At 40.5% G+C, this 54,855-nt stretch overlaps 1 protein-coding gene across 2 annotated transcripts; it reads right to left on the bottom strand.

The window, feature by feature from the left end:
- Window positions 1-20,735: 20,735 nt before the first annotated feature.
- On the bottom strand, window positions 20,736-51,197 carry LOC134220198 (E3 ubiquitin-protein ligase TRIM37-like). Of its 2 annotated transcripts, none has more exons than XM_062699179.1 (4): window positions 51,123-51,197; window positions 21,411-22,369; window positions 21,159-21,350; window positions 20,736-21,097 (listed from the first exon to the last, which is right to left on the bottom strand). In XM_062699179.1, exons 1-4 carry the CDS (start codon window positions 51,123-51,125, stop codon window positions 20,881-20,883), a joined length of 1,371 nt encoding a protein of 456 aa, XP_062555163.1. In that variant the 5' UTR covers window positions 51,126-51,197; the 3' UTR covers window positions 20,736-20,880. The 2 variants fall into 2 exon arrangements, with proteins under 2 accessions (XP_062555163.1, XP_062555164.1); XM_062699180.1 differs by lacking the exon at window positions 51,123-51,197 and adding an exon at window positions 50,802-51,076.
- Between the last annotated feature and the right edge of the window lie 3,658 nt (window positions 51,198-54,855).

Below are 54,855 nucleotides of genomic sequence, written 5' to 3'. Positions count from 1 at the left end.
AGCGCTCTAGCCAGTGCTTCACCACCGTGTTTAAACAGCTCTCCTGGTAGTTGGTCAACTCCAGGGGCTTTGTTGTTTTTCAGCCGGCCGATCTCCTCCTGGATTTCCTGGAGATTCGGAGCCGGAAGTCGCATGTCCTGCGCGCGTGCTCCTAGGTTCATTACCATACCGCCACCGTTGTCTGCCATATCGCCATTCAGGTGCTCTTCGTAGTGCTGCCGCCACCTTTGGATCACCTCACGCTCGTTCGTAAGAAGGTTCCCGTTTTATGTTCTAACACATATCAGGCTGTGGCACGTGGCCCTTACGTGAACGGTTCAACTTCTCATAGAACTTTCGTGCGTTATTAGCGTGGTACAGTTCCTCCGTCTCTTCACGGTCTCGATCATCCTGCTGGCGCTTTTTCCTCCGGAAAATCGAGTTTTGTCTGTTCCTCGCCCGTTTGTATCGTGCTTCGTTCGCCCTCGTGCGGTGTTGCAGCAATCTCGCCCATGCTGCATTCTTTTCCTCAACTAACTGCTCACATTCGCCGTCATACCAGTCGTTTCTCTGATTCGGAGCCACCGTGCCTAGTGCAGCGGTTGCGGTGCTCCAATGGCGGATCGAATATCTCCAGCCATCTTCAAGAGATGCTGCGCCTAGCTGCTCTTCCGTTGGGAGTGCCACTTCCAGCTGCTGCGCGTAGTCTTGGGCTAGTCTACCGTCTTGTAGCCGACCAATGTTAAGCCGCGGCGGACGACTCCGACGCGTGTTGATCACCGTCGAGAGTTTTGAGCGCAGACATACTGCGACGAGGTAGTGGTCGGATTCAATATTCGCACTGCGGTAAGTGTGAACGTTCGTGATGTCGGAGAAGAATTTACCGTCGATTAGAACGTGGTCGATTTGTTTTTCCGTTACTTGATTAGGTGATTTCCATGTGGCCTTGTGGCCTACCATTCCGCGGGAGGCTGCAAAGTTTATGCATCGTTGGCCGTTGTCGTTCGATACGGTATGCAGACTATCCGGTCCGATGACCGGTCTATACCTTTCCTCCCTTCCTACCTGAGCGTTCATGTCACCGATGACGATTTTGACGTCCCGCAGTGGGCATCCATCGTATGTCTGCTCCAGCTGCGCATAGAACGCTTCTTTCTCGTCGTCGGATCTCCCTTCGTGTGGGCAGTGCACGTTGATGATGCTATAGTTGAAGAAACGGCCTTTTATCCTCAGCTTGCACATCCTTGCGTTGATTGGCTGCCACCCAATCGCGCGTTGGCGCATCTTTCCCAGCACTATGAAGCCGGTTCCCAGCTCGTTGGTGGTGCCACAGCTTTGGTAGAAGGTAGCCGCTCGATGCCCGCTTTTCCACACTTTCTGTCCTGTCCAGCAGATTTCCTGCAGCGCTACGACATCGAAGTTGCGGGGATGTAATTCATCGTAGATTATCCTGTCGCAACCTGCGAAGCCTAGCGACTTGCAGTTCCATGTTCCAAGCTTCCAATCGTGATCCTTTATTCGTCGCCTAGGTCGTTGCCGATTATATCGAGTCGTATTATCTTCTATGTCGTTCGTAATAGTTGTTTTTAAAGGCGGCTTATTGGGCCTGCGCAAACCTCCTGTCTCGTCGGAGGGCCGTCGTGTCAGGGCTGTTTAGCGTCCCACCTAACACCAGGACTTGGGCTTGTGCGCTTTGAGCGGCACACGGTCGCTTTGGCGGAGCCTACTTGCGGATACATGCAGCTTTTTATAGAGGTTTAACAGGGCCCACTGTCAAACCCCACCACATCCTAGGCAGGCGCCACAACTCGCAGATGGCCTGGGGAGGGATCGTCAAGCCCTTGGACATAGTCCCTGCTGCCCCGGTCACTGTGTCAAACAGTACAGTGACCGATTGACTTTTACACAGCAGCAAGCCGCCGTTACCGAGCGTGGAAAGCTGGATGGATTTTTGCCAATAAATATGTGTGGATTTTTAGTAGTGTACAATCATATATAGCTACATGGTTACTTGGGCGTTTTTTGATGCATTCTTTTCTATTTTTACAGTTGGTTGAGAAATACGGAGAACTTTTTAATCCACAGGAGCAAATGGCTTGCCATCCCGCATAATTACAAACTGTACATGGATATTTTCCCGTGTGGTCGACAACAGTACCCTTTACTGTTGACAACTGTAAATGAACAATCTCATATAAAGTTTTAACAGTTTGTGGTGCGGTTATTTGACAAATAACAATATGTAGAATGGGTTGTTAAGTTATGTCACCATAAAAAATCGTCTGTTTTCGCGTGCAAAATTTTCGCTCAACAGTATGATAAAATGTTGACATATAATGCAGGAAATAAAGAACATTTTAGAGACAGCATGTTATATGTTGACATTTAGTGATGATGTCGAGCAGTTATGGTTGAATCGATCGAAAAGTATTCGATAACCGCAACGTAAACTGTGAAGCTATATCTTACATCGTAATAGAGTAGAGTGGGGCAAGAGTGCGCGTGGGGTAAGAGTACGTTTTCGATTTTTTGTAGTAATAAAAAAAGATAAACTAGCAGTACTGCATCAGTTTGACAGGTATTCTGGCCAACTATTATCATGTGTAATTGTAAACGATTTGAATAAACAACAAGGGAGATATGGAGTTAGATAACTTTTTGGTCATTTTGCTAAAAATAATTTGATTTCCGCAACTAGTATTTCATTACCATATATACGTTCAATCAGGTGAACATTATACCATTTCGATAACCTATTGTATAGAGTACTTTATGGTACAGAACACCAATCCGGTTGGTTTTCCAAGAAGTCAAAACCATTACTTGAATAATTTTTGGGACTGTGGGGTAAAAGTACGCAGGAACCAGTGGGGCAAGAGTACGCATATGAATCTTCAAGTTATGATGTCAAACCCGTATCTCCGGCCAAAATAAGACTTCTTCCAAAGCGTAAAGATCTACAACTAAAAAAAAAGGGACAGAATTTGAACTTATCACAATTTTTTAGAATAAGTTGAAGTAATTCGGTGTTAGAAGGGACTTTGCGAACAAAGCACTGAAGCGAAATAATGAAATTGTATTAGGACTTGTTGTGCACCTAAACATAGTACGAAAACACAATTACATCTAAATGATAGTTTCTTTTAATCTAAAGAAACATTCATAAATTACGCAACGTTTAGCTGGGAGGGGTTGTGAGATGTGTGACGATCCATATAATTTTTAGAGGATTCATACAAATAGTGTAAGATAGGGGGGAGGGGTGATGAAATAGCCAAATTTTACGTTACGTGATTGGTGGACTTTTTTTATGAAAACTGTATATGCCACGCGAAACCTGATATATATTATTACCTCTGTAATTTGTTTGTATATATAAAAAAACAATGCTTTTTCGTATGAAAGTGCACATTTTTAGGACCCCCTCCCCCTTTAAGGTTACGTAATCTTTAAACATTCCCTAATATATGCTCATTAAACATCAATTAAATGTTATTAACTCTTATTTGCGTTAATATATACTTAAAGCACATGATTGGATAAATGCGTACTCTTACCCCACCCGATGCGCACTTTTACCCCACCGGTGGGGTAAGAGTGCGTTTTTCACTTGTCTTGCAATAAGGGTTCTACTAAAACGAATCTCAATAATTTCAATATTTTTTCCGCTGGGTAACATAAAGGAAGAGTATATGAATCATCGACGCTGATTTGATATGCAGAAGCTTGCTTCATAAGGGCCACATGATCGATTGAAAACTAAGTGCGTACTCTTGCCCCACTCTACTCTAATGTTGTTTTTCATTATGCGGGATACCAAAACAGTTTCCCCATTTTTTTTCTGTTAGGGTATATCGCATATCATCAAGTACGTCTTTCCTCTGTTCAGCGTTGATAAATTGCGCCCCTAGATGTGTATTGGTATCCAATTTGACGTATGTTCGTCGTCCATCAAAATGCACTGTAAACCATTTGTGCAGAATTAATCTGCGAGCTGATCAGCTGATCCGACCGTTCGGAATTTCTAAGGTTTTTCCAAATTTTTCAGGTGTGTTACAAAAGTAAGCAATGTAAGTAAGTAGTGCACACCTGGGTACTGCGGATAGAGCCGCTTTTCTGCGCTCAAGCGAGCAGAGGGATATTTTGAAATCACTCGCATAAACAAAATTATTTTGCAGTTACTTGGCTGTCAAACATTTCCCGCTCTTCGAATTTCTCTTTCCACGCTGCATGAGAGCGCACAAATGCGCTAGACTCTACATGACTTCACTATTACATACATTCATGCTCCAATCAGCTGCTGAATCTCGTGAAATTTCGTAACGAGTGATTTTTAGTTGCATTCCCACTAATTTTCCACTCGAAATATAATGTGAGAATATTTGTTACAAAGAATACAAAACTCAAACAAAGTTTATTTTTATTTTTTCCCAAAATAATAACAATACTTCTCAATATTAGATCAGAAACGAACATAACCACAATCTTCAATGTTTGGCTCCGGCACAATAGAAAATTTTGGCTTCAGTTTGACAACCAAATCGATTCTATCCGCACCACCCAGGTGCACACAAAGCGTAAATTCCCAATTTTGCGTTAAGTTTTGATTTTAAACCATTCATAAAAAGGTGTCCACTTTTTTTAATGAACAGTCCTTATTTTTCCGAAAACTAAAACACGCACTGCCCTTGCTTGCTCGATGGCTACTGCAAACAGTTTGCTATTACTATTCACAAAGAAGACAAATAAGACAAATAAGACAAAGAAAACAAAGAAGATAAGAAGGCAAAGAAGGCAAAGAAGACAAAGAAGACAAAGAAGACAAAGAAGACAAAGATAACAAAGAAAACAAAGAAGACAAAGAGGGCAAAGAAGGCAAAGAAGACAAAGAAGACAAATAAGACAAAGAAGCCAAAGAAGACAAAGAAGACAAAGAAAACAAAGAAGACAAAGAAGACAAAGAAGACAAAGAAGATAAAGAAGACAAATAATACAAAGAAGACAAAGAATACAAAGAAGATAAGGAAGACAAAAAAGACAAAGAAGATAAAGAAGACAAAGAAGGCAAAGAAGAAAAAGAAGACAAAGAAGACAAAGAAGATAAAGAAGACAAAAAAGACAAAGAAGATAAAGAAGACAAAAAAGGACGAAGAAGATAAAGAAGACAAAGAAGATAAAGAAGATATAAAAGACAATGAAAATAAAGAAGACAAAGAAGACAAAGAAGAAGATAAAGAAGATAAAGAAGACAAAGAAGACAAAGAAGACAAAGAAGACAAAGAAGACAAAGAAGACAAAGAAGACAAAGAAGACAAAGAAGACAAAGAAGACAAAGAAGACAAAGAAGACAAAGAAGACAAAGAAGACAAAGAAGACAAAGAAGACAAAGAAGACAAAGAAGACAAAGAAGACAAAGAAGACAAAGAAGACAAAGAAGACAAAGAAGACAAAGAAGACAAAAGAAGACAAAGAAGACAAAGAAGACAAAGAAGACAAAGAAGACAAAGAAGACAAAGACAAAGAAGACAAAGAAGACAAAGAAGACAAAGAAGACAAAGAGACAAAGAAGACAAAGAAGACAAAGAAGACAAAGAAGACAAAGAAGACAAAGAAGACAAAGAAGACAAAGACAAAGAAGACAAAGAAGACAAAGAAGACAAAGAAGACAAAGAAGACAAAGAAGAAGACAAAGAAGACAAAGAAGACAAAGAAGACAAAGAAGACAAAGAAGACAAAGAAGACAAAGAAGACAAAGAAGACAAAAGAAGACAAAGAAGACAAAGAAGACAAAGAAGACAAAGAAGACAAAGAAGACAAAGAAGACAAAGAAGACAAAGAAGACTAAGAAGACAAAAGAAGACAAAGAAGACAAAGAAGACAAAGAAGACAAAGAAGACAAAAGAAGACAAAGAAGACAAAGAAGACAAAGAAGACAAAGAAGACAAAGAAGACAAAGAAGACAAAGAAGACAAAGAAGACAAAGAAGACAAAAGAAGACAAAGAAGACAAAGAAGACAAAGAAGACAAAGAAGACAAAGAAGACAAAGAAGACAAAGAAGACAAAGAAGACAAAGAAGACAAAGAAGACAAAGAAGACAAAGAAGACAAAGAAGACAAAGAAGACAAAGAAGACAAAGAAGACAAAGAAGACAAAGAAGACAAAGAAGACAAAGAAGACAAAGAAGACAAAGAAGACAAAGAAGACAAAGAAGACAAAGAAGACAAAGAAGACAAAGAAGACAAAGAAGACAAAGAAGACAAAGAAGACAAAGAAGACAAAGACAAAGAAGACAAAGAAGACAAAGAAGACAAAGAAGACAAAGAAGACAAAGAAGACAAAAGAAGACAAAGAAGACAAAGAAGACAAAGAAGACAAAGAAGACAAAGAAGACAAAGAAGACAAAGAAGACAAAGACAAAGAAGACAAAGAAGACAAAGAAGACAAAGAAGACAAAGAAGACAAAGAAGACAAAGAAGACAAAGAAGACAAAGAAGACAAAGAAGACAAAGAAGACAAAGAAGACAAAGAAGACAAAGAAGACAAAGAAGACAAAGAAGGCAAAGAAGACAAAGAAGACAAAGAAGACAAAGAAGACCAAGAAGACAAAGAAGACAAAGAAGACAAAGAAGACAAAGAAGACAGAAAAGACAAAGAAGACAAAGAAGCCAAAGAAGACAAAGAAGACAAAGAAGACAAATAAATTGTATTCTGTAAGTATAAACTTAGAAACTCAACTAATATCTTATTTCAACTAATAACAGTACGATCGTTCATGTTGTTTATCGCTTGTGAAATCTCGCTTAACTTTTCAAAATGACCTAAGTAACATTTTTTTCATGAATTAATTTGAATATTGCAATCAATAGCTTTCTTGTTGTTCTGTTGATTGCGCTATTCAAATTAATTCATGAAAAAAATGTTACTTAGGTCCTTTTGAAAAGTTAATCGAGAAATCAACATGAATTGAAAAGAAAGGCTGGTCGAGCCTGTTGATTACAAATTGTAACCCCAGAAGAAACAACATTAAGCATAATAATCACGCATTATGGGATGATGATAGCGTCGACGTTGAGGATGGGAATGCAGCAGATGTATTTGCACCACGAAACGTTACCCAACCAATGCTGATTTGTAGTACGATCGCGATGGTGTGCTTTTCTTGATGTTTAAGGAATCTTTAACTAAGAACGCTCTATCATAAGGGCATGAGGAAAATAAAAATAAAATAGATTCACAGTTATTCAACTGGGGAAATTTTGTTTTATCACGCGGTGCAATTAATGAATGGAAATTGTGCTGTGATGCGTGAAATGTATAAATGTATAAAGTCTACTCTGTATGAATTGTGATCATATGGTGTTTCTAAATCTGGAATGGACCACTAATGACCATAAAGTTCTTTATTTTTATGATACGGAAGAGGAGGAACGGTGGCCAGGTCACACCTCACAAGTATTTGGATGACATCAAAGCGCGATAATTGTAAGATTGTATACGTGATTGTCGGCTCGGTGAAGGCCGATCCTGAGGACGCTAGCCATTCATGGATGCAGCAAAGTAATTGCTTTTTCGCGCCCGTGCCGGTTTTCAGTCGCTAAACTCTTGGTGGTGTACGCGTGATAGCTGTTAAATTGTATAATCAAATCATCAAAACGGTCGACGAGAGTGGATTAAGTACTAGATTACGTCGGAATGCAGTCCCCGTGGCTTGTTGTCGCAGGGACTCCCATCTGGTATTGCTTCTTTCTATTTTGTGTTCCCCGCGCGTTGGGATTACCACATTATTTGACAAATTTGCTTGTTGTAATCTGTTGTAATTATGCTTGACACCTGTCTGGTGGACAGCGTTAGACATTAGAAAGGCACAGAGGTACGTATTTTATATTAGCAAAATGTTTATTAATAGAATGATGACAGTGGCGATGTGTCTATGGAAATATTACAAACACCTCATTTGAAAAAGCTACATTTTTCAGTAGGGGAAGGTGGGGAAACTTAATCCTTTGGGAGACTTGATCCCCACTGTTTAAGCGCGAACCAAAGTAGGGGAACAGACGGCTTTGGCAGGTTTTGTTCTATTATTGGCAGGGGCTTTTTGTCGACCGAATTATATGAAATTTGGCCACAATATTCTTTTATATGCAAAGAATGTTTGGGCCAAATTTGAGCATAATCAGTCATAAAAAAAAACCTGACAATAATAGAACAAAACCTGCCAAAGCCGTCATTCCCCCTAGTTTTGTTCTAGCATATTTTTTTTAGTATAGATCCTCTAGACAAAAGATTGTTATTGTTATGCAGGACGGCTTGCTTATTTTGACCCTCTTAAATTTTTTTTAAGTGGTCACGCAAAATGTGAACAACTTCTCCTAACAATGACCAAATGCTATAATTTTTTTACAGCACAACCATAATATTATGCTAAAATGGTCTAAACTGGTCAAAATGTTAACATTCGATCACAGATTTAGGACATTTGAAATTTAAATTGTTGCGTCAACACTTGATTCTCCATTTTTCACCGATATAAAAATTTGTTCTCAGGTGGCTATTTTTGTGCAGATTTGACAAAATCGATGAAGTTAGGGTTAGCTCGAAAAAATAATTTATTGATATTATTGGACATCATAGAAAGAGGATCAAGTCTCCCCAAATTCAAAGATCGCATGCGCTATCGAATTCCATATCAATAATTGTTCATGAATATGTACAGCAGGTTGGAATCATTGCGAGAAAAAATATTTAAAAAATCATAGAGCATATTTATACTTTGTCAAAGCAAGTTCTTGGAGATCAATTTCCCCCGAATATTTTTAAATTTTAAACAATGTAAACATTTTGCTATGAAATACCATCGGGAGAACCTACCTTACAGTCCTATGATTTGATTACATGCATTGGAAATGCTATGGAAAGTAAAACTAGATTATATTTTACAATTCTTTACAAAATAAGCACGAAAGTGTCCATTATAGGCATATTTTGGGGGTTCATAATAGAAGAACGTTCCGAAACGGGACATGAAAATCAAATGAAGTGTCGGCTATGGGGAAGCAGTTTCCTATTATGGACCCCCAGGGCAAATTCAGTCAAACTTTAAAATGTTAATTTCCACGAATAACGTCGTGTACACTCAACCCTCTTTTTACGGCAGTTTTTTTACGTCACTTCGTTTTACGGCCTCCTTTTTACGGCATCTAAAAGTAAGCCTATAAGAAGGCACTCTTAGAAATCCAAAGAACACAGTAGATGCTTTGTATACACATAATTTGCCTTCAACAATTGTTCCGTTCCAGGTCATCCAAGAATTTCCTGGAGTCTACACGCGTAACCGAGGACCTAAGGTCTACAAGCGTAGCGAAAGAGCTGTTATCTCTTGTAAAAAACGGTTTATGCCCAATTTGATATATTGAACCAAATTCCATCCCAGGTCATACAAGAATTCCCTGGAATATAGGTCTTGAGGTGTACCCGCGTAACCGAAGGGCTGTGATCTCTTTTATTAAATGGTTCATGCTCTATTAAAAATGGTTCTGCTCTATTAAAAATGGTTCATTATCTATTAAACCAAACTCAATATGACTTAAGCAGCCGTTCCTTTCCTGGTCATCCAAGAATTCCCTAGACTCCTCAGCCGCGGATTCATCCCAAATATGTCCTCCGAGTATTTGTCTTTAACTTGCATCTCAAATGTAGGCATATGAGTTGTTCTAAGATCTCCAAATTGTCCTTGAGTTTGAATCAAATGGTCTGTCGAATCAACCAAGGCTTTCATGATGTCCATAGCTGCGGTAATAACCCAATTATGTCCTCCGAGTATTTTTCTTTTACTTGCGTCTCAAATCCAGAGATATGAGATGTAGTAAGATCTCCAAATCCTCCTGGAGTTTGAATCAAATGGTCTGCCGAATCAACCGAGGCTTCCATGATGTCCTCAGCCGAATATAGATGTAGTAAGATCTCCAAATCGGGCAGCAGGGACTATGTCCAAGGGCTTGACGATCCCTCCCCAGGCCATCTGCGAGTTGTGGGGCTTGCCTAGGATGTGGTGGGGTTTGACAGTGGGCCCTGTTAAACCTCTATAAAAAGCTGCATGTATCCGCAAGTAGGCCCCACCAAAGCGACCGTGTGCCGCTCAAAGCGCATGTTTCAAGCCCTAAGTCTTGGTGTTAGGTGGGACGCTAAACAGCCCTGACACGACGGCCCTCCGACGAGACAGGAGGTTTGCGCAGGCCCAAGAAGCCGCCTAGAAAACCAATCATTACGAACAATATAAAGAGATAATGCGACTCGATATAATCGGCAAAGACCTAGGCGACGAATACAGGATCACGATTGGAAGCTTGGAACATGGAATTGCAAGTCGCTAGGTTTCGCAGGTTGCGACAGGATGATCTACGATGAATTACATCCCCGCAACTTCGACGTCGTGGCGCTGCAGGAGATTTGCTGGACAGGACAGAAAGTGTGGAAAAGCGGGCATCGAGCGGCTACCTTCTACCAAAGCTGTGGCACCACCAATGAGCTGGGAACCGGCTTCATAGTGCTGGGTAAGATGCGCCAACGCGTGATTGGGTGGCAGCCAATCAACGCAGGGATGTCCAAGCTGAGGATTAAAGGCCGTTTCTTCAACTATAGCATCATCAACGTGCACCGCCCACACGAAGGGAGACCTGACGACGAGAAAGAAGCGTTCTACGCACAGCTGGAGCAGACATACGATGGATGCCCACTGCAGGACGTTAAAATCGTCATCGGTGACATGAACGCACAGGTAGGAAGGAGGAAATGTATAGACCGGTCATCGGACCGGATAGTCTGCACACCGTATCGAATGACAACGGCCAACGATGCATAAACTTCGCAGTCTCCGCGGAATGGTAGTCCGAAGCACCTTCTTTCCCCGCAAAAATATCCACAAGGCCACATGGAAATCACCTAACCAAGAAACGGAAAACCAAATCGACCACGTTCTAATCGACGGTAAATTCTTCTCCGACATCACGAACGTCCGCACTTACCGCAGTGCGAATATTGAATCCGACCACTACCTCGTTGCAGTATGCCTGCGCTCAAAACTCTTGACGGTGTACAACACGCGTCGAAGTCGGACGCCGCGGCTTAATATCGGGCGGCTACGAGACGGTAGACTAGCCCAAGAATACGCGCAGCAGCTGGAAGTGGCACTCCCAACGGAAGAGCAGCTAGGCGCAGCGTCTCTTGAAGATGGCTGGAGAGATATTCGATCCGCCATTGGTAGCACCGCAACCGCTGCTCTTGGCACGGTGCCCCCGGATCAGAGAAACGACTGGTATGACGGCGAATGTGAGCAGTTAGTGGAAGAGAAGAATGCAGCATGGGCGAGATTGCTGCAACACCGCACGAGGGCGAACGAGGCACGATATAAACAGGCGCGGAACAGACAAAACTCGATTTTCCGGAGGAAAAGCGCCAGCAGGAAGATCGAGACCGTGAAGAAACGGAGCAACTGTACCGCGCTAATAACACACGAAAGTTCTATGAGAAGTTAAACCGTTCACGTAAGGGCCACGTGCCACAGCCTGATATGTGTAAGGACATAAACGGGAACCTTCTTACGAACGAGCGTGAGGTGATCCAAAGGTGGCGGCAGCACTACGAAGAACACCTGAATGGCGATGTGGCAGACGAAAATGGCGGTATGGTGATGGACCTGGGAGAACGCGCGCAGGACATAATTCTACCGGCTCCGGATCTCCAGGAAATCCAGGAGGAGATTGGACGGCTGAAGAACAACAAAGCCCCTGGGGTTGACCAACTACCAGGAGAGCTATTTAAACACGGTGGTGAGGCACTGGCTAGAGCGCTGCACTGGGTCATTACCAAGATTTGGGAGGAGGAAGTTTTGCCGCAGGAGTGGATGGAAGGTGTCGTGTCCCATCTACAAAAGGGCGATAAGCTAGATTGTAGCAACTACCGCGCAATCACATTGCTGAACGCCGCCTACAAGGTACTCTCCCAAATTTTATGCCGTCGACTAGCACCAACTGCAAGGGAGTTCGTGGGGCAGTACCAGGCGGGTTTATGGACGAATGCTCACCCACGGACCAGGTGTTCGCCATTCGCCAAGTACTGCAGAAATGCCGCGAATACAACGTGCCCACACATCATCTATTCATCGACTTCAAAGCCGCATATGATACAATCGATCGGGACCAGCTATGGCAGCTAATGCACGAACACGGTTTTCCGGATAAACTGATACGGTTGATCAAGGCGACGATGGATCGGGTGATGTGCGTAGTTCGAGTTTCAGGGGCATTCTCGAGTCCCTTCGAAACCCGCAGAGGGTTACGGCAAGGTGATGGTCTTTCGTGTTTGCTATTCAACATCGCTTTGGAAGGGGTAATACGAAGAGCAGGGATTAACACGAGTGGTACAATTTTCAATAAGTCCGTCCAGCTATTTGGTTTCGCCGACGACATAGATATTATGGCACGTAACTTTGAGAAGATGGAGGAAGCCTACATCAGACGGAAGAGGGAAGCTAAGCGGATCGGACTAGTCATCAACACGTCGAAGACGAAGTACATGATAGGAAGAGGTTCAAGAGAAGACAATGTGAGCCACCCACCGCGAGTTTGCATCGGTGGTGACGAAATCGAGGTGGTAGAAGAATTTGTGTACTTGGGCTCACTGGTGACTGCCGAAAATGACACCAGCAGAGAAATTCGGAGACGCATAGTGGCTGGAAATCGTACGTACTTTGGACTCCGCAAGACGCTCCGATCGAATAGAGTTCGCCGCCGTACCAAACTGACAATCTACAAAACGCTCATTAGACCGGTAGTCCCCTACGGACACCAGACCTGGACGATGCTCGTTAGGTACCAACGCGCTGGGAGTTTTCGAAAGGAAAGTGCTGCGTTCCATCTATAGTGGGGTGCAGATGGCGGACGGTACGTGGAGGAGGCGAATGAACCACGAATTGCATCAGCTGTTGGGAGAACCATCCATCGTACACACCGCGAAAATCGGACGACTGCGATGGGCCGGGCACGTAGCCAGAATGTCGGACAGTAACCCGGTGAAAATGGTTCTCGACAACGATCCGACGGGCACAAGAAGGCGAGGTGCGCAGCGGGCAAGGTGGATCGATCAGGTGGAAGATGACTTGCGGACCCTCCGTAGACTGCGTGGTTGGCGTCGTGTAGCCATGGACCGAGCCGAATGGAGGAGACTCTTATATACCGCACAGGCTACTTCGGCCTTAGTCTGAATAAATCAATAAATAAGATCTCCAAATCGTCCTGGAGTTTGAATCAAATGGTCTGCCGAATCAACCGAGGCTTCCATGATGTCCTCAGCCGCGGTATCAACCCAATTATGTCCTCCGAGTATTTGTCTTTCACTTGGGTCTCAAATCCAGACGTATAAGATGTAGTAAGATCTCCAAATCGTCCTGTAGTTTGAATCAAATGGTCTGCCGAATCTACCGAGGCTTCCATGATGTCCTCAGCCGCGGTATCAACCCAATTATGTCCTGTCTTTCACTTGGGTCTTAAATCCAGACATATAAGATGTAGTAAGATCTCCAAATCGTCCAACTCAATTATGCCCTCCGAGTAATTTTCTTTCACTTGCGTCTCAAATCCAGACATATGAGATGTAGCAAGATCTACAAATCGTCCTGAGGTTTGAATCAAATGGTCTGCCGAATCAACCGAGGCTTCCATGATGTCCCAAGCTGCGGTATCAACCCAATTATGTCCTCCGAGTGATTTTCTTTCACTTGCGTCTCATATCCAGATATATGGGATGTAGTAAGATCTCCAAATCGTCCTGGAGTTTGAATCAAATGGTCTGCCGAATCAACCGAGGCTTCCATGATGTCCATAGCTGCGGTATCAACCCAATTATGTCCTCTGAGTAATTTTCTTTCACTAGCGTCTCAAATCCAGACATATGAGATGTAGTAAGATATCCAAATCGTCCTGAGGTTTGAATCAAATGGTCTGCCGAATCAACCAAGGCTTCTATGATGTCCATAGCTGCGGTATCAACCCAATTATGTCCTCCGAGTAATTTTCTTTCACTTGCGTCTCAAATACGGACATATGAGATGTAGTAAGATCTCCAAATCGTCCTGGAGTTTAAATCGAATGGTCTGCCGAATCAACCAAGGCTTCCATGATGTCCTTAGCTGCGGTATCAACCCAATTATGTCCTCCGAGTATTTTATTTTCACTTGCGTCTCAAATACAGGCATATGAGATGTTTTAAGATCTCCAAATTGTCCAGGAGTTTGAATCAAATGGTCTGCCGAATCAGCCAAGGCTTCCATGATGTCCCATGCCGTGGTGTCAGCACAATTATTTTTCCAGGGTATTTGTCTTTCACTTGCGTTTCAATTCCAGGCATATGAGTTGTTTTAAGATCTCCAAATTGTCCTGGAGCTTGAATCAAATGGTTTGCTGAATCAACCAAGGCCTTCGTGATGTGCAACCGCAGTAAAAACCTGAGCAGCACAAGTCAGACAATCATCCCAAGGAACATTTTTAGTTCTATAATGGTCATGATAACCATTATTTGCTCTACATGACTTCGGTACAATCAGCATAAAACTAAAATGTTTGTAGGGATGGTTCTAGCAATTTGATTTTGACTAAATTCGGCAATTCATATGGGCCATGCCCTTTTTGATCCATAGAACCAAAGTGAATACGGCTTCAACTATTTTTCCATTGCAGATCATCCATGAATATCATCCATCCCTGAAATATAAGCTTTATGGTCAACACGCGTAACCAAAAGGCTGTTATCTCTTTTAAAAAAACTTGCTCATACCCGTTTTGATCCATAGGACTTAATTGGATACCTCTTCAACTATTGTTCCATTCCAGGTAATTTAAGAAAGTCATGGAGTACTGGTCTTTAGGTCTACATGATTATTATTTTTAAATGGTTCATCCCATTTTGATCCATATATCAGTATTAGATACGCATTCAACAATTATTCCACTCCAGGTCATCGAAGAAATATCTGAAGTCTAGACTTCGTGGCCAGGGACATAATGGAAGCCTTGATTGATTCGGTAGACCATTTGATTGAATCTCTAGAACAATTGAGAGATCTTACAACATGTTACATGTCAGAATTTGAGACGCAATTCGCCAACTATCCAAATTCCAGGAAAATTTTGAGATCTTATAACACCTCATATGCCTTGATTTGAGACGAGTGAAAGACAAACACTCGGGGAATATAATTGAGTTGATACCGCGAGTGAAGAAATCATGAAAGCCTTGGTTGATTTGGTAGACCATTTGATTCAAATTGCAGGACAATTTGAAGATCTTACAACATCTTACATGCTAAAATTTGTGACTAAAGTGAAAAAATAATACTCAGAAGACAAAATTGGGTTGACACCGTGGTTGGGGGAACCATGGTAGCCTTGGTTGATTCATTAGACCATTTGATTCAAACTCCAGGACAATTTGGAGATCTTACAACACCTCATATGCCTTATTTTGAGCTGCAAAAGAAAGAAGAATATTTAGAGAACATTTTGGAGTTGATACCACGGCTTAGGGCATCATGAAATCTTCGGTTGATTCGACAGATCATTTGATTTAAGCTCCAGGACAATTTGGAGATCTTAGAACATCTCATATTCCTGTATTTGAGACGTTAGTAAAATACCAATGCTCAGAAGACAAAATTGGGTTGACACCGCGGCAGCGTGAAAGCCTTGTTTGATTCGGCAGAACATTTGATTCAAACTCCAGAACAATTTTGAGATCTTAAAACGTATCATATGCATGTATTTGAGAAGTAAGTGAAAGACAAATAATCGGAGGACATAATTGGTTTAATATCGCGGCTTGGGGCACCATGGAAGCCTTGGTTGATTCATTACACCAATTGATTCAAACTTCAGGATAATTTGGAGATCTTACAACACCTCATATGTCTTATTTTGAGACGCGAGTAAAAAACAAACACTCAGAGAACATAATTGAGTTGATACCACGCCTTAGGACATCGTGAAGGCTTTGGTTGATTCGATAGACCATTTGATTCAAACTCCAGGACAATTTGGAGATCTTACAATATCGAATATGCCTGTATTTGAGACGTTAGTAAGAGATCAATACTCAGTAGACAAAGTTGGGTTGACATCGAGGCTGGAGACATCGTGGAAGCCTTGGTTGATTCTGTAGACCGTTTGATTCAAACTCCAGGACAATTTGCAAATCTTATAACATCTCATATGCATGGACTTGAGACGTAAGTGGAAGACAAATACTCGGAGGGCATGAGTGGGATGATACCGCAGCTGAGGACATCGTGCAAGCCGCAGTAGATTCGGTAGACCATTTGATTCTTTCTCCAGAACAATTTGGAGATCTTAAAACATCTCATATGCCTAAATTTGAGAAGTAAGTGAAAGACAAATAATCGGAAGACATAATTGGGTTGATACCGCGGCTGGGAGCACCATGGAAGCCTTGGTTGATTTATTAGATTATTTGATTCAAACTCCAGGACTTTTTGGAGATCTTACAACACCTCATATACCAGGACTTGAGACGTTAGTAAAAGACTAATACTCAGAAGACAAAATTGGGTTGACATCGGGGCTCTGGACATCGTGGAAGCCTTGGTTGATTCTGTAGACCATTTGATTCAAACTCCAGGACAATTTGGAGATCTTAAAACATCTCATATAACTGGACTTGAGACGCAAGTGAATGACAAATACTCGGAGGGCATGATTGGGATGATACCGCGGCTGGGGGCACCATGGAAGCCTAGGTTAATTCATTACAAAATTTGATTCTAACTCCAGGACAACTAGGAGATTTTACAACACCTCATATGTCTTGTTTTGAGACGCAAGTGAAAGACAAATACTCAGAGAACATTATTGAGTTGATACCACGGCTTAGGACATCATAAAGGCTTTGGTTGATTCGATAGACCATTTGATTTTAACTCCAGGACAATTTGGATATCTTCCAATTTCGAATATGCCTGTATTTGAGACATTAGTAAAAGACCAATACTCAGAAGACAAAATTGGGTTGACACCGAGGCTGGGGACATCGTGGAAGCCTTGTTTGATTATGTGGAGCATCTGATTCAATCTCCAGGACAATTTGCAGATCTTAAAACATCTCATATATCTGGTTTTGAGACGCAAGTGAAAGACAAATACTCGGCGGGCATGAGTGGGATGATACCGCAGCTGAGGACATCGTGCAAGCCTCAGTAGCTTCGGTAGACCATTTGATTCTAACTCCAGAACAATTTGGAGATCTTAAAACATCCCATATACCTGGACTTGAAACGAAAGTAAAAGTCAAATACTCGGAGGGCATGATTGGGATGATACCGTGGCTGGGGGCACCATGGAAGCCTTGGTTGATTCATTTCACCATTTGATTTAAATTCCAGGACAATTTGGAGATCTTACAGTGTCGAATATGCCTGTATTTGAGACGTCAGTAAAAGACCAATACTCAGAAGACAAAATTGGGTTGACACCGAGGCTGGGGACATCGTGGAAGCCTTGTTTGATTCTGTAGACCATCTGATTCAATCTCCAGGACAATTTGCAGATCTTAAAACATCTCTGGTTTTGAGACGCAAGTGAAAGACAAACACTCGGCGGGCATGAGTGGGATGATACCGCAGCTGAGGACATCGTGCAAGCCTCAGTAGCTTCGGTAGACCATTTGATTCTAACTCCAGAACAATTTGGAGATCTTAAAACATCCCATATACCTGGACTTGAAACGAAAGTAAAAGTCAAATACTCGGAGGGCATGATTGGGATGATACCGTGGCTGGGGGCACCATGGAAGCCTTGGTTGATTCATTTCACCATTTGATTTAAATTCCAGGACAATTTGGAGATCTTACAGTGTCGAATATGCCTGTATTTGAGACGTCAGTAAAAGACCAATACTCAGAAGACAAAATTGGGGATTCGGTAGACCATTTGATTCAAACTCCAGGACAATTTGGAGATCTTATAACATCTCCTGGATTTGGAGAGATCTTACAATACCTCATGTAAGACGCAAGTGAATTTATTTGAAAGTATCCTCACTATCAATAAATTAAGTGAAGTACTAGAAATTTTAGCAAAAATTCTTTTTACGTCACATTCGGTTTACGTCCCCCCAATAAGTGACGTAAAAAGAGGGTTGAGTGTATTAGAGTGTTTTATGTGTGTACCGTGAAGAGGAGATGCAGAACAAGTTCTCAGATCAGATATCAAGCAGAATTATTATGTTGAAATTTTCTACTCCGTATGACCTGAAGAGCAAAATTGCGCTACTATGGGGTCCACTATTGGGCATTTTACCCTACATCAAAAATGCGAAAAGGAGATCAAGTCTCCCCTAACGACCTTGCAAGGACGTATCGAAGATCTATGAAACATAAATAACAAATCTGTTTTTTGTTCATCCGATTTGTACATTGAATACATTAATGATGCACGATTCGGAATTGGATGTTGTGGCGAGAAGAGCAAGAAATTCTCAATGCCCAAAGAATGAACAGGCATATGAAGGCGGCTCGTTTATATTTTTTTTTGTATGCTGAAAGTATCAAATTTGTTTGCTGTTGCAACCGAGCCATGCTATGCTACTTCCAAAATAAATGCATGTAATTATCGTTCACCGTCCTACAATCAACGATTGATCAAAGGTTAGCTTTATATGGTCTGCAAAAGGTTACGAATCTCCAATAAACGAAGCTTATGTTTTAAAAAAGATTTTTGTTGGTCTCTCCAAATTGTAATTAATAGATGTATGTGTGTAGCTTCATAGTCGTAAAGATAAATATTATTATTTTATAGTAATCCATACAAATTTAATACGAAGAGTCATCTAAAAATCATCTGTGCTAAGTATATTTACGTGCTTGAAATTATTTACAATTATTTTTCCCGGTGATGTGTAATTTGAAACCAAGTATCCAAAATATGAATCCAATGCCAACATGGTGTCCGAAGTTTGAATCGAACAGATGCCATTATCCAAAGACCATGTGTTAGATCAATAATGAGACTTGTGGATGTTTGAGACCCTACGAAGTAGTGGATCGTTTTCGTTTAAGGGGCCTGTACCTACTGCACATTGAAATCCACTCGGCATTTGCCACAAACGATTGATTGACAGATGAATTCGTAGAACTCCTACTGAATGCCAGAGTGAAGCTTTGAAAATAGGTCAAAACATCATCCGTCCACTGGATGCAACCTTTCTACTCTAGGGGAGATCAACGAACGAGTTGTGTAAGCAACGGTCGGTTGTTTTTTGCACGATCATGATCAGCTGGTAGATTGTACTTATCTCGCTTGTACCTACTCCTGCCGTGTAGAAAGATGCTTCCTGGTTCAGCCTCAGGTGTGAAATCTTTTTTATCTGGAAGGTCATTCCAACCTTTTTTGCAATTATTTATTTTTCCTAGCAAATTTATACTTGCAAAACTGTACATGTGCGTACATACAGAGTCTAAATTGTGGATCGGAGCCAATTGCATTATAGGTACATTGTGAGTGTTGGCAGTAGGTACATATTTTTAGGTAATTGCTGCTATGATGAAAGCATTATTTGAATGAACCTTCTAGATATGCGTTAAAAATAGAATTGCATTTTCCATTAAAATCACACATGATGCATAATAATTCACGTGATCATTTACATTGGTAAATTACGGTTTTTCAAACACAACAATATGGAAGCCATACCATGTTAGAAAAATACAACAAGAAAATGCGAAAGTTGACTACCCAAGAAGGTTCAACAAGCAGTGTTACAGAATAGCAGATGCAATGACGAAATTCAAATCGCATCCTGAGCCATCTTTATTCGTGAAGCACGATTTTCTAAGCTTGCTGCTGGCTACTCCCGCGCTAAGTAAGCAATAATTACACACTGTGAGGGAGTAGAGTAACGCTGTCAGTGCCATCAAATAATCAATTTCAGATTTCATCTCTTGCAAACAATCCAATCAATCATTATAGACACGAGCCGAGCGTAAATGGCACTGTTTGGCCGACTCGTAGTCGATGAATGAATCGATTGGACATTGGACATTGGTGTTTGCGGGAAAATTATGATGGAACCAGTCAGCATCCTGAGCGCAGAAGCCAGCAGCTTATTATTAGAGGGCTTCATCGACACTCGCATAGAGAAACACTTGAGATGCACGTTGAATTGATTGGTCACGTCACGTCGAAAAGCATGCGAACGATTTTTTGTGCTGCTTTTTTTTTTTATGTAATTCCAGAAGCTTTAGCAAGTTAGACGATAATGATTTTGAAATTTTGATTATCGTTCTTTGATGTTGTCGTTAGGAACGAGTTTTATAATTGATATTATATGTGAATGAATTCTCTAAAAGTAGATGGATTTGTCTCGTTGAAAATGGTTTTGGATTTCTAAGTAGAATGACCTTCAACAAGTACATCGTCATAATACTCAATACGTTTGGAAGGTTTAGCAGCAATTCCTGTCATTATCCGAAGTCATCTGACTAAACCCCGGGGTATTAACAATCCGCAAAAAGTAGGCGAAACAGATGCCGCGTCACAATGTTGATAAAAAAGAGCTATAAGGAAATGAGGTAGCCACTATTATACAACATTCGGAATGCCTTCGCGCATCGGGTCACCGTCTAGCAACAGTTAACGATACGAATAAAATGGAGCTGAGTAGTCGAAAACGAACAACCACCACCTCATCCACTATATGCTGTGATAAAAAGAACACTTTATTCCTCTTAAAAGTAAGGGGGTCAGCGCGATCTGGTCCTAAACTCAGTCTCTGAATATCTCTCAGTAAACATAATTATATGGGTCATCAGTCGTGACTCGATTCTCAGCGGATTATGCATCCTACTCAAATTCTCCTCCGCCACTGCATGGTCGAATGTGATATAAAAGTTCCAGCGAATCATCCTCTTTGAGATAGTTGTCGTCCAGAATGGTCTTCAGGGCAACGAAGTCACGGAAACCCCAGTCCTTTTGGGTGGATCGATCAAAGTGTTGCTTGATGCGCTTATGAATGATTCGCTTTGAGTCGGGATGCAGTAACTGGAAGCGACATTCCATCCTAGTAAATAGGTGTGGAATAATAATATTATTTAAATCATCAGCCCCCAACAATTTCTTACCAACAAGGTGACCCTTCAACCAGTTCCAAATAGATACCAAGTTGATCATCAGAGATCACGCACCACACCATAATGCGCCAGATGTGCCCAAACGCGTCGGTAAATTCGTTCGAATAGGCCACCTTATTGTCGTCGAACGAAGAGAAGTTCTCGATCACGAAAATGCCAGTCTCGTAAATTTTGGGAATCTCTCTGTAAAGTTTATAATTTTTGTTAATAAGAACTTGAAAAATATTATTTAAAAATGCTTACATTTTCAAACTGACTGGAACACGAATCTGCTTGAAATCCTTGATCGGATTCATTCTTATCTTGTTGCATTCCTTGAAGATCCTCGATTTTTTCGCAATAAACTGCGATCGACTACTGGACACCACTTCGGCCTCCATGATGCGAAGTGACTGCTCAATGTCCTGCATTTCGGCCGTCAACGCATACTTATGGCTCTGGAGCTTCTGCAGCTTATCGCTCACTTGTCTTTCGAGCCCTTCGATGGCACTTTCCGCAATCGATCTGATCTCCCTCAGTTTCTCCTCTTTCACCTTTCGCACCAGTTCGACGTTGCGTTCCACTTTTTCGACCAGTGACGCAATCTTCTTGGTGTAGTGTCTAACCTTTTCGAACTCTTCTTCCGCAATCTGTAGGTTGCCGTCATAGATCACGTCCAAGCACTTGAAAGTGTGATCCAGATGATGCTCATCGGTCACGGCACATTCGTCGCAAACACACAGCTTGCACGTACAGCAGTAGAAGTTGATCGATCTCAGGTGCTTTGGACAGATGTCCTTCTTCTTGGCAGTAGCAGTGGAGATGGTCGCGATGGTGGCGGTACCAGCCCCGTTACTGCTGGTTGGCATCACCGCCGATGGTTCAAGGCAGTTGCGTTGGAGCTGTTCCACCTCATCGAACCAGCGTACTTTCACCAGTTTGTCCACTTGGAGGTCGAGTTTGCAGTTTGGACAGTTCATGTGCTGCTCGGATTCGGACAGTAGCCATTCGGTGATGCACTCGTAGCAATAGAGTTTGGAACAGCGGGGACAGAGGTGAGGGTCTTGCAGTTTGATTAGACAGATTGTACACTTGAAGATGTCGTCAAAGTGTTCTAGAAACTGCAGACGGTCGTCGTGGTCATTGTTGGTAGGGTGGGATGTTGATGGGAGCTGCTTGCTCGAGGACGGTTGATGCTCAGCCATTCCGTATGTTTCGAATGTCTGAAATGGGGAAGAACGATAATGAGAGATAATGATAGATTTTGTTTGATGAAGTGACCGATGATGGAATTTGTTTCGAGGCAAGTGTGTGGATCATCGTAGGCAAATGAAATAGTGGTGAATGCACTTAAATGAAAATTTCAATGATTGGTTTTAATTATTTGTAATATTATTGACTAATATAGAAAACATGAAGGATATATTGATTCTAGAGTGACCAGAGTGGCAACTAATATGTACTAGCAGATCGAGTTTTGAAAAATCTTTTTAAATTAATTTCTATCATATCAGCTCAGCGATATTTGCGATTTTCAGGTTATACATTTTGTTTAATATTAAATACATGTAGGGGAAATGTTTGGATCTCCATCTCACTGAACATACATCCATCTCATCGCTAAACAAAGAAATACGGTACCAAATTGGTCGCTGCCTTTTGTCAACATGCGTGTACCGTTCCCTATGTAGGGGAGGAGGTTCGGTTGTGGGCACCCTTTTTTGTTTGGTTCATAACTTTGGCCCTGGTTGATCTTTTGTCGATATTTGCATAGCAATGGAAAGCTAAACGTATAACCTTACTACTAGCAAAAAAATTAGAATGATTTTATCGATTTGGAGAAAAAATATTGACAATTTAGAAAATTTGACGTTTTTGGACATTTTTATTTTGTGGTTCGGTTGTGGGCACCCTTGAAAACTTAGCTAAAACTAAAGAAGCATGAATAAAAACCACCCAGATTTAAAGACAAGGAATAGTTTATTCATTCTAAAAGCCAGGAGACGCTAAAAAACTCAAATCAATTCACCTAGCAGTGATGATGCCTCCCTCGGTGCATTAAGGAGGATGTTGAAAAAAATCACATAAGAAAGGTCTAAAATAGCACTTTAGGTAAATGGGTTTCAATTTTTCATTGATTTACGTTTTATTGGTATGCATCACATTCAAAAAAAATCCTGATTAATCACCCTAGCGGCAATAGTGCCTTTATCGTTCATTTCAAAAAATAGTATTTTGGCCATAAATCCCATAGTCCGATCTGACCATTTTTTAATAGAAAACAATGGGAAAGCATTCCCCGTCGAATGCAACTTGTTGCAAGCAAATCGGTCAACGCTTTGTTCCAAAAAGTGTGTGTATAATAACTAGACATGTCCAAATAATTAGGGGCTATCCATAAACCACGTAGACTCTTGAGGGGGGGGGGGTTCGAAAAAGTCTACGATAGTCTACGAAGGGGGACGGGGGGATATACCAAAAGTCTACGTAGACTTTTTAATTTTATTTTTTTCAAAACGATTTATACAGCAGTTTTGTGCGGAGTTCACTAGTTTATGAATTTCACTGAAGTAGAAGTCTGAACTACGGCTTAAGACAATCATGAATTTCACCAGGAAATTCTTCTCTGTTGAGCAGGAACATTTTCCAGAGTATTCTATAAAAACTTTCGAATTTTTTTCAAAATTTTCACTTGGATTTTATTGCAGATTCTATTAGAATTTCTTTTGATTTTCGACAGGAACTTTTTTGCCAACTATGGAAATTATGTCGTACTTCAACGGATTTTTTTGAAATTTACATAGGAAGCATTTTGGAACATTCAAGAAAAAACATTTGGAATGCCCAAAAGATATTCTTTGGAACTTGTAAAGGGAATTCTCCGAAATTTCCGCGAGAAACCCTTCAGAATATTCACTGGAGATTTTCTGGGAAGTCCCCAATTTTTTTTTCTTAATTTCGGAAATTCTTCGGATTTTTCGCGAGGAATTCTTTGGACATATAAGCAAAATTATTCGAAATGCCAGTGGAAAATTCTTCGTAAATTTCTTCGGCAGTTCTAATGCAAATTCTTTGGAATTATCGATGGAAAATTTTCCGAATTTCAAAATAAATTGTTGAAACCTACTACGAGAAATTGTTTCAATTTCCCACCAAAAACAGTTTGATTTGCCACAAATAAAAATTGCAAATTGTGTAAAATTTCTAATTTTCATGGAAATTTTTTCGATTTTATTACGAGAAGTTCACGAAATTTCAACTAAAATTTCTTCATAACTTCCACCGAAAATTATTCAGAAAACTGTTTGCAATGCCCATAAGATTTATATAAATTTCCTCAAGAAATAGCTCCAAATTTGGAAGAGAAATTAAAAAAAAACATCGTAGGAAACTATTCTAAATTTCCACGGAAAATATTAAAGAATGTCCGTTTAAACTTAAAATTATCTCGTGAAATAATCCTAAATTTTCACAGAAAATTACTCGTGGTTTTTTAACGGGGAAACTTTTGGAATTCAGAAGAAAAATCTTGGGATGTCAACTGATGATTATTCAGCGGGATATTGCATGGAATTTCCAAGAAAAGCAACGGAATTATCACGAAGAGTTCATTGTAGTATTACCTGGAAGCTTTCAACCCTAGTAATATTTTGATTTTATGCTTTATAATACTCTTGAAGAGTAAATCATGGTCTTCAAGAGAGTTATAAAATATAAAATAATACTTGGGAAGGTTATCAATTGGGAAGCTTTACGAATTTTTCACGCAAAACTTATTGGAATGTAGACTTGACATTCTTGGAATGACAACTCGAAATTTTCCGAAATTCTGAAAATTCTTCGGTTTTTGCAATTATGAACCGACGTTGAGAATTATAGGTCAGATGCGTGACAGATTTTATCAGTGGCGTGCCGATGCAAAAGTGTCGGTGATGACAGGAGGAATTGAATTCAACAGTAATTAAATTAATTGATTTTGAGATTTGATTTCAGGAGTTATGGAGAGAAGATCAAAAATGACTTCTTTTCAATTTGATTTCTGTTTTGTTGGATTTTGTTCAGTTTGATTTTATTATGTTTGAAATTCGAGTTTTGTTGTAATGTTTACATGAAAATGGAATTGAATAGCTGAATTTATTAAAACGTGGTTTATTTCCATATTTTTCCAATCACATATGTTGTTTTGAAAAATTTGGAAAAGTCTACGTAGACTTCATGGGGAGGGAGGAGGGGTTTCGGAAAAGTCTACGAAAGTCTACTAGGGGGGACGGGGGGGTTGGAAAAAGTGAAATTTCGGTCTACGTGGTTTGTGGACAGCCAATATAAAAACTGCATAAAAACGTAATTAAAAATAAGTTAAGGGACAACTAAAACGAGATTGAATGATTTATCAATAAAATGAGGGTGCCCATAATCGAACCAATAAATATGCCCACAACCGAATTTCGCAGCCTTTTTGGAACGTGAAGAAAAAAAAATTCGCGCTGAAATTTTTTATGGCAATCGACATTGGGCCTCAAAATAGATTAAATTTACTGTGTAAATACGCATTAGAACTCACTTTTTGAATTAAATCACTTCAATTTATGACACTTTAAAAAAGGCAAAAAAAAACTTTCGTGTTGTTTTTCTTGTACAAAAAGTTTATTTGTTTCTAGTTCGAACGGTGCCCACAACCGAACCTCCTCCCCTACATATATTCTCACGTGTAAAATGGAACGCTACATTTACATGGAGACAGATTTATAAAATGCATATCGGAATCAGCTGGAAATATGATTAACCGCCAAGAGAGAAGAAAGAAGAAAGAGGGATGAAGGAAGAATAAAGTAGAAGGAAGAAAAAAGAAATAAGAAAGAAGGAAGAAGAATGAGAAAGAATAAAGAAGAAAGAAGAAAGAAGGAAGAAGGTAGAAGAAAGAAGAAAGAAAAAAAGAAGATAGAAGAAAAAAGAATGAAGAAAGAAGAAAGAGGAAAGAAGAAAAAAGAAAGAAAAAAGAAAGAAGAACCCCAAGCAAATAAGAAGGCAGAAAGGAGAAATAATGAAGAAGAAAGAAGAAAGAAGAAAAAAGAAAGAAGAAAGAAAAAAGAAGAAAGAAGAAAGAAGAAAGAAGAAAGAAGAAAGAAGAAAGAAGAAAGAAGAAAGAAGAAAGAAGAAAGAAGAAAGAAGAAAGAAGAAAGAAGAAAGATAGAAGAAAGAAGAAAGGAGAAAGAAGATAGAAGATAGAAGATAGAAGATAGGAGATAGAAGAAAGGAAAAAAAATGAAGAAAGAAGAAAGAAGAAAGGGGAAAGAGGAAAGAAGAAAAAAGAAAAAATAAAGAAGAAAGAAGAAAGAAGAAAGAAGGAAGAAGAAAGTAGAAAGAAGAAAAAAGAAAAAAGAAAGAATAAAAGCAGAATAAAAATAAATGAGAAAGAAGAAAGAAAAAAGAAAAACGTAGAAAGACGAAATGATTATGAATTATGAGCAAAAATTAGAAGATAAAAAAAGAAGTAAGAGAGAAAAAAGAAGAAAGTACAAAGAAAAAATGAAAAAGAAAGAAGAAATAAGAAGGAAGAAAGGAGAAATAATAATTTTACACAAGAAGAACCGGCCTAGGGCCAAAAATCTGTTGAATTAAGATAATTCAATTCAAGAAATAATAAGGAGAGAAGAAATAATAAGGAAGAAAGAAGAAATAAGAAGGACGAAAATAGAAATAATGAAGAAGGAAGTAAAAATAAGGTAAAAGGAAAAAAGGTAAAATGAAGAGAAAAGAAAGAGGAACCCGAAATATCGTAGAAAAATGAATGCTGCTTGGTCAATTGACATCCGGTAAGAACCATATGCATCCCTATTGATAAGGCCTTCGACGAATCTGGTTCTTTCATATCATTCCCATATTGGATTGTCGCATACTGAGAAAAAAACCGAGTGTCAAGTCGCATTTTCAATGCAAAATTTAAAAAAAAATCTAAGGTAACAAATTCAAACATTCTGCGGTCATGTTGAAATTTTTCAGAGTTATGCCTCAATGGATGAGTTAACGCAAAATGATTTAGATCAATGGAAAAATAATTTAATTTTGGGGAAACAGCGGAAAAATTGCGGTCTAGTTATTTCCTATTGAAAATTGGCCCGATCAGTCATTGCGTTCCAAAGTTATTGAAAAACATTGTTTTTGTGCCAAGGGTCCCCACTTGGGAAAAAAAATTCAAAAACGAATTTTTTTTTCAAATATTGCAGCAATGCATTCAAATGACCGCAAATGTATATGCATTGATGGAAAAGGTAAAATCTATCCCCCTAAAGTGCTATTTCGACCTCTCTTATGTGTTTTTCTTATTTTTTAATGCGCGAGAAAGGCACCACCAACGCTAGGTAGATTGATCTGGGTTTTGTTAAATATTTTGGCTGTGGATATGTACAGCACATGTTTGGGAATGAACAAATTGATATGAAATTTGCGAAAAGAATCCACGTGTAATGGAGGGACTCGAACCTTTAACCTCCTACTCTCTAGATAGGCGTGATAACCCCTACACAACAAGACCACTTAAAGGTCCCGTTTGCGGAAAAGCCTTCAGAATCCGAGTACAAACCTCAACCGCGGTTAGCTCTTTTTTGCAAATTGAATATCTTCCGGATGCCGTAACCCGAGCAGGAGCGACGACCTCGATAACAGATATTGGTATGATACCAAAAAATAATACCAAAAAATTATATGCAAAATACTTGAGGCATACCATACTTAGGTATTTCAATACCAAACGAATAATAATTGGTTATGCATTTGGTATTAAAATTCAATTTAATAACTGAGTTTGTTATGGCTTAAGTATTGTGCATATTAGTTTTTGGTATTATTCCTTTGGTATTTTACCTCTTATCCAGGGCTAGTTCATAACAGAGTATGGTATCAATAACATCATTAGGTATCATTGAGCCAATTTCTCCTGCTCGGGAACGGTCGGCGCCGTAATTGATCATCCATATCTGAGAGCTGCTGAAATGTGCACTTCGAGAGTAAATGGTAAAACCCAACCACTTTTCACTTGAATCGAAGTGCAATTTGCACCGGTTCTGATCAATCACGGAATAGAAACCATTGGTATGTTCGTACAGTCAGTCTATGCTAATCTATGCTAAGCTGTTATGTGGAAGTATTTTTTTTAACTATCATTTATTTGGAAGGCTCATTTGCCGTAAAGCGTTACGGAGCCGTAATCATGTTTTTGAATACATTTTTTCATGATTCTTATACACTAATGTTAGTTTTGGGGAACCGAAAGACTCGCGGTTTGGACGAGGTTAGGGAATACAATAATACAATAGGAAAGGGAGGGAATTTAGGGTGCTTAATTAATTACAATGCTGATGTTCACACAGTTGAAATCCTTGGCGATATTTCACATCTGTAACGAGACAAACTTTTTTTTGGGAGACAACAATGAGAGGAAGACATACGGGAGGGATTAACGACAGATATTGAGATGTACAACAAGAGGAAGACATTCTTAAGGGATTACGACAACAAAGGGATGGATGGACGACGATTATAATCTAACATCAGCAACTTTCAAAAATTGGTGGACAAGGGACATGTATTCGAGATCAAGACCAGCCAACACTTCCCTAATAGGCTTTGGCTGTTTTCCTCGGACCCGAAGATGTTTAGTTAGCGTAGATCTGTGGTTGTTATGTGGAAGTATTATAAAATTGAAAGCTACCTACAGAGTAGTTTCATAAAAATTGACGAAAACCCAAACAGTATCCAAGTACCGGGAGTGTACAGACGATTTATTCTCCAGGTAGCGTGTTTTATCACAATCACAACTAATCGAGCCCATATTTTACATAGTTGATTTAGGTCCCAAAGCGATTAAGAAAAACCATTGATTTGTAAAAATGCGCATGACGCCCTACTGTATTCCATTATTTTTGGGGGTGGTTTCACCTGCCTTAAACTTGTCGCTGATCTTGTTTTGGCGCTCAATAATACGTGTGTTACTCAACCGCCTCGATTCGATCCGTTACGGAAAGGTTCTGTACGACTCATCTTCATATCGTCGAAAATCGTTCGTTTTTCCTCGCAGCGTAGGATGTATAAGACATAAGTGACATATATGGCCTTGAATCACTTTTATTGTCCATTACGAATTTAATGAGTTGTCACTGAACGTGTCACGTAAATGACCAAGCTCATAAAAAAGCAACCGATGTAAAGCTTGATCGAATGATATTATGTTCGACTATGTGTAGTTATTATTGTTTTCACCCTCAACCGTAGCGGCAATAACAATTTCAGTAAGTCAACAACACTGATTCAACAATCGGCTACATTTTTATCGATCACGATAACACATTAAGACAGAAGCACTAACAAATTTTATGGTTTGTGATGCGACAAGGGAGGTACAATTAGTGATGATCCATTAATTGCGTCGAATGCTTATTCTCCTCTCTTCATTAGTCTGATTTTTATGAAGCGATTCACGATTCTTTAAATCTCCTTCCCTTCGAAAAAGAGAAGTTATTTATGGACGCACCGTTTAGGATGAAGTAAAAAGAGCATTCACGGATGCCTGAAAGCGATGTGACCTTCGTCAGAGATGGTAGCCATCGGATTAGATATATTTTCAGTCGTTTAGCAAATTTGCTTTACAGCGGTCATATACTGCATGTTGTAGATCATAAAGTAATCAACATGAAATAGAGGATCAAAATGGAACGATATAAGACCACTAACGCTAAATATTAGGGGAAGAGTTGGTACAATTAACAGTTGGCTATATTTAGATTACAACACTATTTAGGCGTATGTTAACCATGCACAAGTCTTCCTCGAAATAAAATAAGGTATCTGGTTTTGAGACCGAATGAATAGCTATTACTATCCAATATATCAAACCAGGTCGTAAAAATAGGGTCTGATGTCATTTTCAACCATTTTTCCGTAAGCTTTAATTCTTAATAAATTCATCATAACATTGGTTTAAACTACAGCAGCAAATTAGACAACCTTCACAAAGATGCTGCAGTGGTAAATAGTATACTTTTGGTTTGTATCGTTAAAGGAAGAGTTATTTATCCCATGGCATGTACATATCCCGAGCAAAGGCAGATAACTGAAATGATATCAAACTGATAACACGATTAGTTATCCTTATTATCATCTTGATATTTAGTTATCAATCATGTGATTAACTGATAACTGAATAATAACAAAATTTATTATCAATACAAATTTGGTATTTTCTTCTAAATTTCACGTCGTTCAGATATCGGGCCAAGCTATTCTTTCAAACATATTGTACCGCGCATAAAAAAATCAACTCATCCACTTATTTTCCAACGCAACATAAAATGAGCCTCAGATAGTCGCCTAAGAAAATGATACCTACCTGTAGCAAAATGCTACTTTGATCATTTTGAAAATTTGACCGCCACGTGGTGGTTTGTAGCGATGAATGCTTTGATAGCACGTGCTGCGGATAAATTTTCCAGATCTGCGGAAGCCTTGGAAAAGTATCATGAAAGTTGTCATTTTATTCCAAGGCACTATACTAACTTCTGTAAATGTACCAGACCTATGCTATGAATATGTGTGACAAGAACTGTTTTCAAACACTAAACTGAAATTTTCGTCTAAGCAGACGGTGTCTTTCCCCGTTACAAACGATTTGTTTATTTCTCTGTCAACAAAGCAATTTGCACAAAAGTTGAAATTTTCTTATTTGTTTTATACTATGCTTATTGACTTAACTTTCATTTCAGGTGTCGTTGAATAATGAAACATGTATGTGAGCACCAAGCGTTGTAGTAGTACTTAAAATGGCCCTGCAGCTTCCGGAACATATGATCCAAGGGCATGAGCACATTCAGGAACGGTGAATAGTCTTGACTAACCGCAATATAATTTGTCTTGAGATTCACAGGGCTTATATATGGAGAAGCGGAAAATTTAACTGGAAGTGTCGTATAATCAGGAAATTACATCGATGTAGTGTGTTGTGGAGAAAACAATCACTATTGACAATTTAAACCTAGATTTGAAGGCAAAATATAAACCCGGGCAAGACCATCTGGAGTCAAACCTCCAATAGTCGATGTTGAAAGAACGGTCGACTCATGGGAATATCGAGTTGTGAAATAGAAAATCCTTTGGAAGCTGTTTGAATGGACCATCACAGAGTAGCCCCAAAAATATTTTTTAACTAGTCGGCAGTGTTTATATGTGCATATGAAAACATGAAACGTTCCACTGTGAAATTCAAGGTTGTGGTTTAGTTTGAATAAAACCTATTACCGAAATCGATTACACAGCATGGCGTTGCTAGCAACCTAATGATTGGCAATAAGAGAGAGAAACTGACCTAAGCCTATTATTTAATCGACCACAACTAAAACAAAATGTATTCAATGAAAGGATGATGAACCGTATTTATCCTAATTGATTGCCGATTCGCTATTTTGAATTAAATTTTTGTAGTTCGACCAAAATGATAACAATTCTAGTTATCAATATAACTGGATAATTAAGTTTGTTATTAATAAGTTATCCTGCTTTGCACCCAGCACGTGTCAAGCCTTGGTCATGGCATCATGATTTGATTATAAATAGTCTTCAGTAAATGCAAGATTGTAGAAAGCGTAGTGCTCTTCTCTTCTGCTCCTCAAGAAACCGCGATTGGGTGAATGCCTAGAGACAACGCCGTACAATCACTCGATTCGAGTTCGATTCCAAGTGAATACTAACATTTTTTTTCAATGCGTAACGAAGTCGGCAAAGAAGATTTAACTATTTTGGTCGATAAAACAGTGATGGCTGATAACTAAATAATAACTAAATCAGTTATTTGAGTAAATAACATGGATAACAAAATGTGTTATCATTTTGTTATCAGTGATAACCTAATTTGTTTTCATGTAGTTATTTCAGGAACAAAATTCTGGTATCATTTTTGTTATGTTGGCTCTTAATTCAGCCAAAATGATAACAAGTTCAGTTATCAATATGTTCGATAACCGGATAATAGAATTTGTTATCAATTAGTTATTCATTTTTGCTCGGGATGGCACGACTATGAAATTTTAGTTAAATTAACCATGATTACGGATAAAATCATCACTGATTCAGTTCAGGTAACAACATTCGCAAGGACCACCGTCTGCTGAAAATCGTCGGTGTATATTCTTAAAATAAACCTCGGAATGGTAGTTTCCACCGCAACATTTTTTTCTGTGCAGTAAAACAATATTCTCCAAAATTTTAGACCCACTTCAGGATACATTTTCTATACAAACATACGGGAAAGGCAAAAGGCATATGTATATTTTTGACTTTGAGAGCTAATTACAATGATTTATCAAATTCTAAGCTCTCAATTGACTTTTTATACCACCACCAATTTATTTTTATACCGTATACCACATTGGAAAAGAAAACAATAAAAATCACTTAAAAAAAATAGTCGATGAAATATATGTTTAAACACCTCGTACCTCATTTCTAGTGTCCTTACCTAACTTTCTGTGAAAAAAAAAATCAGAGGTACATGAAACTTCGATAATAATTAATTTTTTTTACACCCTGCGGCGACGAATATTGATGTACGGCGAAAGATAACGACATGGTAATCGGGGGATCGCTCTTCCCTCATCGACCGGTTCACAAGGTCACGTGGGTCTCCCGTGACGGCTTTACAGAAAATCAAATCGACCACACCTGCATCAGCCGAAAATGGAAACGGAGCCTTCTTGATGTACGGAATAAACGTAGTACCGATATCGCGTCTGATCATCACCTCCTCATCGGCGAAATACGCCTACGCATTGCGCGGATTCGTCGGCAGGAGGAAAGAGTTGGACGACGATTCAATACACGCCGAATGAAAGATGCCACGGTGAAACGGTCCTTCGTTGAAGAACTGGAGACGCGTGCTGCAGATATTCCATCACGAATTCCTTCATCGCCACCAGGGAGAACAATCTGGGCGAACTACGCACCCAGAGAAAACAATGGATCACCGATGAGACATGGAGGAAGATAGAGGAGCGAAGAGAAGCCAAAGCCGCGATAGAGCGATCAAAAACCAGAGGAGCCAAAGTCTTAGCCCGTCAACGATACGCGGCTCTTGAGAAGGAAGTAAAACGCTTATGTCGATGGGACAAGCGAGCGTGGGCAGACTGATGCGACTCTCCGGCGGCAGCAAGCCGGATTCCGTCCCGGAAGATCCTGTGTGGGCCATATTGTCCCGCTCCGCATCATTCTGGAGCAGGTCAACGAATTCCAAGAATCCCTTTACTTGGTATTCATTGACTACGGAAAAGCTTTCGACCGTCTCAATCACGAGAATATGTGGGGCGCCCTGAGACGCAAGGGGGTTCCTGAGAAAATCCAGTACTTCCACAGTACGAGGCCTTTTTGTGTAGAGTGCTGCACAATGGGGTCCTGTCCGACCCTATCCGGGTCGTAGCTGGTGTGAGGCAAGGATGTATTCTATCACCGTTACTGTTCCTCATCGTAATCGATGAGATTCTGGTAGATGCGATTGACCGTGAACCAAACCGCGGGCTGTTATGGCAGCCCATAACCATGGAGCCTCTAAACGACTTCGAATTGGCTGATGACGTTGCACTCCTCGCGCAACGGCGCTCTGATATGCAGAGTAAGCTCAACGACCTTGCCGAGCGCTCCTCCTCGGCAGGTTTAGTCATCAACGTCAACAAAACCAAATCGTAGGATATAAACATGGTGACTCCTTCCAGTTTCACAGTAGCCGGGCAACCATTGGAGAATGTTGAAAGCTTCCAAAATCTTGGTAGCCAAATGGCGTCAGACGGCAGTACCAAGATCGACATAGGCGCACGGATCAAGAAAGCAAGGGCTGCCTTTGCGAGTTTAAGAAATATCTGGAAAACAGGCAGATAAGTGAACGCACCAAAATACGAATTTTCAACTCTAACGTGAAATCTATGCTGTTATACGCTAGCGAAACATGGTGTGTATCAGTGGAGATGTTCATTAACAGATGCATGCGGTATATAATTCGGGCCTGGTGGGATCACAACTGGATCTCAAACAATGAGCTCCATCGTCGTTGTCACCAGAGGCCGATAGCAACAGAAATTCGGGATCGGAAGTGGGGCTGGGTCGGCCACACTCTACGTAGGGGCGGAAACGAAATCTGTAAACAAGCATTAGACTGGAACCCAGCGGGACATCGCAGCAGAGGCAGATCCAGAGGCTCATGGCGGCGAAGCCTCAATAAAGAAATAAAAGAAGTCGACCGAAATCTAACCTGGCTAAAAAGCGATAGCCGGGCAATGCTCAGGATGGAGATCTTTCAAGTCGGCCCTTTACACCACCGGAGATGTACAGGATCCATAAGTAAGTAAGTAAGTTATAATATACAATATCATTATTTCAACAATATGGGACGTATCAAGGTTGTTTGGGGGCTGTTTTGTATATTGAAATTTGACTATAGGCTTGTATGTCAAATCCATGAATTCAAAAAAAGTATTATAGCTGTATTCATACAAAATATGATTATATGAAGAAACATGAACGTAGCTGGAATGGTAGGGACTGAAGTAGGGGTGTTGTATATATTTAATCTTAATTCCATTAATAAACTATTTTCTCTGGAACATGTCCACAAACTTGAAGTACTTTCCCATGGAAGTCTGTTTCCTTATTTTTCTTCCATGCAATTACTTGATCGATTGTCAAGTAAGCTGTTGCATTTGAGACAACATCTTCAGATTTGCTGTTTATACCAATCCAATGTGGTTCCAAAACTGATGAAGCAGTCACTCCAGGGCCTGATTTATGGGGGGGGGGGGTGGCTCCGTGGCCCCGGGCCCCCACAAATCTTATGTACCAAAACCAACCTTTTTGTATATTTTGGGGCCCCCACATACCGTCGGCCCCGGGGCCCCCTTCCGGCTAAATCCGGCCCTGAGTCACTCATTCGACACATGAAAACGTAACCTTGTCGCCATAGTTTGGGTGCATAACAAGGATGGCAGAATTCGCTCCTAATTTATATCAACGACGATAAACAAGAAGCCTAAAGTTTTTTTGGTCATAACGAGACATGAAAAAAATTGCTCATCACCTGATACAAATGCGAAAAAAGGGAAGAGAAATATTTCCCCCAACGACGTTGTGATAATACGGTTCGTTCTAGTACAAGTGCCATTGAGGATCATGAGTAAAACAAGTAGAAATGCGTCATATCCTTACAATTGGAGGTTTTGTAAAGAAATTCATCTTGCAGAAAATTCCCCTATAATCGATTAATTCCGTAACGCAAAAATTGACCATTTTCAACCCCCTCCTCCAACCCTCCCGTCAAACTTTTTATAACAATCATTTTAAAATTGTGCATGGATTGTCACACATTTATGTAATTTATGGACGTCCATTTAGGTAAGCAGAGTTTAGGTTTAGTTAACAACTTCCACAAAACCAGATTGATAGTTTTGACCACGGCGACCACTTCCAGCTTCCTTAGGAAATCTCCCAAATTATCTTTAAATTTTTAACAATCAGATAACATTTTTTACATTATTATTATATACCAACACGCGTCTATGGTCGGCGAATTGAGGTGATGTCTTTGTTTTCGAGTGCTCAAAATCTAACCCATTTTGCGGTACTTATCCTTATCCTTATTTGCTTCCAACTGGTTGCATTTAATAATCACTACCATTAAGGCACGGCAAATGCTGGGTAAAGCGTACCATTGGTACTTCGCGTACCTGAAGGAATAAAATAGACCCCATCTCGCGGTCCTTAGCCTCTTACCCAGCAACTCCTATCCCTACCTCCCCGCGGTGCTGGCCGGGATACGAGCAACCTTAGGGAAGATCGGGTAACCAACCCCGGTGGGAACTATGGTCGTATGCTGACAGGGAAGGCGGGGTTTGCTCCTCTCTGGAGGTGCAAATCTTATTGAGCGTCTGTTCTCCATGTCAGGATCGGCTCACAACAGCGTCTGTTCTCCATGTTAGGGGCGGCTGATCATCGTCCGAGTGCCAGCGAGGGACTCTAAGTGAAACTGTGCACCATGGTCCACCGGAAATAAGGAGGAATGGTCCTCCGGAAATTTAGGGGTTTGGTGTCAGGCCCTGCAAGCCAGCCTTTAAAAATCATAAGCAACGAACAATCAACAAGAGAGTACGGACCGGAACCATCGGCGAAGACCACTGCGACGAAAAGGGACTAGCGATTGGAAACTCGGTTCGTGGAACTGCAAATCTCTCAACTTCATCGGAGCACACGCATACTCGCCGATGTGCTCAAGGACCGTGGATTCGGCATCGTAGCGCTGCAGGAGGTTTGTTGGAAGGGATCAATGGTGCGAACGTTTAGAGGTAATCATACCATCTACCAGAGCTGCGGCAACACACACGAGCTGGGAACAGCTTTCATAGTGATGGGCGATATGCAAAGGCGCGTGATCGGGTGGTGGCCGATCAATGAAAGAATGTGCAGGTTGAGGATCAAAGGCCGGTTCTTCAACTTCAGCATAATCAACGTCCATAGCCCACACTTCGGAAGCACTGATGATGATAAGGACGCATTCTACGCGCAGCTGGAACGTGAGTACGACAACTGCCCAAGCCACGACGTCAAAATCATCATAGGAGATTTGAACGCTCAGGTTGGACTCACAGAATCACAGATCGACCTCGTTCTGATCGATGAACGGCACTTCTCCGACATTATCGACGTCAGGACATATCGTGGCGCTAACATCGTCTCTGACCACTATCTGGTGATGGTTAAACTGCGCCCAAAACTATCCGTCATCAACAATGTTCGGTACCGACGACCGCCGCGGTACGACCTAGAGCGACTGAAGCAACCTGATGTCGCCACTGCATACGCGCAGCATCTCGAGGCAGTCAAAGCAGCCATTAACGAGGCAGCGGAGAACAACGTATATGGGACGAAGTCGACGGAACGATTGGTTCGACGAAGAGTGCAGACAGATTATGGAGGAGAAGGACGCAGCGCGGGCGGTCGCGCTGCAGCAAGGTACCCGGCAGAACGTGGAACTTTATAGACGGAAGCGGAGACAGCAGATCTTGGTAGCCAAATGGCGTCAGACGGCGGTACCAAAATCGACATAGGCGCACGGATCAAGAAAACAAGGGCTGCCTTTGCGAGTTTAAGAAATATCTGGAAAAACAGGCAGATAAGTGAACGCACCAAAATACGAATTTTCAACTCTAACGTGAAATCTGTGCTGTTTACACTAGCGAACCATGGTGTGTATCAGTGGAGAACACTCAACGGCTGCAGGTGTTCATTAACAGATGCCTGCGGTATATAATTCGGGCCTGGTGGCCTCACAACTGGATCTCAAACAACGAGCTCCATCGTCGTTGTCACCAGAGGCTGATAGCAACAGAAATTCGGGATCGGAAGTGGGGCTGGGTCGGCCACACTCTACGTAGGGGCGGAAACGAAATCTGTAAACAAGCATTAGACTGGAATCCAGCGGGATATCGCAGCAGAGGCAGATCCAGAGGCTCATGGCGGCGAAGCCTGAATAAAGAAATAAAAGAAGTCGACCGAAATCTAACCTGGCAACAGGTTAAAGCGATAGCCGGGCAATGCTCAGGATGGAGATCTTTCAAGTCGGCCCTTTACACCACCGGAGATGTACAGGATCCATAAGTAAGTAAGTAAGTTATAATATACAATATCATTATTTCAACAATATGGGACGTATCAAGGTTGTTTGGGGGCTGTTTTGTATATTGAAATTTGACTATAGGCTTGTATGTCAAATCCATGAATTCAAATCAATATATTATTATCATATTCATACAAAATATGATTATATGAAGAAACATGAACGTAGCTGGAATGGTAGGGACTGAAGTAGGGGTGTTGTATATATTTAATCTTAATTCCATTAATAAACTATTTTCTCTGGAACATGTCCACAAACTTCTCGCTTGAAGTACTTTCCCATGGAAGTCTGTTTCCTTATTTTTCTTCCATGCAATTACTTGATCGATTGTCAAGTAATCTGTTGCATTTGAGACAACATCTTCAGATTTTCTGTTTATACCAATCCAATGTGGTTCCAAAACTGATGAAGCAGTCACTCATTCGACACATGAAAACGTAACCTTGTCGCCATAGTGTGGGTGCATAACAAGGATGGCAGAATTCGCTCCTAATTTATATCAACGACGATAAACAAGAAGCCTAAAGTTTTTTCGGTCATAACGAGACATGAAAAAAATTGCTCATCACCTGATACAAATGCGAAAAAAGGGAAGAGAAATATTTCCCCCGCCCCAACGACGTTGTGATAATACGGTTCGTTCTAGTTCAAGTGCCATTGAGGATCATATCATATCCTTACAATTGGAGGTTTTGTAAAGAAATTCATCTTGCAGAAAATTCCCCTATAATCGATTAATTCCGTAACGCAAAAATTGACCATTTTCAACCCCCTCCTCCAACCCTCCCGTCAAACTTTTTATAACAATCATTTTAAAATTGTGCATGGATTGTCACACATTTATGTAATTTATGGACGTCCATTTAGGTAAGCAGAGTTTAGGTTTAGTTAACAACTTCCACAAAACCAGATTGATAGTTTTGACCACGGCGACCACTTCCAGCTTCCTTAGGAAATCTCCCAAATTATCTTTAAATTTTTAACAATCAGATAACATTTTTTACATTATTATTATATACCAAGCCGCGTCTATGGTCGGCGAATTGAGGTGATGTCTTTGTTTTCGAGTGCTCAAAATCTAACCCATTTTGCGGTAGACCTGTGCGCCGAAGTATTTGTTAACGGCGGCGGCGTAAGACCATTTTTACACCGGCGGCGGCGGCGTCGGCGGCGTCACGCCGTAAGCAATGTTCGGCGGCGGCGGCGGCGGCGTGAATCGGCGTGAAGAACTTTGCGCAGAGAAAAAAAATACGCGGCAAAGCATATGATGCTTTTAATGAATTTTAGGTTTTTTTGTACAATCGCTAGCTCCAGTAAGACTGACGGGGTGAACAATGAACATCCTAATCTAATAGATTGTATCTCCTCAGCAAAAGTTTACATTACATCCTCTACTACGATTTTGACTCATCACAGCACATTAGTTTATTGAAAAGAGATTCGGATATAAATCAAGAAATTTGTTTGGAAATTCCTCAAGATATTCCTCAGAAAATTCGAAAAAGGAATTATAATAATTAATTTAGAATTTTCCCAATGATTTCCTTCATAACTTCCTCTAAGAATTTCCTTTGAAAATTTATTTGGGTATTTCTTCGGAAATTTCTCCAAAAGTTCCTTCAAGAATTAACATAGAAATTACTTTAGGGATTGCTTCGGAAATTCCTTTACGGAGTCTTTTGGGAATTGAGAATTCGAAAACTCTTTTTTAGGAATTCCTTAGAAAATTGAAAATCTTTCGAGAATTTCTATAGGAATACCTACGGACACTGCATTAGGAATACATTCGGCAATCCCTTTAGGAGAAATCTTAGGAATTTGACTAAGTGATTTTTTTAGGTTTTTTTTTTAGAAATTTCTTCGGGAATTTCTTCTAGAATTTCTAATAAAAAATCTTCCAATAATTCATCAAAGAATTTCTTCGGAAACTCTATAAGAAGATATTTTTGGTATTCTTTCGAAATTTCTCTTTTTAGAACTTTCCCTTTCCGAACTTCCTATAGGAATTCCTTCGGACATTCCTTAAGAAATTCATTTAACAACTCTTCCAAGTTGATAAGAAAATTATTTTGAGCTTTTTAGTGGAATGTTTTCACCTGTCATAAGACGAGTTTGAACAATCCCATTGAATTCCACCACTTAATTGTATCCTGACAGATACGTATTTCGACCTCAACAGTAAGGCCGTCTTCAGTGTCTTGTACTTGACTCGACTTCGAGTCGTCGTCGAGTCGAGTCAAGTACAAGACACTGAAGACGGCCTTACTGTTGAGGTCGAAATACGTATCTGTCAGGATACAATTAAGTGGTGGAATTCAATGGGATTGTTCAAACTCGTCTTATGACAGGTGAACTCTTCCAAGAATTCCTGTAGATTAGACCTATTCATGTTTTCCAAAAGTATAAAGAAATTCGTCTGGTCAGTCCACGATTCTTATGTTAAAATAAGCCTTCTGACGAAAAAAGAAGCATGGGAAATCTTCGCAAATTCCTTCAATAGTTTTGAACCGTTGTTTAAGTGTTTTTAATGAACAATAAGTTTAAATTTCTTCGAAAATTCCTTTAAAAATTTCTCTAAATCAGAATTCACCCCGGAATTATTCCTGTAGGAATTTTGTACGGTTTACTGAAGGAATTTCCTGGAGGAAGTTCCAAAGGAATTTCTGATAAAAATAAATAAATGGCCTTTCCGGAGATTTTCTGAAGGAATCCCTGGATGAATGTCCAAATTAATTCCTGGTGTTTTTTCTAAAGAGATTTTCAAAGAAATTCCTGGAGTAATTTCCGACTCAATTCTTGAAGGAATAACCGAAAGAAAACCTGAAAAGATTTTCGAACAGAAGTTTTTAATGAATCTGAAGGAATATCCTAAGGAATTTTAAAAGGAAGTTACAAAGGAGTTTTCGATGGATTTTCCAAACAAATAGCTATTGGAATATAAATAAAAATTCCTATATTTCTCCAAAAAATTCTTGGAAAATCCGGACAGCAGTAAAACAAACTCAGTTTTGACTCTTCGAGATGGTGGATATTCGGATATTTTCAAAAATTCCTTGGGAATTTACTGCAAGAGCTCGTTCGAAATTTTCAACAGATTTTTTCGTAAATACCTTAAATAATTCCTTAAAAAATATATTACGGAATTAATTTGGTAAGTCATTAAGAAACTCATTCTAGTAAACCTTCAAAAATTTCGTCAGGAATTTCTCCAGGAATACCTTGAAATAACCACTACAAATGAATTCAGGTTTTTCTTTAAAATTCGGACGTTCTCAAGACCTTAGGAAATTGCTTAAAGAATTATTCTGGAAATTTCTTCAAAAATTCTTCAAAGATTAATTCTGACAATTCCAATAGGAATTTCATCAGAGCTTCTTTTTGAAATATTTTTAAAAAATTCTAACCATGTAGATGGGCACACTTCTTCACAGTTGTAATGGATTTGCCGCGTCCTACCTTAAAGAAACCATTACTTGGAAAGCTCAAAAAGGAATGCGAATCTATTTATTAGTCTGTTGGATTACACTGTTGAAAGAAGATTCTCTCTATCCAGCGGGCTTCGCGTAAGTGTCTCTGCTTACGGGTCCGCCACCTCCGTTTTATGGCCTTCATAAGTGTATTGAAAGCAGAATGGTAATTAAATTCGAATGTTCTATTGTGTGGAGTCGTATGCAGAGCAAGACTCAAGCCAGGATTGTGGATAACAACATGCAAATATACATATATTTAACAATTTCTACAAAATTTCTTCGGAAATTGTTATAACAATTCCATTGAAACTTTTCCAGGTATTCCTTAAGACATTCCATTCCCTCGGAAAGTCATCTAGTACTTCATTCGGAATTTCCTACAACATTTTCTTCCAAAATTCTAGGACGAATTGCCAGATACAGTCAAGCCTCCATGAGTCGATGTTCTAGGACTCGATATCGACTCATGGAAGCAAATTATGCCATAACAAAAAATATATTTCAGGGCTACTGTGATGGTCCCTTCAAACAGCTTTCCAAGGATTTTCTGTTCCACTCCTCGATATTTCCATGAGTCGACGATATTTCCATGAGTTCTAGGACGAATATTCGGATATCTCCGTACGAATTCCTAGAGCAATTTTTAAAGGAACTCCTAAAGAAATTACCAAAATTCTTTAAATAAATCTTTGGACATTCCTCCAAGAATTCATTCGGAATTCTCTCCAGGGATTCCTTCAAAACATCCTCCAGAAATTACTACAGGGATAAATCCAGAAATTTGCTTCATGTCTTTCTCCAGGACTTCCTTCGGAAATTATTTCAGGAAAACCAAGAATTTTGTTTGAGAATTGTTTATCAATACCTACAACCAAAAAAAAATCTGACGATTATTGTATAAAATCTTGGCATATACTTTTTATACAGATATTGTATTAATATAATACAAATCTGCAGGATTTCTATACAACAATTGTATTAAAATCTTCCGAAATTGTATATGCCAAATAATTATACAGGTTCTTAAGCAGAACTATATTAAAATCTGCCATCCCCTGGTTGGGTGTATAAATTGAAACCAGTTTGTTTTTCAGAACAATTCTTGCAATTTAAGTACACGGAGGAGTGAAGAAAATGTTAAATTTGGTGGGTCACATGGCTCATCGTGTTCTGCTCCAGAAGCCATTAGTATATCACGAGGCCATCACAATGATACTCCATGCCCAGTAGACTGGCCCAGGAAACAAAAAGTTAATTCCACGGGGCAGCAGCCTCCCAGGATTGTGTCTTTGGGTGAGAAAATCAATCTCTGAAAATTTCAGCTCAATCGCTTGTTGCATAAGCTAGCGCATTTGATTTTAAGTTTGTATGGGGATTTCAGCCAAAATGTATAGGAAAATACACCTCCATCACTCTTTCGATCTGAAGATTGGTTCTGATTGCTCGATTGAGCTCAGAACTGCAAAAACGGCAGTTGGTATGCAGAACAATTTCACAGAACATTGTATGATGATTAAATGATATTTTATATAGGTTTCGGCTGATGCGATTCGATCAATAAATCCAAAATACACAATTCAGCTCCTAAAAATCAGCCGAAAACTATATAAAAGTTCATTTAATCATCATGCAATGTTCTGTGAAATTGTTCTGTAGCATACCAACTGCCGTTTTTGCAATTCTGATGTCAATCGAGCAATCAGAACCAATTTCCGGATCGAATGAGTGACGGAGGTGTGTTTTCCTATACATTTTGGCTGAATTCCCATACAAACTTCAAATCAAATGCGCCAGCTTATGCAACAAGCGATTGAGCTGAAATTTTCAGAGATTGATTTTTTTAGCCAAAGACACAATTCTGGGGGGTGTCTCGTGGAATTCGACAACATTTTTTTCCCCATACTAAGCTGGGCCAGTCTAATGCCCAGGTAAGTTTAAGAAAAATCCTACCAAACTGGGAATTTAAATCCAACATTAATACCCGAGTAGAAGAAAATAGCTCAATAATATCAAATGTTGATTAGATAGCAAAATGAGACATAATTGATATAAGAGATAAAAGATCAGACGACAATATCAATATTTTGCACAAATTTTTTTTGAGGAGATCAAGATATGCTATTTGTAAGAAGTGGTCAATATCATGTAATGGCACTCTTGTCCATAGCATATCTTGATAGTTGAATGATATTTCGGTGCATTTTTTTATATCATTGCCTGTTCTTTTATTTCTTATATCAATCAAGTTCATATCATGTTTCGTTATTCTATTCATGGCTTTTGCCCGGGTAGTATTGACTTGTAGCCGCGTATATAAGCACTAAATTAATCAAGATATGTAACATTCAAACCTTTAAAATGATGATGAACCACCCAATGCGACCAGAATGATTTGATTTGTAGGTCTGTAACCAAGAAGCTCTTAGATGACCCAACCTTCAACACACCAATGCGGGTAAAAGTGACAGAGTTAAAAGCAAACAAATCTGCTAAAGGTATAATAGCTATTTAATTAATGCCTGATAAACTGCCTTGTTTCGGCAGATGCAAACGCACTGCATACTGTGATTTTTGTGTTGGCCAATCACCGGCGTGAAATACGAAATTCGGCGGCGTGGAGGTAACCGGCGTATGGCGCGCCGCCGATACCTTGACCGGCGTCGGCGTACGTCAATAAGTGTCGGCGGCGGCGGCGTGGCGCGGCGGCGCACAGCTCTATTTTGCGGTACTTATCCTTATCCTTATTTGCTTCCAACTGGTTGCATTTAATGGGAAATACTGTGTAAATATTGAAAATTTCATGGATTGGACAACGGACTCAAAAGAAATAAGACAAATACAATTTTTGTACAAAAAACATAAATAGTCTAGCTATTTTATTGACACCTATTTTTCAACCATCAAGTTGCATTCAAATGGGAATCCTGTCTTATCATTTTTACTTTACTTACTTATGGATCCTGTACACCTCCGGTGGTGCAAAGGGCCGACTTGAAAGATCTCCATCCTGAGCGATGCCCGGCTATCGCTTTAACCTGTTGCCAGGTTAGATTTCGGTCGACTTCTTTTATTTCTTTATTGAGGCTTCTCCGCCATGAGCCTCTGGGTCTGCCTCTGCTGCGATGTCCCGCTGGGTTCCAGTCTAATGCTTGCTTACAGATTTCGTTTCCGCCCCTACGTAGAGTGTGGCCGACCCAGCCCCACGATCCCGAATTTCTGTTGTTATCGGCCTCTGGTGACAACGACGATGGAGCTCGTTGTTTGAGATCCAGTTGTGAGGCCACCAGGCCCGAATTATATACCGCAGACATCTGTTAATGAACACCTGCAGCCGTTGAGTGTTCTCCACTGATACACACCATGTTTCGCTAGCGTATAACAGCACAGATTTCACGTTAGAGTTGAAAATTCGTATTTTGGTGCGTTCACTTATCTGCCTGTTTTTCCAGATATTTCTTAAACTCGCAAAGGCAGCCCTTGCTTTCTTGATCCGTGCACCTATGTCGATCTTGGTACCGCCGTCTGACGCCATTTGGCTACCAAGATATTGGAAGCTTTCAACATTCTCCACTGGTTGCCCGGCTACTGTGAAACTGGAAGGAGTCACCGTGTTTACATCCAACGATTTGGTTTTGTTGACGTTGATGACTAAACCTGCCGAGGAGGAGCGATCGGCAAGGTCGTTGAGCTTACTCTGCATATCAGAGCGCCGTTGCGCGAGGAGTGCAACGTCATCAGCCAATTCGAAGTCGTTTAGGTGCTCCATGGTTATAGGCTGCCATGACAGCCCACGGTTTGGTTCACGGTCAATCCCATCTACCAGAATCTCGTCGATTACGATGAGGAACAGTAACGGTGATAGAATACATTCTTGCCTCACACCAGCTACGACCCGGATAGGGTCGGACAGGACCCCATTGTGCAGCACTCTACACGAAAAGGCCTCATACTGTGCTTCGATGAGGCCGATGATTTTCTCAGGAACCCCCTTGCGTCTCAGGGCGCCCCACATATTCTCGTGATTGAGGAGACGATCGAAAGCTTTTTTCATAGTCAATGAATACCAAGTAAAGGGACTCTTGGAATTCGTTGACCTGCTCCAAAATGATGCGGAGCGTGACAATATGGTCCACACAGGATCTTCCGGCACGGAATCCGGCTTGCTGCCGCCGGAGAGTCGCATCGATCTTCTCCTGAATCCGGGCTAGGATAATTTTGCACAGAACTTTGAGAACGGTACACAGCAACATAATGCCTCGCCAGTTATCGCATACAGTCAGGTCACCCTTTTTGGGCACCTTCACTAAGATACCTTGCATCCAGTCGACCGGGAAAGTTGCGGTGTCCCAGATATTACGAAATAAACGATGCAGTAGTTGAGCGGATGTCCTGGGGTCAGCTTTGAGCATCTCGGCTGATATGCGGTCGACCCCTGGGGCTTTATTCGATTTCATGCTTTGGATGGCTGTTTGAATCTCTAGCAGTGATGGAGCTTCGGTATTGACACGTGTTATACGTCGGATCCTAGGCAGATCATGCCGAGGTGGTGATGGCCTGGTTGGCACTTGAAAAAGTTGTTCGAAGTGCTCGAACCAGCGTTTCAGCTGGTCAGTTGGGTCGGTCAATAACTGATCATTCGCGTCTTTCACAGGCATCGTTGCATTCATCTTCGCCCCGCTTAAGCGTCGTGAGATATCGTAGAGGAGGCGAATGTCCCCGGTTGCGGCGGCTCTCTCTCCTTCGTCGGCCAGAGAGTCTGCCCACGCTCGCTTGTCCCGTCGACATGAGCGTTTTACTTCCTTCTCAAGAGCCGTGTATCGTTGACGGGCTAAGACTTTGGCTCCTCTGGTTTTCGATCGCTCTATCGCGGCTTTGGCTTCTCTTCGCTCCTCTATCTTCCTCCAGGTCTCATCGGTGATCCATTGTTTTCTCTGGGTGCGTAGTTCGCCCAGATTGTTCTCGCTGGTGGCGATGAAGGCATTCTTGACGGCGGTCCATTGGTCTTCCACGCTGCCACCTTCCGGAATATCTGCAGCACGCGTCTCCAGTTCTTCAACGAAGGACCGTTTCACCGTGGCATCTTCCAGTCGGCGTGTGTTGAATCGTCGTCCAACTCTTTCCTCCTGCCGACGAATCCGCGCAATGCGCAGGCGTATTTCGCCGATGAGGAGGTGATGATCAGACGCGATATCGGCACTACGTTTATTCCGTACATCAAGAAGGCTCCGTTTCCATTTTCGGCTGATGCAGATGTGGTCGATTTGATTTTCTGTAAAGCCGTCACGGGAGACCCACGTGACCTTGTGAACCGGTCGATGAGGGAAGAGCGATCCCCGATCACCATGTCGTTATTACCACAAAATTCTGCGAACAGCTCTCCGTTTTCGCTCATTTCTCCGAGACCATGGCGTCCCATAATGCGCTCATGGTTCGAGTTGTCGGATCCGATCTTCGCATTGAAGTCGCCCAAACAGATCTTGATATCACCCTTCGGAATTCTATCTACGACGGCATTGAGTTGACTGTAGAAGTTCTCTTTGTCTTGCAGATCGGCAGCATCGGTTGGCGCATAACATTGGATTATAGTAAGGTTTCGGACCCGTGTTCTAAATCTGGCAACGATTATCCTTTCACTTATAGGTTCCCACTTCATAAGCGCAGAGTGTGCCTGAGCGCTTAGTAGGAAGCCAACTCCGCGATGCCGGGGAGCGTGTTCACCTCGTAAACCAGAGTATAGCAGAACTTGTCCCGACGGCGTTCTGTGTTCTCCAAAGTTTGGCCAACGGACTTCACTCAGTCCCAGGATCTCAAGCTTCATGCGGCGTGCCTCATTGGCAAGTTGTGCCAATTTACCCTGCTGGGCTAGGGTTAAAACGTTCCATGTTCCTATTCGTGTCCGTTGTTTCGCGCTAAGAGTCGTCGCCGTAAAATCAGTCCGTATTCTTTCATTATCGGATTCTCGAACAAATTGATGTTTCGGGAACAGTAGGTTGTTGGCCCAACTATCCACCGGGATGGGGCTGCCATCTTAGGTATAGCTTCCGGGGAATAGCATTTCATACTCAGCCGCTGGATGCCAGAACAGACGCTGTTGGAGCCGCACCTCCTTGGTGGACAGACGCTCGATCAGTCGGGTCAAATTGTTTAAAGTCCCACCCAACACCAGGACTAGGCTAGTGCGCTTTGAGCGGCACACGGTCGCTTTGATAGGGCCTGCTTGGGGACACATGCAGCTTTTTATAGAAGTTCAACAGAGCCCACTGTCGAACCCCACCACATCCTAGGCAGACCCCACAGTACGCACCCTCTCACTCTAGCTGATGTCAGAAGGACAACAGTGCCCAGGCTGCACTACCAGCTAAGTACGCAACCCTTAGCTGGCGGTCAATTGTCATCGGAAGACCCGTGGAAGCGTGAGTATTGGAACTTGTGAGGACCAGAGCTATGTTAGGCGCCCCTTCCCGGATGTCAACTCACCATTTCGCAGCCCTGTCTTATCATTTCATATTGAAAATTGGTCTGGATCGGACTATGGACTCAAAAGTTTTGGCAAAAATACTATTTTTCCATATTACACCAGAAAGTCACCGATACCGATAGCTGGATTAATCAATGTTTTTCATTAAATTAATTCTGACTACACCACTGCAAATAAAATAAAACATAAGTTTTTTGTTCAAATTTGATTTTTTTGTGGTGATTCGATTATCCGGAGTGAAAATAAAATCGATACTCTGGATAATCGAGTCCGACCTGTATTGATTAATTTGCGTGATAAGCGAATGGCGCTTTGATGTTGCATAAAGAAGAAGAAGCAGAAAGATAATAATCGAAAAAATCTCCACGGCAAACCATACGACGAAGTTTTTGAAACTCTTCTCAAAAATTCTAGAAGCAATTTAATTAAAAACGGTAAGCAGTACGGGGTTGGACTTTTCTCATACTGTGTATTAAGTGTAATATCACAAAATAAAATTTCGAATAGTAATATTGTGTTTATTATACAGTAGAAGAAAAGTCCAACCCGGACTGCTTAGTAAAAGTTTATAATTCATTCTGAGTTGTTAATTTGGCTTCCATGCCACTGTAAATCGAAAATTTTCCGAGTTAAACTGCATCCCAAAAGTCCACGTTTGCTTTGTTCATACATACAATCTCGATTACAAATCTTGTCTTGTCTTGTCTTAGCACATGCACAGCCAGTATTGAAAAGCATCCTGGAAATGTCGGTTGTAATTCCGAGCATTTTCTTGTCTGCATTAATATTTGCAGCATGTATCATAAATATGACACAAGTATTAAAACGGCCAGGCCCACCGTGCAGGCTTGGATTTGGGAGATAATCCATAACTCTAGGGCAATCAGATTATTTAGTAATAAATAACATGATCAACGAAGAGTTTTGAATCTACGAAAGGAAGAAACGGGGACAGCCGTACCAACCGTTTCATATTCAGGGGGAAAGATGATTGACGAATCGTTGGGAGTGACTTTGCTACGAAGATGAATGTACACTCCTTGGGTCCTCGACGTCTTGGTCCCATCAGTTTTTAGTCTAGTGCCCTGGCTTACACACTGATAGGAAAAAGTATTCACATAAATTCAGATAGATTACTATGAAAACATGACGAATACTTATGTACATCAGTGTACATATAGGCCTAGGTTTCAGCGCCATTACTCGCTCTCTGGAACGAGAAAAAAAAGAAACAAAAGCGATGAAAAACAAGCGAAAACTTATAAGCCTATAACATTATATCATATTTTTACTTACAACATCTCCATATTGTCCGTGCTTGGAATCGTTTTTTTAAATTACTCCAGTCAAAACACGATTTATTAAAATTGCTGATCTGTGGCTCGATTACGAATCTGTATAAAAACTTTGCAAGATTTTTTGCGGAATTGTGCGATTTCTTGGTTGGATGTAGAAACCACATGAAAAATTCCAATGCATTCTGATTCCACCAAATCCAGTTTTCACCGGATCTCCAAATTAAGCGATTACAAATTATAACAAGCGAGCACCAAATGACAAAGTCTCTCATCAGAGCAATAAATTAATTAGAAACCACACTAATTCCCCGCTGACCGTTGCCATTTTTAATTTCACGTGAAAACCTGCTGTGGATGTATTTCCCAGCAAGCATCACTAGTGTATTGTTTCAACTTTTCCCCTACATTGGAACGCTATAGCCGGGTTTGTTGCTTGGATGCGTAAAAGGCATCCATCGCCTTAATACATTTTGGCACAGATGCCATTGTCTTGTATAGCAAATTTGCAAACAAAATGCATTCGTTTGATGCGAATTTCGGGCTGAGTTTGTTGAATTAAATTGCAATACATGGGTCGACGTCTTTTGGTTGCGACCTGATCATCATTTTTTTTTAAACATTTAGCTAGAAATGCGAGTTTCAATAAGCAGTTTCATATTGTATCATAATGATAGCTCTAATAGATTGTTAAGCATATTTTTTGCCTTTCTCGTATCAATTACTAGATGCACCCAATATTGTCGATAATTTCTAGAGGCTTAACAACATAATTTTAAATGCTATTGTGGTTACAGTTCCGATGTCTATATATCAATTCCTAGCTTGTTTTACATACAACAAAATAAGGTTTTATTTGTTTTTCATTTGTAATTTTTTAAAAATGTTTTTTGCCTTTTTCTCATAGGGTTACTGTTCCCATTTTTTTTACCTAATCGGCATCTGCCATCAGCAAAAAAAAAAAAAGAAGTAAGCAATTTTGTTTGTGTCTTATTTTTGTGATTATTTCAGCCGTGAGCACGATGTTAGTAAACACACCCAATCGAATTGGTGCTTATTTCTATCTTTCAAGATGAAGCTGATTTGTATCTATGAGAGATGGTAAATACAACAGTTCAACAGTCCCTCTATAAAATTGCAGATCCAAAGACGAAGGAAACAATATAAAAATCTTGCATATCTTGTAACTTAATCGCGAATAAAATATCTATATAGATTGGATAATGGCTGCTGCTAAACAGATTCACGCTGGTACACCGTCACAAGAGCTCTGCCTGAGTGGACAATTTGAATAATTAAGTTTTTGCGAAACAATTAGCAAAGTGATAGCAGGCTTAATGAGCGCAACCAAAATTCTCACAGCTAAAAATCGTTCGTCCGCTGTCTCAACTCTCAACCAATGCCTAAGTGAAGGCTGATATGCTACTTCCGGGGTTTCCCTTTGTTGAACAGCTGTTTCCACGATTGGCATTGCAGATTGGTTGCTACCTTTGATCAGACTTCAAGTTTAAACCTGTTATGGCTTTCACTTCCCACAAGAAGGCCAAGTTCATGATCACATCTAATTTAACAAGCACTCATTACAAACACGAATATGATCGCATCACATCAGCGCAGTGGCCTTTGACATGAAGAAGCAAGAAGCGCAAGATCCCTTCACGCAGATGTTTCGAGGTTGTTAAAGAGGAAAGTCCCACACATTACTTCACTACTCACCGTCCACCGATGATGCACTTCAAACTCTTTTCTAGTAACTTGATAATTTGTTTGTTTAGTATGATAATCATCACTCCATGCTGATTTTCAACCAAGTCATTACTAAAGTGCAACCTAAATCCTTCAACTAACTTATCACTTATGTAAGATCACCAAAAAACTGCAGTGACGGCGAAGCGACGGATGCGAAGATCAACGATCTGAAATGAACTTTGGTACGCAATTGGACCGCAACTGTTTCACGATGTATAGCTGCCGCTCAGCCGCAGAGGGAGGCACTAAAACCGATTGATTAGAATCTACCTACAATAATGCACTCACCATTCGCACGTTGCAACGCTCGGCGCGTCTGGTCGCTATAATCGTGCGAAACAAACAAAAACGCCGGTTAGTGAAATTCACGACGTGACAACGAAAGCAATGTAGAAGCTGCGGTATGTTCTGTCGGGCGGAAACGTGTTTAATGCATACTGCTTAGTGTAGAGGGGACAAAGCGCCTTTTGGAAGAAAAAGTCGATAAAAATTCAATATTATAAATATGTTTATAGGAAATTTTATTCTCCTGGCAGTTAATCAATTGTTTGTAAATCAATCCAACTGTATTGTAATTTTATGCTTATTTAAGATATTGGTGTTTACATTTATCTGGCCCTCCTTAGCCGTGCGGTAAGACGCGCGGCTACAAAGCAAGACCATGCTGAGAGTGGCTAGGTTCGATTCCCGGTGCCGGTATAGACAATTTTCGGATTGGAAATTGTCTCGACTTTCCTGGGCTTAAGTATCATCGTGTTAGCCTCATGATATACGAATGCAAAAATGGTAACCTGGCTTTGAAACCTTGCAGTTAATAACTGTGAAAGTGCTTAATGAATACTAAGCTAAGAGGCGGCTCTGTCCCAGTGTTTATCAGGATTTTAATCGAGTTAAAGAATATGGAGTGAAAGGGAGTCTACTGTTATAATCTTTTTTATTATTTCATCCATTTTTTAAGCCCTAGGGACCTTTCTTAGTCGTGCGGTAAGATGCGCGACAACAAAGTAATACCATGCTGATGGTGGCTGGGTTCGATTCCCGGTCCGAGCTAAGCAATTTTCGGTTTGGAAATTTTCTCGATTTGCCTGGGTATAAAAGTATCATCGTGTTAGTCTCATGACATACGAATGGAAATGGTACCTTGGTTTGGAAATTTCCAAGTTAATGACTGAGGAAATGCTGAATGAACACTAAGCTGCAAGGCGGCAATGTCCTAATGGGGACGTAATGCCAATAAGAAGCCGAAGAAGAAAGAGAAGAAGATGTTAAACCCTATGAAGCTATTAAACCCTATCAAGATCTGACAAGGAAATAATATTTAAATACGGAATGGTTAATTATCCCTGGGGAGTGTTATGGACCTCTTTCCCAACTAAAATTTGCGCACGCGTCGCGTCATCACTTGCGGTTCTCAGTGCGTCATCCCGAGCGGCAGAAGATTTTCTCAGTTGGCAGATGGACCATGATCTGGACAAAGATTTTTCCGAAACAAGGAAAATTGCGTAGAATTGGATAAATTCACACAGTTGTGACGTTCTATGTACTTATAAGTAAACGTGTTCGTACGTAAACAAGAATACAGGTTATAAAGTTGCGTCAAATCAACCTTATTGGGCTGTCAACCTTTCGACTTGAAGACAAATGGCTGAAAAATGCCCCAGTTTCTCCCATGTTTCAAATTTACGTCCTACAAAATTTGGGCTTCTACAAAACTTACTATTTTTCGCTGTTGCTAGTTGCTTTTGCTTACTTCTCGAGATTTGTGTCCATGAAAATGTAATGTAAAGTATTAGATTTTACCAAGATTCACCTTCAGTGTTCAGTTATTCACCTTCACGAAGCAACTTCAGCCCGAATTTAAACAAACGCCGCATAAGTATTTAAAACATAGACAAACTTACTCAGTTTTTTTTCAATTGCATATTATTCGGCAACTCGGCGTACGAATATCTTTTTTTTTCTAAATATCTTGGCTGTGCATAGCAAAGCACATGTTTCGAAATAGGCAAATAGATATGAAATTTTCGAAAAAGAATCCACGTGTCTTGGAGGGACTCGAACCCTCAACCTCCTCCTAGTGATGATTATCATACTAAGTAGGAGGTTGAGGGTTCGAGTCCCTCCAAGACACATGGATTCTTTTTCGCAAATTTCATATCAATTTGTCCATTTCGAAACATGTGCTGTGCATATGCACAGCCAAGATATTTAACAAACAAATCAGTTTTCCTCTTCACAGATACATTCATTTGATTGATACTGTGAAAGATCACTGCGTTCGAAGAAAACATAATTATTCTAGATTATATGTATTGAATTTTGTCGCTGAAAGCTTCCCTCAGGCCAGATCTATGTGGGTAATTGATTAAATCATTATATAGGGTAGAAGTTCCGACAGTCGTGAGTGTTCCTATAGATGGGGTAGTGTAGTTTTTAGATAATCTACAGATTAAACGTAGCATACCCCCCATACCCAACAGGAAAATAGTAAAAGTTCTAGAAGCAGGTTTTGCAGAATTCGCTCTCAATAGATAACGAACAACGATGAAAGAAAGGCAAAAATTGTTCCGAATCGTAACAAGTCATGATAACAAATTTATCAAACTTGTATACAAGTGCGAGTAAGTACCTCCTTAGCCGTGCGGTAAGACGCGCGGGTTCGATTCCCGGTGCCGGTCTAGGCAATTTACGGATTGGAAATTGTCTCGACTTCCCTGGGCATAAAAGGTATCATCGTGTTAGCCTCATGATATACGAATGCAAAAATGGTAACTTGGCTTAGAAACCTCGCAGTTAATAACTGTGGAAGTGCTTAATGAACACTAACCTGCGAGGCGGCTCTGTCCCGGTGTGGGGATGTAATGCCAATAAGAAGAAGAAGAAGAAGAACAAGTGCGAGAAAACAAAATCGGATAGGCAGCCCCCATACAGAAGCGATGATATTCGCTTTGTTTTCACTGGAGCTTTTTAAAAGAAATTTATCATGAGGTACCGAATCAGTTCTTTGTCATGACAGCTAATGCGAAAAAAGGCTTTCGCGTTATGCTACATATCGTGTATGTATACAGAAACGATAAGTGATAGACTCTTTAATTCTATTTTGGATTCAAACCCTGGCTAGGAGTCTCCATCGATCGGGGGCTCACTTTCCTGCCGCATTTCCGTGAAGTCAAGATCAACTGCAGAACTAGAGTTAATCTGATTTAGACCACACTGAACCAAAAATAGAGCGCTCCGGCCACGGATTGGTCAGGCTATCATCGGCCACCGTAACCTCAAGATACTTTGTCGCCAACCTTCAATCAGTACATTAGAGCCGTTTCTGGGTTACTACCATCCACACCAGCCGACTCTTCCTGTGCCGAGGCAGGCATCTTGCCTTTCTACCATCGTGTGCTGGCGGCAATCTGCCGCAAAGCCGCCTCATTCACCTCAATCACGTCTGGAGATCATAGGATCCCTGTAAGGCAGCGGTTCTCAACCTGGGGTACATGTACCCCTTGGGGTACCTTCGCTGGACCCAGGGGGTACCTCAGACAAAAATGCGTAATGGCGGATGGATTACAATTTTTATCAAAACTTATTGATGAAGTTTTGATAATTTTGTATTTTTTATTTCAAAACTTTGTCTTGTACATAATATGCATGGCGATCAGTAAATCATGGCCTATTGAATCCTGCCCTCCACAACCGGAAGCCTCATTTTAAGAGGTTCGAAAACTTTCTTTCAAGAGGCCCGGAAGTCTTCTTTTAGGCTTTTTCCATAAACTTTCTTTTTTTCTGCTTCTTTTAAAAGCCTCGGAAGGATCTCTTCAAAGGACTCAGGAGGCATTTTTCAACAGGCTCGAAAGCCTCCTTTAAAAGGGTATGAAGTCTCCTTTTAAGAGGCTTGGAAGCCTTCTAGAGGTCCGGAAGCCTTCTTTTAAACTTAGTTTTTTCTTTTATCTTTGTTTTAAAAAGCTCGGAAGGCTCCTTTCAAGAGGTTCCTTTAAAGAGGCTCGGAATATTTCATTCAGGAAGC

Source organism: Armigeres subalbatus, chromosome 3 (genome assembly GCF_024139115.2).
Source record: "Armigeres subalbatus isolate Guangzhou_Male chromosome 3, GZ_Asu_2, whole genome shotgun sequence".
NCBI classification, from domain to species: Eukaryota; Metazoa; Arthropoda; class Insecta; order Diptera; family Culicidae; genus Armigeres; species Armigeres subalbatus.
Note: the sequence above shows the minus strand (reverse complement) of the source record. Positions and strands in the feature narration are given on the sequence as shown.

What these genes read in the sequence shown, in the direction of transcription:
- LOC134220198 (XM_062699179.1), bottom strand. An exon ending in GTTCCAGTCAGTTTGAAAAT is followed by an intron (nt 21,351 to 21,410) that starts GTAAGCATTTTT and finishes TAAACTTTACAG; the next exon opens with AGAGATTCCCAAAATTTACG. An exon ending in GTTGAAGGGTCACCTTGTTG is followed by an intron (nt 21,098 to 21,158) that starts GTAAGAAATTGT and finishes CCTATTTACTAG; the next exon opens with GATGGAATGTCGCTTCCAGT.